Source organism: Coffea eugenioides, unplaced genomic scaffold (assembly GCF_003713205.1).
Source record: "Coffea eugenioides isolate CCC68of unplaced genomic scaffold, Ceug_1.0 ScVebR1_3525;HRSCAF=4751, whole genome shotgun sequence".
In the NCBI taxonomy this organism is placed as follows: domain Eukaryota; kingdom Viridiplantae; phylum Streptophyta; class Magnoliopsida; order Gentianales; family Rubiaceae; genus Coffea; species Coffea eugenioides.
The window spans coordinates 101,848-173,936 of record NW_020864110.1 but is presented as its reverse complement, the minus strand read 5'-3'; the positions used below and the strand labels follow the sequence as shown (position 1 = coordinate 173,936).

At 37.1% G+C, this 72,089-nt stretch overlaps 3 protein-coding genes across 3 annotated transcripts; all 3 read left to right on the top strand.

Annotated features, from left to right (window-relative positions):
* The first annotated feature begins 39,445 nt into the window (after positions 1–39,445).
* Positions 39,446–41,449, top strand: LOC113758039. The gene is made up of 5 exons (XM_027301069.1): positions 39,446–39,665; positions 39,852–40,281; positions 40,426–40,688; positions 40,779–40,882; positions 41,036–41,449. Exons 1-5 carry the CDS (start codon positions 39,446–39,448, stop codon positions 41,447–41,449), a joined length of 1,431 nt encoding a protein of 476 aa, XP_027156870.1.
* Positions 41,450–55,360: 13,911 nt separating this feature from the next.
* LOC113758038 lies at positions 55,361–56,431 on the top strand. The gene has a single exon (XM_027301068.1). The coding sequence runs from the start codon at positions 55,361–55,363 to the stop codon at positions 56,429–56,431; it is 1,071 nt and encodes a 356-aa protein (XP_027156869.1).
* An 8,054-nt stretch (positions 56,432–64,485) lies between these two features.
* LOC113758037 lies at positions 64,486–65,556 on the top strand. Its single transcript, XM_027301066.1, has one exon. The coding sequence runs from the start codon at positions 64,486–64,488 to the stop codon at positions 65,554–65,556; it is 1,071 nt and encodes a 356-aa protein (XP_027156867.1).
* Positions 65,557–72,089: the final 6,533 nt, after the last annotated feature.

Genomic DNA, 72,089 nt, shown 5'->3' with positions numbered 1-72,089 from the left:
AGTTTGAATGTTTAAACATCTGAAATGCTTGAGCTGGAAAATGGATTTCAGATTGCTGTCACTCTGCATGAATGTCTGTCCAGAATTTCTGTAATGCATTAGCCCCTTTATTGTTCTTGTTTTGTTTGGAGTTAAAGTTAAGTAGCTTGTTGATTAGTTAGAGTTATGATGTTGGTTTGAGAAATATCCAACCAAAGCCATGTAGTTGAATCAAAAATCTGGTTTGCATGATAAGCTGTGACTGGAAAAGAAAATTGCATCAAGCTTCATCCGCTGCTGCTAAGAGTCTTTTGTTGCTGGAATGATTTCCAATTTGTTGTACCAGATTTGCATACAAAACATCTTCATTTTGGCTCTTACATGTATGATGAATTTGGTAGGAACTTGAAGTTGGACTTTGTTTTGAGAGTTTTGTCTTGTTTCCTTAGAAAAGCTGGCATGCAAAGTGTAAAGGCTTCAAAGCCTAAGAAAATATTTGCAGAAGTCTTCTTCACGTGAGGTTGCATGGTTTTTGCATGGAAAATAACTTCCAAAAATGGCACTCCAACCCCTTGGCTTTCATCTAATGCTTCCATGGCCCAATTATTTGGAAAGCTTAATTAATTTTGTCCCCCTAACATGCCATTTCCTCTTTAATACATCTTGATTTGTTTTGGGTGGATACTTAAGGGGTTGTAGAATGAATTTGAAGGGTCTAATAATTTCTTTTTCCTAGATTTGTAGTTAATTTGATTTTTCTTGGATTCCTTGGCATTTTGTTGCTTAGATACTAGTGAATTGCTCCTCATTTACCTTTTTGTGAGTTTTCTCGTTTGATTTGGTATTGTCTCACCTTAGATTCTTAATTTTATTTTTATGTTTTTTTTAGCCCCTTAGTGTTTATAAAAATAAATTGGCCCTTTAAACCTCTTTAATTTTGTCAATTGGGTCTTTGTTTGTCTTAATTGGTTGAGTACGAGTAGTTTACTTTCCTTGGAATACCTCAAGTGATTCAATTTGGTGTTTATTTCCATTTTCTCTGATTTATTTGATAATTTAAGTGGTACCTTGACCTTTTTATTATTTTGGAGGGTAAATTAGTAACTTCACCTCATTAGGGCGTCAATTCAAGGGAGGTACACTCTATTCCTCATTTGCACTTCATTTGACCCTACGTGCTCCTATGTGTTATGTGAATATGCCTGTCTACTTCGCTTTCCTTACCTCTTTGCATGCATTTTTACTTTTATTTAAGTTTTATGGGGTATGTGTACACCTCTTGGCTTGTAATAGATAGGGCTTGGCGAGCAATTTGGTCCATTTACCCCTTCCCCTTTTGTTTTAGTTAGTGAATGTAATAGGTTCATTAGTTTGGTTGCATGCCTACGTGTTAAGTGTTACTCGCTTTATTAGGCTCTTGCATCTAGTCGAGCATGCTAATTGTTATGTGCTATGTGTCTATAGGTGTTTGGCATGTCTAATCGCTTTCCATAGCTATGAATGAATGGAATGGATGAATGTACGTTTCCGCTAGTCCAACGCTAGTCGGAATTCATAGAATGGGCTAGTCCAACGCTAGACCCTTAGGGATTTCCCCTCATTAGCATATCATTTGCTTGTTCACTACATATCATGCATTTTTCCTTAGTTTTATCATCTGGCATGCTCCTCGAGTCCCTTTTCCCCTCATTTTAGGATTTTTGCATCTCATACTAGTTATAGGATACATTTGCGTGAGAGTCCCCTTCCGATAAGGGAAACGAGCGAGTGTGGCTACTCGATAGCCTTAGCACGCTAGTTTTGCCTTCTAATCAAAGGGAAAATCAAGTCACGATTTAGGTCTCCCCGTACCCAATATGCATGAATTCCCTAGGCTCATGCACTCTCAATCCACTCTATCATTTCACTTTCACTTTTGTCTCATTTGCACACATGCACCTTTTTATCACCTTCACTTGCACACGAACACTTTTTATCTTCACTTGCACACGAACACTTTTTTATCTTCACTTGCACATGAACATTTTTATCTTCACTCGCACACGAGTACTTTCATCTACGTTTGCACACCTTCACTTATATCTTATTACTTTTTTCATTTTTCTCACTTCACACAAACTCACACTTTCACATGGCATGCATTCCACTCATTTTTCACGTCATTTAGGTTTAGGTGTGACCTCTCCAAAAGGATCATTGTTGGGCTTCGCAATTAATGTGATTGGCACCGCTCAACCTTTGAAGAGAAATTTCCCCCAATCCCCCTAGGTCTAGGTTTTTGCATTCATATAGACATATCCAATACGCGATACATACCTTGGGTAGAAAAATTAGGAAAAATTGGTTCAAGTCACGCAACTAGCCTTGGCTAGGTCGAAGGGGTGCCTTGGATTTTTATCCTTGCCTTCCCCTTCGTCAAATGTGACCCCCGATCCCTCTTTTGGTTACGTAGACCCAAAAGTTCTTAAAAAGGGTTTATTTACTTTTTTATTCAAAAACAAAAAATCATTTTTGGGTGACTTGGTACACCCTAACTCTATACCAAGTGGCGACTCCATTTTTGATACAAAAAACCCTTTTGAACTTCACTTGGCCAAATCGTCGCATTCTAAGTCCCATGGCCTTTTACTTTTCATTTTGCACACGTTCACACATTGCACACCACACACAACACACTCAGATCAAAAAGTGGGGCGCGACAGTTGGCGACTCCACTGGGGACTTCCTAAGTGGGTCCAAGCATTTGACTTAGCCATTCGTTTCCTTTTTCTACCCTTTTTATGCATTGCATTTTGGATATTAGGGTTGCATTTTCCATTTTTAGGGCCTTTTGCCTCGCGCGCGTATTCAAACTTTTCCCTCACTCACGTACGTGTGATTGGTTGATTGGATGTTGTTTACTTGATTATCTCGCGCTTGCATTGCATTTGGGGGGGGGGTGTGTGTCACCTTTAGAGCCTCGCGTGGTTCTCAACCCCTTCCCTCAAAATAGGGGAACACTTCATACGTGCATATTTACTTGCTTTTATCCCATTTTATTTTATTTTTCGTGGGCGTTTCCCACACCGCCTTGTAGGATTAGGATCGATTGCCTTGGGTAGGCGGCTGGTGTGCTCTGCGCCCATAGCGCTACCTAAGGGATCACTCGAGCCACCGATCAAAGGCCCTGGGAGTGATGACCCTTCGCCTTTAGGTCTGAAGGCTTGGGAGCCGAAGCTTTATCGAGTCTAGGCATTAGTGAACCAAACCTCATGCATCCATATTAGCATTTTCCTAGGCTAGAGTCAGCCTTACCCTATTTTAAGCACATTAGGCACGAGGGAAGGGGTTCCACCCCTTTTACTTGCTTTATTGTATTTCTTTTCTTAATTGCTCCCAATGTGTTATGTGTACTATCAATTGCACTAACCATTCTTTTGTTTTCTTGGCTTGCATTCATTTGCCTTAGCAATAAGAGGCCTTTTTGGCACTCTTTTAGTGACTCACCCACCAGATAGCTCACATGTTTAAATTTCAGTCATTACACTTAATTTTCAATAAGTGCATTTCATTTTAGACCTTTTCCCCCCGATGCATTATTTGTATCCTTTAGGCCATATTTGTCACATATTTACATCGCTTTAATAAACTGGCATCATGCATAAACCCTAGAAAAGGGAATGCCATTTAGGCGATCCCGTGCTAGAAATAAGCCACCTTGTGTCTCGGATACTTAATCCAGTGAGACTTGCACGTTTACATTTTTGTACCATCCAAAGGGGAAGTGCACAAGGTAAGGTAGGATCCGATCATTTTCATAGAGTGATCTTTGGAATATGAGCATCTAATAATCACTTTTTGGCCATTTTAGCAAAAATTGGTAAAAATCCCTTGCGTGAAGGACATTAATTTGAAGAAATTCACAAATGATTCCTCCTGTTGAGACGATAAATGAATTGAGGCCAAAATTTGATTTTTAGAAGGTCATAGACCAATGCACCTCAATAATTTTGGAATAACCAATGGCCGGACAATTCAACCAATCCATTTTGCCAATTCATTCAATAAATCATCAATTCGTTTGACCAGGTTACCCTAAAAAGGGTAACCTGGTCGATTTTCAATAAATTATCAATTCAATTGACCAAATTACCCTTTTTAGGGTCTTTTGACCAATTTACCCTTTTTAGGGTCATTCGGTCGCTTTTGAATAAATTAACAATTCAATTGACCAAATTACCCTTTTTAGGGTCTGTTGACCAATTTACCCTTTTTTAGGGTCATTCGGCCGATTTTTGAATAAATCCCTAATTCAATTTCATTCATTTGACCAATTTACCCATTTTTAGGGCAACCGAGCCGATTTTGAATAAATCAAGTTTCGTTCAATCTATTTGATCAATTTATCCTTTTTAGGGTGATCTGATTAATTTTGGATAAATTTCATTCAATTCATTTGACCTGTTTCCCTTTTAGGGTAATTCGGTCGATTTTAAATAAATTGTCAATTTCATTCAACCCACTTGCCCTATTAGGGTTTCATTGTCAAATTCCAAATTGGGAAATCTAGTCAATTTTGAAGAAAACCGTCCATTGCATCCAATCACTTGATCAATTAGGGTTTTGACCCGTAATTCACTGAGAAATTTTATCAACGAATTCCAATCTCTTTGATAGGAGTTCGTCAAGGTCAAACCCATGCGTTTGCAAGTCAAAGGTGATCAATCTATTCGGACGTTGTCCTCATTTTGACAAATCTCTCGTCACTCCAATGGCCAAATTTTTCAAATTATTTTTCACTCAATGAGTTGATCAGATCCGTCAGGTATAGTATAGTGCTTACCCTAGAGGATTGCATTTTCATGCTAGGCCTACCCTTGGCATAAAAGTGCTCCCCCATAGGACATGCATACCGATTTTGCAGTTTTGCCTATTAACTCGGGGTATTTTTCTTTTGTTTTCCCCTCCCCTGCATTCATAAAATGTTTCAATAAGGCGAAAACATTCTTCTATATCTGATGATAATTTTGGTCCAATAAAGTTTGAAGGTTACAACTATTATTTGATTCTTGGGTAGATCCAACAATGGAAACATGAAAGACCCATTTGAAAGCTCTAGGCTGAGAGCTTCTAAGAGATTTCATAATCGCTTTCAAGGAAAATTCTGTATATTTGACTTGTTAATATATTTTTGTGTCAAAAGAAATGAAGACAAAAAGGATATATATGTGGAGCTCTTTAGAAGTTTTCTATCCTCATTTGTATCGTAATTGAATGAGAAATTTTGTTTCAAACTTTTTCAGCAATAAAATTTTTGGACAATCATTGTTTTGTGTATATTTATGTACATTTCATTCTTTATTCTTATTCATTGGAGATTTCATGATGAATTTTAAGAAATAAGACTAAATTGGGATTTTTTCAACCTCCGGCCTGAAAATTCATAATAAGAGTGTTCAGAATTAAAAGAGGTCACTCAAAAGGCCCTATGAGATTCCTTTTCTCCTTCATTTGACCCCAAAATAAAATCAGTCACATTGATTGATAAATTGTAAATTGGGGCAACTTTTGCTTGAAAATGTCCGCGGTAACTAATCCGATTCAATCACATCTAAGTGAAAGCAAAAATGTGCATTATTCTTATTTGTTTGAAAATTTGGAATGATACTTCAAGCATTCGTTTCACTACCTATACAGATTTTTATCATTTGCTCTCCCATTTGAGCCTATAGAAGAATAATTTCCTTCCAAATAAACGCCTTAATGATCTCTACCCTACATTGGAAAACTTTCAAAAGGGAATGGATTGTCAATGAGCATTTCGTTACTCTGGTTGTCATGAAGTGTAAGAATGATACTTTGGCCATCATTTCTTCAATCTAAACACCATTTATCCCTTGCGTCCTCATTAGAGCTAAAATTGGTGGTTCTTTTCGAATGCACTTATGATCGTACCTCGCATTGGGGAAGGAGATTGGGAAATTTTAAAAAGGAAAAGAAAAGGGGAAAAGCAAAAATGCTCGAATAAGGAGGGAACCGCAAATTGGGGAAATTTGACTCCACTTGGGTTCCGAATTTTGGAAAAAAGAGAAAAGGAAGAGTTTTGTCCGCGTGGATCACCTATGTTTCACAAATATGGATGAACAAGGGTCTTCCCCAATCAGTTAATTCAGATACATGCCAAAAATTTCCCATTAATGAAAATTTCCTTTCAGAGTTATTGTAAGGAACGGAATACAAGTCAGGCCATCTTCTTTTCCAATCAAACATTCTATCCCTAGTTATCCCTTTTGAGCCTTCAGAATAAAATACTTCATTTGGCACCCCCTGAGAATCGCAAACCCCACACTGGGGCAAGTTGGGTTGAAAAAGAAAATTTCAAGAAGCGAAAAAGTGAAAACCCACAAAATCAAAAGGCAAAAGAAGAAAAGAGAACCTCAGTTCAAAAGTAAACTGGGGCAAATTTTGTGAAATTTCAAAGAATGGCAAAAAGGCCGAAAAGTCAAAAGGAAAAAGAAAAATGAAAGTGAAAAGCCTCAATTGAGCAAAAACTGAGGCAGATTTTGATTTAACCCTGAAATAGGGTTGGCGCAACAATGCGATCTCGGATTTTTCAAACCACTTTGAAATCCGTTTTCAAGCCTTAACTTTTCTAAGCACCCCACCTGACCCCATTACAAAAGCCGAAAGCCCTGACTTCTGTTCTTAGCAATGGCCCTGTTAAGAAAATTTCTGATGTCGAAAATTTTAGCTGTATTTCTGAATTGATTTGGCGTGAGGTTGACACTGCTCTTCATATGAAACCCCGAGAAGGTATTTCTGAAAAGAGGGAAAAAGAAAAGAAAAACGAGCGAAATGAATGCAAAAGAAAGATGCAAAAAGATTTGATGTTGAAAGACCCTGTTGGGTGATGATAAAAAGTCAAACAAAGTCCAAGAATCTGGAGTCCAGATGAAGGCAATGTTGAAAAATGCGATCTGTGGTGTAATGTCCTTGAAAGTTTTATTCTTTAACTATCGTTTTCAAGCTTCATTACAAGCTAACAAAGTCCATCGTTGACTTATTCCTTCATGACAACCCAAAGTGACGACTATGCTCGTAAGAAATCCATCAATCATTTGTGATCATAAGGGAACAACCAGTTTTTTCATGTTTTAGCTATCGTTTCCATCCGTGTTATTGCAAGCCTATAAAGCTCGTATGTGGACTACGTTTTCTTAAGAAATAAGGATGATAAACTCTTTGCTTTCACCAAGATGTGGTATAGAAGGGGTTACATACCATCTGAGCACATGAATAAGACAAATCTTGACCTCCCATTTCCAAATCAGAAATAACGCCATTACCCAAAGCTTCGATGCTAAGGTAAGGAAGAAATCCTTTGTAATTTGGCATTATTTTGAGAAATTCATCATGAAATTTTCTTTCTTATAGTGTTCGCATAAATGGAAAGTCATCCAAACCAATTGTTTGCAATCAAATGGGCCCATACTGGGGCAAAATTTTTATTCGCAAGATTTCACAAAATAAGCCCACACTGGGGCAAATTTTTTATAGTCCATTTGAGGATTTCGTCGAAGACTCAAGCAAGACTTTCAAATCAATCACGCTGCCTTTTTCTTGAAAATTTGAGTGCATGTAAGCCCCCTGTGCAGGTATTCACAGTTGAAGTCGACGAAAAGCATCTGGCGATGTGGAAGGCCGATGCCGAAGAAAGGAAAGAAAGAAGGGAAAAGGGCCCTACACTGGGGCAAATTATTTTTGAAAAAAATTCTCTCGAAAAATCAGAAAAATTCAAAAGTCAAAAATCGAAAATCAAGTTCAAATTTTTGTTTCTTGGAAAATCAAATTTTAATTTCTTATATCTTGACAGATCAAATCGAATTTCTTGACCAATTGGATGGCAGGATTGGGTCTTATCCTGCTGACCATTCACCAGATCACGTTGGGCCTGGATTTTGTGCCGCCAACTTCACAAAGATCACGTTGGGCCTGGATTTTGTGCCGCCAACTTCACAAAAGTCATGTTGGGATTGGTTTTAATTCAACCGCCGTTAGCATCGAGTCTATCTCACTAATGTGCGTGTTTTCATCCTACCGCCGTTAGCATCGAGTCTATCTCACTAACGTGCGTGTTTTCATTTCAACCGCCGTTAGCATCGAGTCTATCTCACTAATGTTTACTTCAACCGCGCATCGTTTACTTCAACCGCCGTTAGCATCGAGTCTATCTCACTAACGTGCGTGTTTTCATTCTACCGCCGTTAGCATCGAGTCTATCTCACTAATGTGCGTGTTTTACTTCAACCGCAGTTAGCATCGAGTTTATCTCACTAACGTGCGTGTTTTACTTCAACCGCCGTTAGCATCGAGTCTATCTCACTAATGTGCGTGTTTTCATCCTACTGCCGTTAGCATCGAGTCTATCTCACTAACGTGCGTGTTTTACTTCAACCGCCGTTAGCATCGAGTCTATCTCACTAATGTGCGTGTTTTCATCCTACCGCCGTTAGCATCGAGTCTATCTCACTAACGTGCGTGTTTTATTTCTACTGCCGTTAGCATCGAGTCTATCTCACTAACGTGCGTGTTTTATTTCTACTGCCGTTAGCATCGAGTCTATCTCACTAACGTGCGTGTTTTCATCCTACCGCCGTTAGCATCGAGCCTATCTCACTAATGTGCGTGTTTTCATCCCACCAACACTCCATCTCACTTCAATTCATCTAATTTAAATTTCTGTCCGGGTCTATCCCGTGGGTCTATCCCAAATTTAAATTTCTGTTCGGGTCTATCCCATTTTTACATTCATGTTCGGGTCAGTCCCGTTTTTAGAATTCTTGTTCGTTGGAATCATTTTGCAGCCGAATAATGCAGGTAAGTATTTGGTGTCTACTTCTTTGTCTCAAGTTTTTTTTAAAACTCAGACAAAGAGGGGCAAACTGTAGACACCAAATTTTTGGTGTAATTTCATTTACTGTTTATTTTTAGTTTTTTTATTTGTCGTGTTAGTTTTATTCGATTTTTAGTTTTTAGTTTATAGTTTTATTTTTATTTTTAAGTTTTTAGCATAGAATTTCTTGAAAAGAAAAAAAAGGAAAAAAAAGAAAAAGGAAAAATGAATGAAAAAGGGAAAAAGGAAAAAGGAAAAATAGCAATTTTGTTTTTGTTTATCTATTTTAGTCATTTCTACTTAATTTATCTTTTATTTTTGTTTGGTTTATTTAGGGAAAAGAAAAGAAAAAACAATGGAAAAGAAAAAAAGAAAAATGTGAAAAAAATTAAAAATGGCCATTTTTGTTTAGTTTTTTGTTTAAAATTATTTTTGTTTTGTTATTATTATTACCTGGTTTGTGTAACTTTGTTATTATTATTGTTTATATTTTATTTTATCATTTCTGTAATTATCAAGTTGTGTTAAAAAAAAAAAAAAAAATATTATCGCAGCATGCACGCTGCAACTTTTTGCAGCGTGCAAAGTACAATTTCAATAGCCATCGGATGGCTGGATGGAAAGGGAAGGACAAGCCTTCATCCTCACCATTGAGAGCAGGTTTAGGAGATTGGGAAGTGAATATAAAAGAGCAAAGAAAACCACAGCCGCAAGGGGAGTTTTTTCGGGTGAGCAGGGGGTTTTTTGGAGAGCATTAACGGACGAAGAGAGAGCATCGAGCAAAAGAAGAGCAAAAAAGGAAAAAACAAAGGAGGAGTTTTGGGGGGAGGTTTTGGTGACGGCAAAAACAAAAAGAGAAAGCAGGGATAGTTTAGGGGGATCTGGGAGAGAAGATACGAAGGATGGCGGCTGTAGACTAGAGGGGCTGACGGGGAGGAAAGGGAAAAAACAGCAAAAGAAAAAGCTGGGGAGTGACGGCTAGAAACCAGGGGGGGGAGAGAGTTTGAAACGGCAAGAGAAGAAAAAGGAGGCGCGGCTGAGAGAGTTCACGGGAGAAAAGGGAAAGAAACCAGGAAAAGGGGGGAAGAGTGACGAGAGAGTTTTGGGGAAGAAGAGAGCATCGACGGGCTGAAAGAAAAATTGAGCAAGGGTTTTGGGGATGAGAAGGGAGTTCACGGCTAAGAAAAACTGGAAAGGTCTGAGTGAGGGGCAGAGATAAACAGGAAGAAAGTTGAGATAGTGGAGCCGAGAGCAAGAGGAAAGAGTGAAGGGGCAGCGGCCAAAGCTGGAAGACAGCAAAAGAAAGAAACTAGAGGAGTAGTGGAACCAACGGTCACCACCATCCTTCATTGACGGTCCTCCGAAGACCGAGCAGAGTCATCCCAATCCTTTCACAGTCATTCTCCGGTTCATCTTGTAGTTAAAGGTAACACTTTTATCTTTTTATACTTAGAAGCTGTCTTCTTTAATTGTGGGTTGATACCTTTTTCTTGCAACATGACGGTCGGTGGTCCATCGCCGCCTTTCTTTTATTTCTATGGGTTGGTTTAAGTTTGGTTGTTGGGATTAGAATTCACAATGGAACTGATATGTTTGTTTGGCTTGTGTCATGTCGATTAAGGTTGAAACGTAGTAAAGTTTTGCAGTTCTCACCTCCTGTTTTGCCACTTGGGTTTGCTTAGTATGGAACCGACATTGCCAACCATTTGCTGTGGTCATTTTTTGTTTTCTTCGCCTGGGTCTTTCTGTGGAGTTTGCTGAAGTTTAGATAAATTTTGTTTGATTCATGCTAAGATTGATGATTGGTGATATCTGTGAGTTGAATCGCGAAAGAATCAGTTTTTGTGCATTTTGTCTATAAATTGGAGCTTCTAAAATGTTTGCAGCAGAAATGGAAAGGTTTTCACATGCTCCTTTGCTGTTTTTTCTTACCTACACTTGTTCACCAAAAGCTTCGGTCATCTAGTTTACTGGTTGACCATATGTTAGAAAGGAAAATTAGACAAGGGGCGTTGGTTTTGTATGTTTGAAGGCTGAAATGCTTAAGCTATGGCCGAATGCTTTACTGGAAAATGAATTTCAGATTACCAAATCATTTTGCATGAACATCCTGTCCAGATTTTGTCTTTGTTTTGCTGCATCAGTTCCTGTTATCTTTCTTGCTTGTTTGATCGTTGAAGTTATGGGCCTTGTGGTTTGGTTTCACACTATGATTTTGGCCAACATTTTCTGTTTTGAACAAAGCTGTCCTTGGGGTTCTGAAATCTGGAGTTTAAAAATGCAGCAAGGGAAAGCCGCTACATGTTCTTTTCTTTCTTTTCGCTGCTGCGTTTCCTTTCCTTTCGTTAGTGGTTAAGTTCTGCACTTCAGTCATGTTTTGATCTTGTGTTTGGGGAAGGAATGGAATGATTTGGTGTTGGGTATGCATGTTTGGGGACTGAAGTATCTGAATCATGTTCGAATGCTTTGCTGAAATTTGCAACCATTTGTGTCGAACCAGTTTTGTTTTTTTTTCTCCCTCAGAATTTTCGCATGATCTTTTCCCAAGTTTTCTGGTCATTGGGATTGTGATTACCAGGTAGTTTGTTACTTAGTTTAGAGTTGTGATGTTGGGCTAAAAAAATATTTAATCAAAGCTTTGTCTATGAACCAAAATCTGGTCCGCTCTATGAAAAGAAAATCTGGTTACCGAGACCATTTCTGCATTTATTTTTCAGAACTTTGGGACGATACATTTCTATGTTTTATGGTCATTTGGGTTGTGATCATTGTGTGGTCCATTACTTGGCTTGAAGTTGTGGCTTTGGGTTGAAAAATATCTATCCAAGGTTGTGTATTTGAATTGAAAAGTCTGTTTTGGTTTGAAGGCAAAGTGCAGCAGTTTTTCTTTGAAGTTTAATAAGCTTTTTGTCTACGTAGATTGCATGGAGATCGCATGAATTCATTTTCTAAAATTTCACTCTGGCCCCCAAGTCTCCCCTTGTCCTGCTATGGCCCAATCAATTAGAGAATTTCATCATTTTGGTCCTTGTTAATTTTAATTTGTGCAACTTCATTGCTTGTTTGCTTCAATTAACTACTATGCTTAGTTTAAATTGCACTTAAGTTATGACTTTAGGGACTTTATGGCTAAGTAAGCTTTGTTTTGCCCATTTCTTTTAATTTTTTTAAATAAAGTGGTGCCTTGACCTTTTTATTATTTTGGAGGGTAATTGAATAATTTCACTTCATTGGGGCGTCAATTCAAGGGAGGTACACTCTATCCCTCATTTGCACTTCAGTTGACCCTACGTGCTCCTATGTGTTATGTGGATATGCCTGTCTACTTCGCTTTCCTTACCTCCTTGCGTGCATTTACTTGCTTTCACTTTTATTTATGTTTTTATGGGGTATGTGTACACCTCTTGGCTTGTAATAGATAGGGCTCGTAGAGCATCTGGTCCACTTCCCCTTCCCCCTGGTTGCTTGTTTTTGTTGCTACATGTTTAATTGCTTTATTAGGTTCTTGCATCTAGTCAAGCATGCTAAATGCTATGTGTTATGTGTTTACAAGTGTTTGGCATGTCTACTCGCTTTCCATAGCCATGAATGAATGTGATGGATGAATGTACGTTTCTGCTAGTCCAACGCTAGTCGGAATTCATAGAAAGGGCTAGTCCAACGCTAGACCCAACAGGATTTTTCCTTTGTTTTTCATTAATGCATTATCTGCCTGTTCACTACATATCATGCATTTTTCCTTAGTTTTATCATCTGGCATGCTCCTCGAACCCTTTTCCCCTCATTTTAGGATTTTTACATCTCATGCTAGTTAGGGTACATTTGCCTGAGAGTCCCCTTCTGATAAGGGAAACGAGCGAGTGTGGCTATTCGATAGCCTTAGCACGCTAGTTTTGCCTTCTAATCAAAGGGAAAATCGAAGTCGAAAAGTTAGGAGTCATTCCCATACCCGACCTGATGCATTCCCTTAGGTTCATTCATTCTCATTTATCACTCACTCATTCTTTTCAATTCACATTTTCCTTTCCTTATTGTTCATTTTGATTTCTACTTCACAAAATTGCACCTAATTACACCTATATGCACTTATCACTATATTTCATACACTTGCACACAAACACTTGGAATTTTCGTACAATTGCACACGTGCACCTTTTCATACACTTGCACACAAACACTTGGATTTTTAATTTCTTTCATACACTTCCACACATCACACATTCACACGATCAAAAAATGGGGCGCGACACCTAGCTCGAATGCCCGAAATGAGAGCAGATGAGGCTAACCTACCCCTTATATCTAACCTTAAGGTTGCCTCGCCAGGAATGCGAAATTCAACTATTTTCGTTTTACAATCCAGTTGGGCGTTATATTTGGCTAACCAGTCCATACCCAAAATCACATCGTACCCCTTAATGGATAAGCTAATCAAGTCCCCTAAAAACCTCCTTTCACCTACCCATACGTCGCAATCCCTATAGACCATACTAGTCACCAAACGTTGATTCCCCGTAGGTGTACTAACCTCTAAGGAATATGGTAAGCTAGCAGGTTTTATATCGATGCCATACATGAAATCAGGGTTAACAAATGAATGAGTGGCACCGGGATCAATTAAAACTTTGGCAAAGCGGTGGAAAATATGGATCGTACCTTCCACCACTTCGGAAGAATCTGGGACCTGATGGGGCTCTAAGGAATAAACCCTAGCTGGCACCTTAGGTTTGGATCCGTCTCCCTTGGCTGGTCCAGTGTTAGTCCTCGGCGGTAGCTGACTCCCCTTTCCATCTTGTTTCAGGACCGGACATGTAGCCAGCTGATGGTCCGCACTTCCACACCGCAGACATTTCCCCAGTTTCCTCCAGCAATTGTCCTCGGTGTGGTTTGTCTTTCCACAGTGCCCACAGGGACCACGAGGTGCCGATGCCGAGCCACTCTGGGTGTTCCCCCTCTGTCCTCGCCCAACTTGGCCGCCCTTGAACGGAGTCCCTCTGCCTGTTCCAGATTGTCGTCCACCCCCAGTTCCTCGTCCAAACTTGGAGGGAGTGCTCTTCTCACCTTGCCCAGATGTACTCCCAGGAAAACCACGCTTCTTAGCCTGGAAGTTTCGGACCTGAAGCCGTGCACTCTCGACCCGTTGGGCTTTTTCCATTGCCTCGCTAAAAGTAGTGATTTGAGCCGCTGCGAGATCTTTCTGGATCTCCACGTTCAAACCCTGAATAAAGCGCCTCACGCGTCGTTGTTCGGTCATAATTAGTTCAGGCGCGAATTTGGACAGGCGGGTAAACTGGCTCTCGTACTCCGCCACAGTCTGAGCCCCTTGCCGGAGCCGGATAAACTCGTCCTCCTTCCTTTCCTGGACTGGAGGAGGGAAAAACTTAGCATTAAATTCTCGGATGAAGTTCACCCAAGTCCTCTGTGTCTGCTCCCGCTCCCATTTCTGCCTAATTACGTTCCACCAGGAACGGGCAGCCCCCTCGAGTTGGAACACGGCAAAAGTCACCTGCCGTTCGTCCGGATAGTGTAAGGCCGCGAATATGTCTACCATCTTCTCCAGCCATTTCTCAGCAACATCAGGGTCGGGTCCCCCAATAAACTTTGGCGGGGAAAACTTTTGGAAACGTTCTAGTGCTCTATCTTCGCTCTCAATATGATGGCCAGGGTTTCCGGGGTTTCCAGGGTTAGGGTTTGGGTTTTGGCCCTGTTGTTGCACTACTTGTGCGAGTAGGTTTGTCATTTGCTGCATAGCGGCAGCTATTTGAGCATTGGGGTCTATTTGGGGTTCAGGAATTGGGCCAGTAGAAGCTTCCCCAGTTTCCCTAACCGGTGTGGGTTGCCTACCACGCCCACGTCCCCGTCCTCTCCGTGTTCCTTCCATTAGGTATACTTGGTCTAGGCAAAAGTACTAAACCAAAGCAATAACAAAGCATATAAGTAACACTTAAGTTTTTCACAAAAACACATTTATACAGTCCAAGCATACATGCCAAACACATATATACATGCCAAACACATATATACAAGCAGTCAGTTAGGTACGGCCAAAGCACGCACGTACACAAAAGATCCACCTGAGGATAGGCCTATCAAAAGAGATTTACACGTAGCTAACTCTACATCCAAAACGGTTAGCTAAAGCTCTATCCCTATCCCTATGTACATTCAAAAACCACCACTATCCAAAAGTGCCCTAAGATCAAGGCCTAATCAGTCGCTGGGGTCTGGGACCCAGGCGACGGGGTAGGCTCCTCCCTAGCCACGGCCCCAGCGCACGAGGCCTCATCACTAGACTCCTCGAGTCCGTCGTCGCACAAGTTAAGGATCGCCTCCGCACGACCCCTGACCTTGCGAGCGCGCTTAACCTCACGCTCGCGACCATCCCTTAGTTGATCACATAGGTCATTAACTCGGTCCTCCGCCTCATTCACGTCGTACTCTAGCTCCATGATACGTGCGGCTTGCTTCTCATTGGTTGCCCTAGCCTGAGTCACCTCAGCTTCCAACGCAGCAACCACAGCTTCAAGCTTAGTATTATCCTTAGCAAACTCCTCACGTTCCTTTGCCACCGCCAACACTAGAGTGTTTGGATAGGCGTAGTTGCTACGACACTTGCACTGTCGAACACGGCTGGCCGGGCTCCAACGCACCACGGCCCCCTTCTGCCTAAGTTGATACTTAATTGGCGGCAGCGGACTACGAGGACGATCTCCTGCCGGACGGTCACTCGGATCACCACTCGCATCCATCCTATAGCAAAGGAAGAAATAACATGATTACACTTAATAGGCATAAACAATAAAATCCTCAAATCGAGCACTTCTATTACACCCAGGCTAATTCAAACCTAGGCTCTGATACCACCTGTGACAGCCCCACCTTCCCCTAAGGCGAACCAAAGGGGTTAGCGGACTGCCTGCCCAGCTCTCGCCAGGACTAACGGTACGGTTTACGTCAATCTAAAACGTTCCGGAACATAACATCGCGCGCAAACAAGTCAAAACACAAAATAAAATAAAATAAAATAAAACGAAAACCGAAGCCGAAATTTATCTAAACCATAGCCAAGCATATATGTACAACGGAAAATAACATTTACAACCATAATGGCATGCCAAAACTATCCATTAAGGAGTACACATTCGATTTGCCTATCAAAAGGAAATGAACCCGTTATACATTAGGGTTTCACTTCAAGAGCTATACAAAAGACATTTACAAGCTCAGTATGGCAATTGACTATCCAGTCCATTTTCAAAAGCAATTATATCCCTGTAAGGAAAACAAATAACATGGAATGAGCCAAAGCCCAGTGGTATACTACCCAATAAGCAATCAAAGTCATATAAGAATGAACCTTCATTTAAAGTGCACAAATAAGCAATGAAGCAAACCGGTAAAAGGATACGGTCGGCTCTCAAGAGCCGCTTTCCACGCTTGCAATCTTGAACCAACCTCATTGACTCTCCGTCAATGTTAAATACCAAACCGTAGACAACTCTTTACTTCCATTCCTTCCACCCAACATACCCCAACCGGGCCCGCACTCCATTTCAGTAGCTTTTGGTAATACTCGAGTTTACCGGAACCAAGGGTCTCATTACCACAAGGTTCCCCAATACAGTCCCCGTGGCAATTCAATGTTCACGACCAAGCCCTCGCCGGCTCGATCCAATTGACTACCAAACGGGGTTGAGCTCAGTAATGCAGTAAGGCCGTTGGACATCGTCCAAACGACATCAATTCAGTTTCCATGAAATGGAATTCACCAACCAATATATCAAGTTCAGTAATGCAATAAAACGGTAGCCAATCAATGACAATATCAAAAGAGGTGAGGGCGGTCAAGTACACCCTTACCTTAATCAATTCCAATATGCAAGTAAGCCATCAAGGCATCACATAACATTTAACAAAGCCACATAGTAACAATTTAGTGAGTGGTATACTCACCAAGCAAGTAAGTGGTTTTTCATGTACCACGATCACCAAGCCGTCGAGCACTACCTTCAAGCCCTAGAACATGTAACACATACAATGAGACTCGAGAACGAGTCACCAAACAATGCTAAACACAACCCCAATAGGGTTTCATATGCATAAATGAACACGATAGCAAACCAGAAATTAAAATTAGCAATAGTCTTGGCCCCGATTAGGAAAAACTGTTTTACACTTATTATGCGGTAATGACACAACTCTCACTACGAATATCGATTGGGGGTGTAAGACCCACCGTTTCGAAGCTATGGAACAGGGCTACAACAATGTAGAAGGTCACTCAATCCAGTTCCTAGCTTAACTAGGTCGAAAATACGAAATACTATACCAGAATTCCCAAAACAGGTTTGCAAAACGCAGAAAACTGTAATCGGTATATCTCAGTCCTTACAAGTCCAAATGCCGAAATTCCAAAGGCATACGTTAGCTAAGACATTCAGCTACATTTTATCAGAAGACATCAACTTCAAAATCCAAACCAAAACCAGTCAAAATGGCCAATCACTATCGCAGTTTTCGCATTCTGCCCAAAGCAGAACAGCTACAGTAATTTCGTCATAACTCACTCCACACTAATCCAAATGCCCTGAAATTTTACAGGCATCTCCATCACATCAATACCTACAACTTTCATGTTTTGAGCAAAGTCAAATTCGGCCTCTAACCCAGTGATCAAAAACCGGACAGAATTGGGGAATTAAGAACCCTAACTTTTCAATTTCACACCAAATCCAAAATTAGTTGCATTTTCCTATCCAATACACCTCATAGAGTCATTATCAACCATTACAATTCATCATACAAGCCCCCAACATCAAGATCATATTAAACCAGAAAAATTCTCAATAAAATAAAAACTTCACCATAACAAGCCAAATCAAGAAACAAATCACATATTACTCCTCTCATGCCTCCATTAAGCACAAAATAAGCATCATTAGAGATAGTAGGGTGTTTCAAGCTTCACTTACCAAGAACCAAGAGAGAGAGGGATGTGGAGCACCTTAGTCTTTCAAACAAAGTTCACCAAAGCTCTCACTATCACTAAAAGGTGAGATTTTATGGAGCAAAAACTAAGTTAATCACTTGAGTTGGTGGATTTGGTCTTGTTAGAAGCTTGAATGTTGAAGAGTTTTGTCTTCCTTGAAGCTTGAGAGGGCCGGCTATGGTGGAGAGAAAAATGAAGAAATTTTAATGAATTTTGAGATATTTAACCTTTGGGTCAAAAGGTCAAAAAAATGTCAAAAGGTGAATAGTGATTCATAAAAGGTATCCAATAAGAAAGTGACATGTGTCACCCTATTAAATGCAATCTTATCATTCTTTTCTCTCTCACATCAATCACTCCACACACTCCACTTATCTCTTAACACCCGATAATTATACACAGTATTCGAAACTTAACCTTATTGGCCGACTTTTTCCGAATTTTTCGCACTAGTGGGTCCCACGTCCACTATTTACTCTTAATTTTCTAAAAATTCTCCAATGCTAGAAAAATCCTCTTAAAACTATAACTGCGCATAAAATCCTCTCAGAAAATATTTCTAAGCCAGAAAATGCAAAATTATGCAATTAAAGGGGAAATAACCCTAGGAAAAATATTAGGGTTTTTACGGGCTCTCACACAATTAATATGTAAATGTATGTTTTGATCCTCAAAAACTAATCATATGGAGTCATTTAATATTTTTATGCATCCTAAAGCACCTTCATATATTCATCACGCAAGTTTATGCATAAATGAGAATGGAGGCGAAAAGGTGAAAATGCAAACTACCATGTAAAATTAAAGAAATTCATCTCAAAGTAGTTATATGAGTGAAATGACATGTAATTGAATCATTTTCACACTCAAATGAGTTTTAACATGAACTTTATGCAATTAAACTCAATAAGGACACATGAAAATTAAACTCACCAATGATGTGTTCAATGATGCATTTTATTGTTAAAACTACTCCAAATGATGTTAATGATGAATACAAGTGTTGTTTCATCAAGAAATTTGAGAAAATAAGTGAAGTGCATGTGTTTGGCCATAAAAAGAAGAAAAATGACACGTTAAGCAAAGATTCCTTTTTTGGGGAATTGAAATACACAGCCTAAATACGTAGGTTGAGGGTGCGTTTTCTTTAGAAATTATGAAGATACACTAAAATGTGGGTTCAAAACGCGAGCAAGGTCGCGGATTTAGTCCCCGTTTCAATTTCTGCAATTTAGCTACAACAACAATTTACTATTCCATTGGTTTCGCCTCTTACATCAAATCAAAACATACTGTTGTAAAGAATAATGCACCATATCAAACACATGTAATTTGATCAAATGTACTATTTTAACACTGGCATGAAATACGCATGAATCAAAATTTGAGGGTTATAGAAGTTGATCATTTGAGCTCATTTGACACCTCATTTTGCACATTTAACCGTAATTCTTGAACCCTAACATAAAAACATAACAAACACACCAAAACACACATGTTAAACATAAAATCAAACCGAATTAATATAAACAAACATTGGGTTGCCTCTCAACAAGCGCTTTTTTATAGTCATTAGCTTGACTATTTGACCTCATTTTTCAAGAAGATTTTGTTAATGAATAACCCAACATATTAACTCGTGGTGCATCAATAAAAGGTGGCTTGGTAGCAAAAGTCAAATAATCAAATGATATAAGTGGTGGAAGAAGCTAATCTATTTCAAGTGTTTCATAGATATTATCTTATAGTAATACCACTTGAGATTCTCCAAAGGAACATCTGCATATCCTTTTGGGTGATGATATTTTTAGAACGTACTTTTTCAAAATACTCCTTAAGAGGGGTTAAATGTGAATCATTCATGCTCATATCTTGAGGTACAACATTGGTCCCAAAGATACAATGATGTGAAATGAACACTTCCTCATTGAAATACAAATTAGGTTCATCATTGCGATAAAAAATCAATCCACTTTCACATACAACATTCCACCATTCACAATAGGGTTAACTTGCATATTATTAGAAGATATAACTTTACACAAAACTTGTAATTGGTCTTGAATTCTACAAAAATTAGAAGTTAATTCATCTAATCTATCTTCAATCTTATCAAAACGGTTGAAAGTCGGATTAGCTAGCCTTCCAATTGCTAATTCCCAAGACAAATGTGCATTAACTAACCTTTCAATGGCTAACTCCCAAGATGGTTTTGATTCAAGTTGGACAAATTCGGATTAGTAATCATAAAAATACAGAGAATCATTATATCAACATTGATTATTCCAACTATAAGTATAGGAATTACCTCAATTAGAACCATATTGATCAAAACAAAAATTAAAATACTCAAATCCACCATAAGAATTCATATTTTGTGCTTGCCTATATGTATGAGTAGCATGATAATTTTCACACAAGTCACAATTACATTATTAGAATTGAAAGTATTTACATTCCTTTTTAGTTCAAGCATATTTGTAATGGTGTCCATTGAACTTTTAACGTTATATAATCAAGTTTAGCCTTTATGTTTCTTATACTATTTTCAAAAGACATACCTTCGGATATCCTTCAATTACCTCCTTAGTTGTAGTTTTGAAAATTGTAGTCCATTGTTGAATTTCCTTCACTTAACTTTTTATCCACATTTGTTTACTATCCTCCTTATAACCTAAAAAATGTTTTCAAACATTTTCAAAAGTAAGATTAGTTAAGAAGAATACTTAAAGGACACAAAAAATAACACATTAAACGCAAAATAAAAAACTGAACAAGACACTAGATACAACAAAAATAAGAAAAGCAAAAAAAAATGTCTAAACTAATAAAATTGGTCTTATCACCGATATTGAATCAAATTTTTCTCGACAACGGCGCTAAAAACTTGACGAGATTCTACAACACACCAAATTTTAATAAAACCTAAATATCTCTTCTTATTTTTTTGCAAATATTCAGATCGTTTATTGAGTACAGGGATATTAGGTGTCGATCCCATAGAAAAGATTGTCAATTACAGATAGTTTTCGAATTCTTTTATTATTTAGACTATCATAAGTGCAAGAAATTAAATTTACACTATAAACATGAAATTAAAGTAATAAAATAAATAATAATAAGCTCTTAGGGGCTTTGCAAATCCTTACTACTCTTGCAAGTAAATTTATCAGTTAATTAAATGTTATTATCTTGGCTAATTATGGTGTAATTTCCTAATATATGTGAAATCTACTCTCGTAGTGAATCAACTATGCTTGTAACTAAGCCAAACCTACTCTCGTGGCTTTGAAATTAACTACAAGTTTATTTATTCTTTGAAATTACATGAAACAAGCTACTAATTCCACAAAGTGTGAGGACCCATAAATTTTCTTTATTTCATAATATTTTATTTTATTTTCTCGCATGCATTTTCTCTATTATACCCTACTATATTGATTTTTATTGATTTTCCAAAGATTTTTATAAGTGAGTATAGGTTTTAAATCATTTTCACAGTATAAGTTAGTTCATGATAAGTTTGAAGTGCGCTGAAGATATAGGATCCGCTAGTGCGCTAAGTATGATAAAATTTTTGTCAATTAATTGAAGTTTTGTATTAAGGGATATTATTTTGCAAGGTGTTAGAAAACAATTAGAGGTTAGCTAGATATCTTAACCATTGGAAGAAAGAAGATAAGTTTGAACCATTAAAAGTGCCATGTGTCGCGACCCGATTGGATGGTGGACTTGACCAACTTTTCTTCACCTTTACTAAATACAAAATTTGACCAAGATCATCTTCATTTTTGCTTGAGCTGGCCGAACCTCTTAGAGGAAGAAACAAGAGAAACTTTTCAACCTCAACTTCAATCCCTTGCTTCAATCTTGATTTCCAACCATTGAAATTGTAGATTACTCCATCAAAGTTGCTTACTAAGGAGGATTAAAGCTTCTAGTGGAGGGATTTGTGAAAGGAAAATCCTAAGTTATCATCTTTCTTGAGGTTTCAAGGTACTTGGCTTACAAACTTCCTCTTTGTTCATGCTAATGTCAAATTAGTGGTTTTTGGTGGCTAAATATGCTATATTATGGAAGATTTCATGGATTAAAGTGGAGTTAGCTAAATTTCTGATTTTTTTGGGATTTTTTTGTTTTCATATGATGGTTATGGTTGGCCTTGGATTGATAGCTCTAAAGTGTGTTAAATGGAGCTGTTGTGCGTTAATTGCGGTTGTTTGCGGAAAATTTCAGAAGTTGTGCGGAAATTTCAGTTTTAGGGTTCCAATCTGCCCTATTCTGACCGGCTTTATTTGTGCATGCTAGAGGCCGAATCAGGCTTAGGTTAAAACATGAAAGTTGTAGAAAATGGTGTTAAATAGCTGCCTGAAAAATTTCAGCTCGATCCGAGTACTGTATCATGTGAAATGACAGAAATACCCTTGCCTGCCCATGAGCCCTGTTTCGCGGACAGATTTCTATTTTCGTGGAGATTTCCATTTTTGACCATGAAAATGCATGATTTGGCTTTGGAGATCTTCATAAGAAATGTAGGTTTATGTCTTGGCTTCGAAACACCATAAAATTCGTTTCAATCCAATAAGTATAGCTTTAGTTGTGGTTATTGTGCCGAAAGCTGTATATTATAGTCTATGATTTGTATGTGGTTGATTTGAGATGAATTGGTGTTGATTATCGGATGGAAAAGTAAGGAAATGTAGGGGATATGCTGTCCAAATTTTGAGAGTATAGGATTTCTTCAAGTTTGGTTTGGTTTGGGATATATATAAGAAGGGCTTTTGGGGTGGTCGAGCCCTAGGTCTTCATGTTACCTTTTCGCCCTAAAATCATGTTTTGCGCCCTTGCATGAGTAATTATTTGGTGAGATCAACGACTTGTAGTCGAGCCTCATTTGTGCATTTTATTTACTGGATTTGTGGCTATGGGAACCATAATTGTTTATATTGGTTATTCTAGGGTTTCTTGGTGATTAGAGCCCTACTTTGGTTGAAACGTTTGAAGTGTCCTTGCTTTAACCGGTGAGTGTACCACTCCCCTGAACTATTGATAAAATGGTTATCTGTACTTGCAAATTGCTATTTGAATGTCTTTATCGACTGTTTATTTTGTATGAGACGAGTATGTACTTTATCACACTCGTTCTCTAGCCTGTGTGACTTGTTTCCTGTATATACTTGAATCTGTTACCTGCGCCTGTTATAATGTCTTTTGGAAGTGTATCCAATGACCTTCCTATTAAATCTGAGCTCAATCTCATAGGGAGTTAATTGAATCGAGCCAACAAGGGCTTGGTCGAGGAAATTGACAATCCATGGGTGCCTGTTCCTGGGGAATCTATGGGTATTGGAGATTCCAGATTTCTGGTATACTCGAGTATTACCATTCCTGTTCCTGTTTGGTGTTCGGGCCCGGTAAGAGATATGTTTGGTGAACGGGATTTTGGTGTAAGAGGGGTCGACGGATATGAGTGTTTCATTAAATATTGACGGAGGGTCAACGAGACTGGATCAAGTATTGCAACGGGGATTTGGCTCCTGAGAGCCACTTGTATCCTTTAAATTGTGGTGTTCGTTCATTTCTCTTACTTGATGTGTATATATGCCCTAAAAGTGTTTTCTCATGATTTCTACTGTTATACTTTTGGTACCTCATCGAGTTTCTAACTCACCCCGTTCCGTTATTCTTGTTTTCCTTACAGGGAACAATCTATTGGAACTTCGATGTTTTGAAAAATGAGTTGAGCTAGTTAGAAATTCTTTTGTTCTTTTGGTATAGCTCCTTGACAATTTGGAAACCCTAAATGTACCTTAATGCACTATGTCCTTTTGGGTTTATAAACTTACTATATTTTAAAGAGGTTCCTCATGTTTATGTAGCATATGTATTTGAGAATGTGCATTCTCTCATGTTAGACAAAGTTTACTTGTACTTGGTTGGATTGTGATGTGGCAGCGGCACTTCCATTTCGTTTTGATTTTCGTGGGAACGTTGTACCAAAGATTTATTGTATCTTTTAGTTTGGCTCATTTGGGTTATGAATGTTTATCTTCTCGAAGTTCTTGTGAGCGTTTGGTAGGGTTTACGTTTGTTCCGGATCCGTAGTCCCGGCGAGAGTTGGGCAGGCGGTCCGCCGAACCCTTTGGTTCGCCTTAGGGTGAGGTGGGGCTATCACACAAATGTGCACCTCTACTCTTGTGAAAATACTCCCTAGATTTAGCACTTCCCTAAACTAATGTCAAATTTCAATTTTCATTGCAAACTTAACACCTTAAAATTATCACAATTAATGGTCAGTTAATTATGATTAGTTAAGAAAATTGATAAATAACTTGTTCAAAATAATATTATCAAATAACCAATTAAATATCAACAACAAGATATAGAAAATTCATCCATAATTATGGGTATAAAATTTAGCAAAACATGAAGAGAATAGAAGAAAAAACCATATTTGTATTATAACTAAACATAAACTCAAATACAAAAGCGAAAGTGATAGGAGAGAAATTACCCTTGTCACATGAGTTCCAACTCTCCATCTTTCTCCTTAATTTTTCATCCAAATCTAATTACAAGTACAAGATGGATAATTCACACTAACTATATTATACTAATGAACTAAGAAAAACTCGTGAAGACTACATTTTGGTTATGTTTTTAGCCTATCAAAAGTTATCAAACAAGCTCAACAAAGGCCCTATTTATAGAGAATTAAAGTTCCAAGTAATCATGTTGCAAGTTTTGCAAATTGCTTCTTGAAATTCCCAAAAAGTTGTTTCTCCAAAATTTCAAAGATGCTTCTTGCACTTTTCAGTTGAATTCGTTTAGAAAACTGGTCCAAAAGTATTAGAAAAGAGTTGCAAGTTGAAGTACAACTGCTTCCAGCTGTAAAGCAGTCAAAATATGAATATGCACCCTCAAAACACGAGTTAAGGTCACGTATTGTCCTCTCCTATAGGTGTGCACTTTTCTGATAGTCTTCAACATTGCTCTATTTTTGCACCGATTTTAACTTATATTTTTTTTATAATGGAGGCTGAACTAACTCTAGTACAAAATATGAAAGTTATAGTCCTTTGAGTTATTTTTTTAATGCATCAAGAATCATCAAATTTGGACCTCTGTATATTGAGAAATGACCAAAATATCCTTGACTGGTCAATTCCCTGTTTTAGTTTTTGCCAGCAAAAATGGCCAACTGTATTTCAACTTTTTGACCGTGAAAATGCATGAACTGGATTTCGATGACTAGTAAGAAATGTAGAGCTATGTTTTAAATTCAAAATGGCTTAAAGAATCATTTCAATCCAATACTTTTAACTGAAGATATTGCCGAAATACCAAAAGGTGTCAAATCTACCCAAAATTTCTTCTTTTATACTTAATTGCATTTCATTTTTTGAACATTTTGACTTCATATTCTCTTTAAATCACTTCAAATCATGAACAATCATCCAAATATCTTCTCAATTTACTCTATTTGATGATTGAATCATTAAAACCTATAAAAACATGAAATTTTCACCATTTGAACACATAGAAATGCAATTGTTCACACTTTGAACCACATAATGCATAATTCACTAGAAACCTAGTTAATTAACTATAAAAGTGAATATTCTCGATCCCTCAAGGGTGCCCGTCTATTACACATTTGGGGTATGCTGATAATGTTCTAATATTCTCCAGTGCGACTGCCTCCTCCCTCCGGCTAGTAATGAGGGTATTAGAGGAGTATGAGGCATCGTCCGGACAGCTGATCAATAGAGCAAAGAGTTGTTTTTTGGTTCATGCCAAGTTAGGAAGGCCACGGAGGAAGTTGATCCAGCAGGTCATGGGCTTCAAGCCTATGTCATTTCCCATCAGGTATTTAGGGTATCCTCTCTATTATGGGTGGAAGAAAAAGGAGTATTTCGCTGGACTATGCCTCGCTGTGGTAAGTAAGGTTGACTCCTAGAAAACCCATTTACTCTCTGCAGGGGGAAGGATCGTGCTCTTGAAACATGTCCTCTCCGCGCTTCCGGTCCATCTTTTGATGGCTGCATCGCCTCCGAAATCGATTTTTAAAGAGATCGAAGGGAGGTTCTCTAACTTCTTCTGGGGTGAATCCGTGTGGGGGTAAAAGTTGCATTGGATCAGGTGGAAGGACCTATGTGTGCCGGGTGAAGAAGAGGGTGTGGGATTCCGCCGTCTAGAGGATATTTGTGATGCCTTTTCTGTCAAGCTATGGTGGAACTTTCGGTCCTTGTCATCTCTATGTACGACCTTCATGTAGGCTAAGTATTGCGTACAGGTGCATCCTAATCTGGTACACCATGGTGGGGGGTCGCAGGTATGGAGGAGGATGATAGAGGTCCGTCAACTGGCAGAGGGCCATATCGGGTGGATTGGCCGTTCTGGTAGTTCAAACTTCTGGTTTGACAATTGGCTTGGGACAGGCTCGCTGTCTTCACGGCTGGATAGTGTGTCGGATCACAGGGTTGCTGATTTTGTAACAAATGGTGCTTGGAACGTTCATCTCCTCCAACAGTGGGTGCCGCATGGTGTAGTAAAGGAGGTTGTAAGGGTTGCTCCCCCAGTAGGGCAGCTGCCTGATTTAATGGTCTGGAGACCGACTCAGTCGGGGCGGTTTACACTCCGTTCTGTGTTTCAGTTAGTGTGTCGGCATGCCAATAGCTCCTTCATGTATCGCAGATTGTGGCACCCGGTATTGCCGTTGAAAATCTCCTTCTTCTTATTACGACTATTGCGTGGGCGGTTACCTGTGGATTGCTGCCTGTGGAAGTTCGGGGTTCATGGGCCATCCAGGTGCGGGTGCTGTCCATCAACGGATATCGAGAACATCGAGCATGTGTTCGCTAAGGGCGATATGGCGTCGCGTGTCTGGCGTTTCTTTGGGGATCCAGTAGGCATATCTTGGTCTAGTTCATCGTTTCGTGTCCGTCTGACAGCTTGGTGGTATGGGAAGAGGGGTAATCGGCACCTGGCCTTTGTTCACCATATTCTGCCGCTTCTGATTTGCTGGAACCTTTGGAAATATAGGAACTCCATGAGGTATGAGGGGATTCAGGTTGGGTTCGACAAGTTGTGCAAGTTGGTCATGGCTGACCTTGTGGAGCTGTTTGCTCTATACTTCAAGCAGCACAGGTCCTTCCCGGCGGCTTGGGTGAACTTCTATGCGGTTATTTCCCGGTGGGTCCCTTGAATGTCATATTCAATAGTATAGTGGTTGCGGCCGCCACGTGGGGTTCTCAAACTCAATATCGATGGGTGTTCCAAAGGGAATCCAAGTGTTAGTGGGGGAGGAGGGGTTCTTCGCGACAGTGGGGGTAAATTAGTCTTAGCGTTTGCCTGCCATCTTGGTCAAGCTACGAGTGTTCAGGCTGAAGTTCGTGCTCTACTTTTTGGGGTGAAGGTGTGCATTCAACGGGGGTTCCAGAACTTAGAGGTCGAATTAGATTCACTTGTGTTGTTCCACATTCTGTTTGGTAAAGCTAGGTGTCCTTGGAGTGTTTTCCAGGAGGTGCAGCAGTTGTTTGGGTTTAAGGAGCATATCCCTAGAGTAGGGCACTGTTTTCAGCAGGCAAACCAAGTTGCTGATGTTTTATTGAATGTTGGGTGTGCTCTGGGGGGAGAGGTCATTTACACATCTGTGTCAGAGTTACCGCCGGCGGCTAGAGGTGCCTTGCGCCTAGATAGATTTGGGCTCCCTTCTATTAGATCGTTTGTTCAGGATCACGTAGGTGTATAGGGACCGTTATGTTTGATGTTCCTTACAGTTCATTAATAAATTAATAGGGGGTGGCGTCCCTCCCCGTGATTGGGGTTAGCCAAAAAAAAAACTATAAAAGTGAATAAAATATACCAAAAATCAAACCATAAAATACACTTAAAATACACAAAATACACAATTATCAAATTCTCCTACACTTGAATCATTGCTTGTATTCAAGCAATAAGAATTACAAACCAACAATGATCCAAAAATTTTGAAATAAAACATGTGCATGATTGAAATTCAATTTTTCAAAACAAGGCAAATTAGCATTATGCAATCATTCATTTAATCCTAGGTACTCATAATATCAAATAAAGGAGAGCCAATTATATCGTAATTTTAACTAATTCAATTCAATTTCTCATCCTCACTCAATTCCATAAGCAAGTGAGTCATATGGTCAAATAATAGTTTCCTAATTCCATGATCATCTTTTTCTCAAATTCAAAGAGGAATTTATTCATATAATATATCTAAATATTTACTGAAGTTATAAAGTGTCTTTTGACGCAAAGATCGACATTTTTAGATAAAGATCGAAGGTTACTCAATACTTCACATTCTTAAGTTGTCTTGCATATTCTTATTTCAAGTATTGTTTTTCACGAAAGTCGATATTTGTAGATAAAAACTCCCGATTACCAAATACAAGAACCATTAGAGTAGATCAACATTTACTGACCTTTTTTTCCATTTTTTCTTTTCTTTTATCTTTTATCTTTTTATTTTTTAAAGTAAAGATAATAATCATTTCCTCAAAAGAATAATCATAGGAAGAGTATTGTAATTATTGACCATATTTATCACTTAACTTTGTAAAATAAAGCAAAGAGAACAAACTTCATTAAACATGCAAATTTGAGGCACAATTCTTCCACTTTTCAAGATACATTTTTCTAAAAATGCAAAAGTTCTAATCACATAATAGCTGTTTTCAAAATAAATGAAAATGAAATTCTTAAGTTACATATATTTATCTCAAAAGGAAAATTTTAACTACTAATGGTTGTGGAACTTCTTTTGAAAATTGACAAAATGGTGAAATTTTGAACCATTTTTCTCAAATCACCACAATTAAAAAGGCAGCAATCCTTCCATTGACACTTAAAGTGTACATTGTTCTTAAGAAATACTTCTTCTACGGTGAATTGGCCTCTTGTTTGGGATTTTCGATGACCTCATCTTGCTTGAATTTCAACCATTACCAGCATAAATGAAAGTTAAAAATTGCAAAAGTTCCATATAATAAATATTAGTTTGCAACAAAAAAGCAACTAACTTTACTACTAAGATCCAAGAAGTGCATATGATACTTATATGGTCAAATAGTGAACTATATTTATCCTAATGATTCACCATGCAATTAATATGCAAATGTATGCTTTGATCCTCACAAATTGGAGTCATTTAATATGTTTATGTATCATGAAACACCTTCATATGTTCATCATGCAAGCTTATGCATGAATGAGAACGGAGACGAAAAGGCGAAAATGTAAACTACCATGCAAAATTAAAGAAATTTATCTCAAAGTAATTATATGAGTGAAATGAAATGTGATTGAACCATTTTCACACTCAAATGAGCCTTAACATAAACTTTATCCAATTAAACTCAATAAGAACTCATGAAGATTAAACGTATCAATGATCGGTTTAACGATACATTTGAATGTTAAAAACTATTTCACATGATGTTAATGATGAATACAAGTGTTGTTTGATCAAGAAATTTGAGGAAATAAGTGAAATGCATGTGTTTTGGCCGTAAAAAGAAGAAAAATGATATGTTAAACAAAGTTTCATTTTTTTGGGGAATATGCAGCCTAATTACGCAGGTTGAGGGTGCGTTTTCACCAAAAATTATGAAAATACACTAAAACACAAGCTCAAAATGTGGGCAAGGTTGCGCATTTAGTCTTTGTTTTCAAATTTCTACAATTTTCTGCAATTTTGCTACACCAAGTTACTATTCTATTAGTTTCGTCTCCTACCTCAAATCAAAATCTATTGTTATAAAGAACAATGCAGCATATCAAACACATATAACTTGATCAAATGCACTATTTTAGCACAAAATCTAGCATCAAAATTTGAGGGTCATAGAAGTTGATCGTTTGAACTCTCTTGACACCTCATTTTGTACATCTGACCGCAATTCCTGAACCCTAGCATAAAAACATAAGAAACATCCAAAACACACATGTTAAACATAAAATTACACCAAATTAATATAAATTTAAACAAATATTAGGTTGCCTCCTCACAAGCTCTTCTTTATAGTCATTAGTTTGACTATTTCATCTCATTTTTCAAGAAAGATTTGTTAATGAATAATCCACCATTTTAGGTCGTGGTGGATCAATAAAAGGTAGATTAATAGCAAAAGCCAAATAATCAAATGATACGATAGGTGGAAGAGGCCTACCTATTTTAAGTATTTCATAGATATTATTTTGTAGTAATACCACTTGAGAATTCTGCAAAGGAACATCCATATTCCCTCTTGGGCAATGATATCTTTCGAACTTACTTTTTCAAAACACTCCTCAAGAGGGGTTAAATGTAAATCATTCAAGCTTATCTCTTGAGGTTCAACATTAGTTCCAAAGATACAATTATGTGAAATGGACACTTCCTCATTGAAGCACAAATTATGTTCATCATTTTGATAAAAAATCAATCCATTTTCACATACAACATTCCTACCATTCACAACAGGGTCAACTTGCATATTATTAGAAGTTATAATTTCATACAAAACACGCAACTGATCTTGAATTCTACCAAAATGAGAGGTTAATTCATTTAATCTATACTCAACCCTATCAAAACAGTCGAAAGTCGCATTAGTTAGCTTTTCAATTGATAATTCCCAAGACAAAGATGCATTAGCCAACTTTTCAATGGCTGACTCCCAAGATGGATTTGATTCAAGTTGGATAAATTCGGATTGATAATCATAAAATATGAAAAATTATTATATCCACATTGATTATCCCAACTATAAGTATAAGAATTACCCCAATTAGGACCATATTGATCAAAACAAGGATTGAAATACTCAAATTCATCAGAAGAGTTCACATTTTGTGCTTGCCTACATGTACGAGTAGCATGATAACCTTCACACAAATCACAAATTACATGATTAGGATTGAAAGTATTACATTTCTTTTTTATTCAAGCATATTTTAAATGGTATCCAATTGAACTTTAAATGTTATATAATCAAATTTAGCTTTTAAGTTCCTTACTGTATTTTCAAAAGACATATTTCGGATATTCTTTGGTTACCTTCATAGTTGTAGTTTTGAAAATTATAGTCTATTGCCAAACTTTCTTCTCTCAACCTTTTATCCTCTTTTGTTTACTATCTTCTTTAGAACCTAAAAAATGCTTTCAAAGAATCTCAAAAGCAAGATTAGTCAAGAAGAATAATTTAAAAGACACAAACAAAAATAAGACATTAAACACAAAAATAAGACTCAACAAGACACTAAACATAACAAACAAGACACTTGACGCAACAAAAATAAGAAAAGTAAGTCAAAATGTCTAAATTAATAAAGTTGTTTTTAGCACTAATATTGAATTAAATCTTCCCCAACAACGGCGCAAAAAACTTGATGAGATTCTACCATACGCCAAATTTTAATAGAACCTAAATATCTTGTTTTCTGCAAGTATACAGATCATTTATCGAGTACATGGATATTAGATGTCGATCTCATAGGGAAGATTGTCAATTATTGATGGTTTTCAAACTCTTTTATTATTTAGATTATCATAAGTGCAAGAAATTAAATCTACACTACAAACATGAAATAAAAGTAAAAAAAATAATAATAAGAATCTCCTAGGGGCTATGGAATTTCTCGCTACTTTTGCAAGTGAAATTATCGATTAATTGAATGTTATTATCTTGGCTAGTTATGGCGTAATTTCCTAATGTATATAAAACCTATTCTCGTAGTGAATCAACTATACTTGTAACTAAATCATACCTAATTTCGTGGTTATAAAATTAACTATAAATTCATTTTTTCTATGAAATTATATAAAACAAGCCACTAAATCCACAAAGGTTCGTGAGTTATTCCCTAGTTTTGGAACTTCCTTGGACTAGTGTCAAATTTCAATTCTTATTGCAAATTTAACACCTTAAGATTATCACAATTAATGGCCAGTTAATCATGATTAGTTAAGCAAAAGTGATAAATAACTTGTTCAAAATAATATCATCAAATAACTAATTAAACATTGCTAATAAAATATAGAAAGTTCATCCATAACTCTAGGCATAAATTTTAGCAAAACATGAAGAGAATAAAGAAAAAATCATACTTGTATTATAACTAAACATGAACTCAAATATAAAAGAGAAAGTGATAGGAGAGAAATCACCCTTGTCACATGAGTTCCAACTCTCCATCTTTCTCCTTAATTCTTCAACCAAATCTAGTTACAAGTACAAGATGGATAAACTACATTAACTATACTATACTAATGAACTAAGAAAAGTTAGTGAAGAATACATTTTGGTAATGTTTCTAACTTTTCAAAAGTTATCAAATAAGCTCAGCCCTATTTATAGAGAATTAAAGTTCCAAACAATCATGTTTCAAGTTGTGCACATTGTATTTTGAGATTCCCAAAAGTTGTTTCTCCAAATTTCCAAGATGCTTCTTGCATTTTCTAACTGAAATCCATTTAGAAAATTGGTCCAAAAGTAGCAGGAAAGAGCTGCAAGTTGAAGTACAACTAGTTCCAGCTGTAAAGCAGCCAAAATATGAATACGACCCTCAAAACGTGGGTTAAGGTCATGTATTGTGTTGCATATTGTCCTCCTCTGCAAGTTTGCACTTTTTTTATCAGTTTTCAACATTGTTCTATTTTTGCACAAATTTTAACTGATATATTTTTAATAATGGAGGCTGAACTAACTCTTGTATAAAACATGAGAGTTGTAGTCCTTTGAGTTATCTTTTTAGTGCATCAAGAATCATCTAATTTGGAACTCTGTATACTGATAAATGACCAAAATACCCTTGACTGGTCAATCCCCTATTTCAACTTTTGACAGCAAAAATAGCTGACTGTATTTTGATTTTTTGACCAAGAAAATGCATGAACTAGATTTAGATGACTCATAAGAAATGTAGAGCCATGTCGTAACTTCAAAATGGCTCAAGAAGCATGTCAATCGGATACTTTTAATTCAAGATATAGCCGAAATATCAAAAGGTGTCAAAGCTATCCAATATTTCTTCTTTTATACTTGATTACATTTCATCTTTTTGAACATTTTGCACTTAATATTTTCTTTAAATCACTTCAAATCATGAAAATCATCCAAATATCTTCTCAATTTATTCCATTTGATGATTACATCATTGAAATCTTCGAAAATATGAAGTTTTCACCATTTAAACACATAGAAATGCAATTTTTCACATTTTGAACCATAAAATGCTTAATTCACTAGAAACATAGTTAATTAACTATAAAAATGAATAAAAACACACTAAAAACTAAACTATAAAACACACTTAAAATACACAAAATACATATTTATCACTCATTTATTATCTAGACTAATAATAACATGTGCGGATAAAATTACACTAAAAGACATTGAAAAAGAATAAAGTTACATTACAAAACATTGAACAAAGGTGGGACTGCTGTGGCTACTGCTGCAACTTCATCTTCTGCCTTCGTGAGTAAGGGGTTGGGAACAGAGCCGCATGCAGAACCAGCAATCACTACTGATACAGCCGTGGTTGATGCTGAACGGGTTGCGCGCTGGGAGGTACTGCTTCCTGTACCTGTAAGCTTGTGACGCCCCCACTTCTCCCAAGGGCGAACCCAAGGGTATCCGCGGAACGCCTGCCTAGCTCTCGCCAGGACTCGAGACAAATCAATTCAAACTTAACAATAAATAACAATTTATACCAGTCTAATAAGGAAAAATCACTTCCATAATCGAATATCCAAGTCTTGTACCACGTGTTCAAAATACATCCGTTATCCAATTCTTACGTCAGGATCCAAAAGATACATCAATTCCCAAATATATACAATAGCCAAAATGTCTAGTCAATTACAATTGAAACCCTAATACAAAAGTACATCCAAAGGGTTCCAACGAGTTTCACTCCATCCATTCCTGTTAAGGAAAACAAATCTACGGGGTGAGCGAAACGCTCGTGAGGCCAAGAAAACACACATGCAAGCACGTTGTCCAAATAACAATCCCAATATTCAAGTAATTTACAATTCGAGCGAGAAAAATAAACAGAAACAATTCAAGGATATAGGAGCTCTCAGGAGCTATTTTCCTCTTGCTTCGCCACGGCTCGATCCGATACCCCCTCGTGATGACACTCCGTTATCCGGGTGGGTATTTTATCCGTAGAAACTTCACTTATTACTTCCTCCGACCAACATTCCACCCTCTCGGATCCGAAACCAAACACGCACGAAAAAGGCGATACTCGTCGAGTATGCCACACGAGATCTCAAGAGATCAAGTTTTGATTTTTGAACACGCACGGAAAGGGCGATACTCTATGAGTATGCCGAACAAGATTTCAAAAGATCAAGTTGTGTTTTGTTACTCTCTTGGTTTATCAAACTTCTCAACCAAGCCCATGCCGGCTCGAGTTGCAAGATTGGTTAAGAGAATTGGGCGTCCCCATAAGTCGAGGAGGTTCACTCCACCCGACAACATGACACGCACGACATACACGACATGCATGGCAACACGACACGCGCACGAAAACGGGTATATTTTAGTCGACGAGATTCACTCAATCGACTTTGAAACCAAGTTAATACAAGTAAAGTTCAAGTAAAGGAGAGCGAGTGCGATAAAGTACACACTCGTCTCATCAAGTGATATTCACGTATATAAGCAGGTAAATCAAGTAAACACGATAAGTCATGCACTTGACACTCACCAATTCAAAAGTAATTGAGCGAGAAAATCTTTAGTTGTCCCCTCCGGGATTCTTTTCAAGACTCGCTTGAGCACCTGAAGCAATTAACAAGTATTTTTCACTCACAATCACGTATTAATCAAGAAAGGAGTTACGCTCATTTGGACTAGTCAATACCTCAAACCAAGAACCTTAGCCACTCAAAATAAAGGTTCAAAAGTGAGGTTTTATTAACACAAGAAAAACTGATTTCCTTCATGAAATCAAGTTTAAAGCGATCAATTATCATCAAGAAGGAGTAACAAGTTTTCAAATTTTCATTTTCTAAGAAATCAGCAAATTTCAGCTTTGCGCGTCAAATTTAGAAAAATCAGATCTTGCACTCAGTAGGTCCAAAATTATAAAAATTGCTACCGTTGGAAACCTCTTAGAAAGTACTAAAAGTTCTTAGAAGACACTTTTCCATGAATCTAAGTGGAAGGTATTCAAAAATGGGCATGAAGTTTCTGTTCCAGAACATTCAGAATTAAGCCGGGGTTGGTTTTTCGCTAATTTTGGAAATTCGGAAAAATTCACTCATTGCAAACTAGCCCTTGAAATTTATAACTCAATTATAGGTGTAAGTAAGGTTTAGGGTAGAACAAACGGATTGAAAATTGGAGTTTCGAGCACCGAGATACGGTAGCTCAAAGTTAGGAAAATTCAAGTCTGGTGAACAATTTCCAGATTTGAGTTTTCAAAATTGGAACCTTAGCTAAGAGTCAAAACGAACTTGGATTGGTATAAAATTTTGCAATATGTTACTCCTATATGAAAGGCATCTCTCTATCAAATTTAAGGGAAAAATACCTTCGGAAAGATAGTTAATTAATCATCCAATGTTCAGGAAAATTTCTAAAGCAACCTGTCTTTTGACTTCATTTCCCAATTCAAATCGTTTAATCAAGAAAGCTATCCAACCATGGTTCATTTGTGAAATAAAGGTCTAAGATACATCCATGATACCTTTGGTAAGTGTTTAGCATCAAGAACTTCAATTAATAAGATCACTCCCAGGTTTTGTCCCAAACCAGTCCAAGTATTACGATTTTTTTTCCAAAACAGGGCAGTCCTCTTGTTTTGGTCACAACTCAGTCAATTTAACTCAGAATGGTGCATGGTTTATGTCGTTGAAAAATAAATTCATAGGGTTATAATATCACAGAAGAAATCATTTCAAAATTTGGCACCCAACTAGTTCAAAATCGGGCATCAATTTGCTGCCTTATCACTTCATTCCAGTTGAACAGAGCAACAGGACAGCGATCTTAAAACGTTTGGTTCGGCTCACTCACAAAGAATCAGAATGTAAATTTTATCTCAAATTAAAGCCTGGAATGTCTAGTTTCCAACGCCACCAACGGAACGTGATTTCGACATCCGAGGACAGAGTTATAGTCAAAATGCTACCGCTGGACAGGGTTACCCGAAAATAACTTTCCAGCTTGCCTAGTCCACGAATAAATTCATTTGCCCATCCAAACGTTAATGTTTTCCAACGAAAATTTTTACACATATAATATAACATATAAACATCAGGTTAATGCCAATAAATCACCAAAAATTGGCCTTATCATGGCCGAACAAAACAGGGGCAGTTTCAGAAATTTCTTGTCATGTCCTCTACTTTGAGTTTCCAACAATAATACTCCATAAATCCATCATTATAACCATTAAACTACCATTAAATCCAACATTAATCCTCTAATCAGCAACAACAACCCAAGTGTGGGAATACAAAGAGCCCACTATCACCTTTTACAACCATATCAAGCCACCCATACACATGCAATAGCTTAAAGATGCATTTCTACCATCATAATCCAAGTTTAAGGTGTAGGATGAAGTTATACCTCCTTAGTGCCTTAACCCAGAAATTTTCGGCCCTCAAGAGCTCCAAGAAACCGTGAAAGGCAGCCCCTTTAGTTAGCTAAATCCAACCTCCAAGTAGTTTGCTAGATGATCTTCAAGTTTGGTGAAGATTGGTTGAGGTTTTGGGTTGATTTGATGAAGGATTTTGTGAAGCAAGAGAGTGAGAGAGAGAGAGAGGTTGGCTGGCTGCTTGGTGAGAGAAGATGGAGTGAAGTTTGATCAAAATTAGCTTCCAAGAGAAGATTAAATGAGTGGTGCACAATCACTCCAAAGTCAACTCTTATTAGGGCTCGTTTGGCACGTTTTAGGTTCGATTTTCTCGCGCGTTTGGTTCACTAGTGCACTGAACCTCCAATGCATTTATATTCATGTAAGTATTATTCACTCTTAATTGTCCCGAAATAAGGGTCTAAAGTCCCTCAAATAAAGTCACGCGTATGAAAACGCGTACCGTCAATTTTAACGCTATAACACGAAACTTCCAATAAATTCTTATAACGATTGCACTACTAACTATCACTTGAGTATTTATTCATAAGATTACCTATTTTAGGACCATAGTACAAGTCTCCAATATTCCAAGTTTATTGTGCTACTACGCGGATAAAATCTCCAAGTACTATTCACTATTTTTACTAAACGTACTCCAGGAAATTAATTTTTAGAACGAGTCACTATAAAAATATAACGAAGTTATATTACCTTGTATTTAAGTCTAATAAGACTAGAAAATATTCCTTGGGATAAAATCCAATTAAATAATTTATTAAGCCATGAATTAGGCATAAAATAATAGTTTTTACGAGTCCTCACAAAGCTTGCCTTCGTTGGTTGATGATGCTATTCAGGCTGCGGCTAGTGGTATCATTCACGACTTAGCTGGTCAGGTAGTCGAGGAAGAATCTCCATCAACAGACGCAGGGGATGACGAGTCAGAAGGCGAAGATCATGACATTGTGGCCGACTTGCCCAGTAGCGCGGGTTGTCTCTCTCCTCGATTCCCAGGGTCATAGGTGGGCATTCCTGATGGCTCCCAATCTTTGCTTGAGCCTATGAATCTTGATCAATTAGCAGTGCTTGAGCAAGAAATTCACCCAACTAGGCGTCGCGGTATACGGGCTAAGTTCCCTCCGAATAGGGAGCTCAGGTTGGTAAAACAAAAATCTCAAAATTCTTTCCAAGTTTTGTATAATGATTAATGCACTTTTCTGGAACATTCGTGGGATTTCTAAGTCCCCAAATTTTTGAAGATTGAGAAAATTAATTGTGATGCATAAGCTGTCGATGGTTGGAATCTGTGAGCCTAAACTTTCGACACATGACATTGAGTCAATTCGTGTATGTTTGAATTTTGATCATGTGGTGTCTAACCCGTCAGGGGATGTGTGGGTCTTCTTTAGCTTACCTTTCTCCTCTGTGGTTGTTGGGGATTCGGATCAACACATATCCATTTCGTTCGGTCATCCACAATGCTTGTGTCCTTTTATTGTCTCCTTCGTTCATGCTAAGTGTACTGCTGTGGAGAGAAGGCGGTTGTGGTATGCTTTGTTACGTGACAAGCTGTGCCAAGAACCGTGGTATATTGTGGGAGATTTCAATTTTATTTTGTCTGCGAATGAGAAGAGGGGTGGGCGGCCGTTCCAGCCATCTCAGGGATTGGAGCTATCCCATTTTGTGGGTGAGACTGGTGTGTTTGATGCAGGGTTTTCTAGGCCCAGTTTCACTTGGTGTAATAATAGATCTGGGCGAGCAAGAATCTAGAAGCGTTTAGATCGGGTTTTAATTAACATGGCCAACTTAAATGCTTCGGCCTCATTGTCTGTTTCCTACTTGGTCCGGGAGCCTTCCGATCATGCCCCGCTCCTCATCTCCTGTTCCACCCAGTTGGACAATAAACCTCGCACTTTTAGATTTCTCAATATGTGGACATCTAACGCTAGCCTATTGGATGTGGTTAAGGTGGCTTGGCAAGTCGAAGACAGTGGCTCGCCATTTTATCGGGTCTGGACCAAACTGCGAAGGGTTTCCCGAGCCATTCAACTTTGGAACAAGGAGACGTTTGGTGATATGTTTCTCGGCGTGAGGAGGACAGAGGCAGCGATGGCTCGTGCCGAGCTTTAGCTGCAATCAGATACCTCGGATGAGAACGTTGTTGAATTGCAACGGGTGCGGGCCGAGTTAAGGAGGGTATTAGCTCTTGAGGAGCAATTCTGGCAACAAAAAAGCCAGGGTTAAGTGGCTGCAGCAGGGGGATAAAAATTCTAAGTTCTTCCACTTGGTGGTGAAGCAGGGGAGGTATCATGCAGTAATTCACAGGATTCGAAATTTGCATGGCACTTGGCTTACAGATGATGGCTCCATCGGACTGGAAGCAGTGAGGTACTTTGAAGAGTTGTTCTCAGAGGATTCTAGTTCGGATTCCCGATTGCTCCATGTTATTCCTAACTTGAGCTCTGAAATTGATAATATTGGCTTGGAAGAGGCCCCGTCTCTTGACGAGGTTAAGAATGTGGTCTTCTCTATGGATCGGGATAGTACAGCAGGTCCGGATGGGTTCACAGGGAAATTCTTTACTTTTGCCTAGGAGGTGATAAGTTCTGATGTCTACCAAGCAATTCTAAGTTGACGAGGTTAAGAATGTGGTCTTCTCTATGGATCGGGATAGTACAGCAGGTCCGGATGGGTTCACAGGGAAATTCTTTACTTTTGCCTAGGAGGTGATAAGTTCTGATGTCTACCAAGCGATTCTAAGTTTCTTTTGTGGAGCAGAACTTCCTCGATTTGTTACGGCTACCTCAATTGTTCTTATTCCAAAGGTCCTGAATCCTCACTCTTTCTCTCAATATCGTTCTATTAGTGTGTGTAACTTCCTGAATAAATTTATTTCTCGAGTTTTTGTATCATGGTTAACTCGGATTCTACCACGTATTATCTCTCCTCAGTAGAGTGGATTTGTGCCGGGTCATAATATGTTGGATAATTATCTCCTAACTCAGGAGTTGATAGCAGATATCGGGAAGAAATGTAGGGGATGGAATGTGGTGCTTAAACTTGACATGGCGAAGGCATATGATAGGATGTCCTGGGTGTTTATTCTTAAGGTATTGCGTCAATTTGGATTTAGGGAAAGATTTATTGATATGGTGTGGCGATTGTTGTCAAATGTGTGGTTCTCGGTGATTGTTAATGGTGCTTCACATGGCTTTTTTAAGTCCTACCGGGGGCTTTGGCAGGGAGATCCTCTATCACCGACGCTTTTTATTATTGGAGCTGAGGTATTGTCTAGAGGGTTGAATTTGCTTTATTCATAATCAAATTTTGTGGGATATAAAGTATCGCGTTGCTGCCCTGCTGTCTCTCACTTGGCTTTTGCAGATGCCGTTATAGTGTTTGCCAATGGGTCGGCTTCTTCGCTAAGGAAAGTTATGCGGGTGCTAGAATTGTATCAAGGTGCATCTGGCCAATTGGTGAATACTAGTAAGAGTGGTTTTTTGATTCATCCCAGCGTGTCAGTGGCTCGTAAAAGTGTCATTGAACAGGTTACTAAGTTCTCTAAAAGAGAATTCCCGGTTCGTTATTTGGGTTCTCCGTTGTTTACTGATAGGTGCAAGGGAGCATATTTTGCGGATTTGTGCCAGCAGATTGTTGATAAGGTGCTCTCATGGAAGAACCACCTTTTATCCTCTGGTGGTAAGATCATTTTGATCAAGCACATGTTGTCGAACATTCCCCTTCATCTATTGGTGTCAGCGATACTTCCAAAAAGCTCCTTTCGCATGATTGAACAAGTCTGTGCTAATTTCTTGTGAGGAACAAATAAAGACTCAAACAAGTTTCATTGGATTAGATGGAGAGATTTATGTTTTCCGCCAGAGGAGGGTGGTGTTGAATTTTGGTCACTTTATGACACTTATCCGTCCTTCTCATGCAAATTGTGGTGGAACTTTAGGAATGGTATCTCGTCATGGGCTTTATTCTTGTGGGCCAAATACTGTCACAACTCTCATCCTTGTCAAGTGTCCATGATCTCTACTAGTTCTGCAACTTGGCATCGCATATTGGATATTAGGGGATTTGCGGAGCTATTCATAACGTGGAGACCTTATAGTGGCAATTGTCATTTTTGGTATGATAACTGGATGGGTTTAGGTGCTTTCTACCTCAGAGTGGAGGTGCAGGAACATTTGTCCTTTCAAAATTTTGTAACGGATGGTGCGTGGAATAGGCGGCTGGTGGCTCAAGTCTTACCATCTGATGTAGTCTAGGCTGTAATGAGTGTGCCAGTCCCTTGTACCTTGTCAGTGGATAGAATAGTTTGGACGGCTTCGTCATCTGGACGTTTCTCGGTATCCTCGGCCTTCCATGAGTTGAGGGAGGCCAAGCCATCCTCTTTCATGTTTAGGCAGGTTTGGCATCCATACCTCCCTCTAAAAATTTCCTTCTTTATGTTGCGGTTGTTGCGAGGGCGGCTACCGTTGAATGATATTTTAACTAGGCTTTTTGTTCACTTACCATCCAAATGTTTTTACTGTGTGGAGTCTAGTGTTGAAACCCTGCAGCATGTGTTCATGGAGAGTGAGGTAGCAAGGACGGTTTGGAAGGTTTTCGGATCCCTGTGCGGTCTTCCTTTTAGTCATGACCACTTCAGAGTGTATTTGGTGAATTGGTGGTGCAAACTTACTAAGTCTGCAAGGTTAAAGTTAGTCTTTTGCCTCTTGCACGCTTTTGTGTGTTGGAACTTGTGGAAGGCAAGGAATTCAGCAGTGCTTGAAGGGAGTACCACGGATGTCCGATCTATTTGTGGAGCAGTTTTTCAAAACTTGAAGGATGCCTACTGGTTGCAATTTGGTGAATTTCAGCAGGTCGCGACATGGCCTCAATTCTTGGGATTGGTGGAGCAGCGATTGGAAGTGTTTAGGATTCATCTGGTTCATTGGCACCCTCTAGTCTTGGGAAAGTTTAAGCTGAATTGAGATGGGTGCTCTAAAGGAAATCCGGGTCTGAGTGGTGGAGAGGGGATCCTTAGGGATGTCTCGAGGTCCTTTTATCTTTGCCTTCGCAGGATGCTTTGGCTATGGGACTAGTTTGCAAGCTGAAGCTAAAGCGTTATTGCTTGGGATGCAACTGTGTGTCCAAAGGAATATGGTATGGCAGCTGGTTGTTGAATCGGATTCAAGACTGTTAATACAGATTCTGAGGAATAATTCCCAATGCCTGAGGTCAATTAGTGGTGAGATCAAGCAGTGCTGGACACTTTCTAAGGGGAGTATACAATTCAAGCATTGTTACCGAGAAGCTAATAAGGCTGCGGATATTCTAGCCAATGTCGGGTGTACCCTGTCTGAGTCGGTCTGTACCTATGAACATCTAAGTAGCCTGCCAAGAATAGCTAGGGGCGAATATAGTTTGGATAAATTGGCTTACCCATCTCTTCGAAGACGTCGTGTTCAGTAAGCGTCTTGTATTGGGCTTGTATGGATGAGGTCAGGTTTATCCCCCCCCCCTCAGGATCTATTCTAAAGTAATAAAATTGGGGCTGGCATCCCAACCCCAGCTCTGGCGGTTGCCCAAAAAAAAAAGTTACATTGCAAAACATTCTCCAGCGATGAAAGAAAAGAAAAAGGAAAAAAATTGACATATGGAAACATGTAAACATATATGTACTCGGGAAGAAAAAGAACAAATTTCATTTTTAATAAAAAATAGAAAAAAATGCAGTAATACTTTATATAACATAGTTTTGGATCCTTTACTCAATTCATTAATTTCAAATTAGTAAAGCATCATTTATTTTTTATTCTTTTGACAGTAATAGATATATTAATCAAAGTTCTTACGCCATTATAAAACTTTCAACTATAAGAAACAAAGGACATGGAACATTTCTTAATATTACATACATAGAAAGATTTAAGCTTTCTACTCCCACATTGAGCCACGTGGCGGCCTTTGAGAAGGGAGAAATCTTTTTCCATTAATGCCCTGGGAATGTTCTCTACTTCTTCAAAATGTACATTACTGTTGAGGTCATTTGCGTCTTTTTGTATAAAATTACTATTTTATAGAGAAAAACAGAACTGGCCCCCAAAACAGTAACTAACTGTTGAGGGCTATTTTTGACTTTTCGCTAACAACCTTTTGCTTTCTCTCTTATTCTTTCTCGTCTCTTTCTCTCTTATCTCATACGAAAGAAAGCAGCAATTGGCCCCATCATTCTCTGTTTCTCCTTTCTCTTTCTTGCGAAACAGAAGAAATCATTGTATTTGCTTGAGGCTAGAGGCTTTAGAGAAAAGGACGCTTGAGGGAAATCATCTTAAAAACCAAAGGAATAGAAAAGGGCTTGAGGCTAGAGGCTTTATAGGATATACATCTTATTTCATTTTGTCAGATGTGAAAAGAAAAATAGATGTTTGTTGCCTTTTGGTGTATTCTTCTCTGTTAAAGAAAATTTTAAAACTTGTTTGTTTTTTTGGAATATTACCATTTTCGTCCCTAAACTTTAACACTAAAATCAATTCCGTCCTTTATGATTTTTTTAATCAATTTAGTTCTCCAATTGTTTAGAGTCTCTAATGTAGGACTTTTCCGACAGTGATATCACATTTTATATATTCTGCACAACCAGCAAGGGGTATATTTATCCTTTGGGTCATATTCTTCAATTTAGATGGACATTTCTTCTCCGATGAATTTCACCTTATCGAAAATTTCATCTGAATTTATCTGAAACTTGCACAAGCTCTCTCTCACACACTCAAATGATGAAAAAAAAATCCACAAGAAAAGAACAGAAAATCAAGAACCAGAAGGAAAAGTGAAGCAAAATTTGAAGGAAAAATCTCTCTCGTACACACTTTCGGGTCTACTTAATGGCAAGCTCATTTTGTTTGGGTCACATTCTTCAAGAACCGATTCTTCTTTTTTTTTGGGTAAGACAAGAACCGATTCTTCATTGACTAGCAAAGAAACACCAATTGTCACTATAAAATAACTAAAACTATAAACTATAAAAAAGGGTTTTTATCAGTTTACTCCCTTAAACTATACCCCAACTATCAGTTTAGTCCCTAACGTTAACTTTTAGTCACTTAACTCCTTGGACTAACGGTCAAACGAGACGGCATTTTATAATTCACGTGAAAATACATGTTTAGATCCAACTTAATTATAAATGGACAAATATGCCCATGAAACCCTAAAAATGAAATTTCATTCTCAAAAATGCCCTTTATGAAGTGGCAGGACAACAAAACAAAAAAATGGAAGCCACTTTTCTAATTTCTTCTTTGTCATTATCAACCCAAACTCTCTCCATTCTCCCTCATAGAAACCGTAGAAAGAAATGATGGATCAACTAACAAAATCAAAGAAATCAAGCTTGAATGGAGGCGAAAGACTTGAAGCGAAAATTTGAAAGTGAAGGATAAAATGAAAATGTCAGTTTTTAAACACCAAAGGGTTAATATTTTACGACAACTAATGAATATTAAATAAATCTGACAAATGATTTCTTACTAGACAATATTGTAGTTTGTGGTTGTTGTTAATGCATTGTGGCTCTGTATGTTTCAGTTCTGGTTATAGTACCATGTTCCTAACACCATTGACATCGGAATGCTTGTTGACTTGATTGGATTTAGTTGGGATTTGGTAAAAGTAGAATGTTGTTGAAATTGAAGACATATTTAGTTTAGATTATGTTTGAAAAAGAAATACTACTCCACTAATAGTATTAACTTCGGGGAAATATATAAAAGCAAACGAATTTGACATTGAAAAAAAAATAGTACTACAAGAGATGATTAATTTTTTTCCCTTTTTTGATCATTGAACCACAACTTTTGGCACTTACTATGTGATTGAACTTTCTCTAACTAATATCTTAATTTTCTATAAAAAAAAATGACGTTACCTGCTGAAGTTGTTTTTTTTAATTCCATATGTGATTTGAATTGTTAGTTAGGGGACTTCTTTTATTATTGTAATACTTCTCTTGTTGATTATATATGTGTATAATATAGTCTATTTGTTGCCTTTTCTAGCTATACAATCATGTGTACTTTGGAAAATGGTAACGGAGCTCGAAATACTAATCAAACTATTCAGCATGAGGATGATATTGTGAGGACCCAAATTTTTCTCACTTATAATTCCATTTTAATGGCTTAATTAATTATTTATTCATCCATTTTCTTCAAATAATTTATTTCAACCCTTTTTGAACCATTTATATGGAACTATGACTTGCATATATTCTTAAAATGTCCCGTTAATAAAGTTAATTTTCGGAAGCTCATTTAGTGAGATTTAGTGAATAAGCGTTTGGAGATAATATTCGATTTGAGAGTACAGTGACTTGGAGATTTGAAGACTTATACATTAGTCTTGAAATAGGTATTTTTATGTTTAAGTACTCAAGTGTTAGTTAGTTATACTATCGTTATAAGAATTTATTGGAAATTTCACGTTATCGCGCACAAATCGGAAATACGCGTTTTCACACGCGCAATATAATTGAGGAACTTAAGACCATTATTTTTAGACCATTAAGAGTGAATAATAATAGTATGAATACAAGTGCATTAGAGGTTTAGTGCACTAGTGAAACAAATTCGAGAGGAATCGAGCACAAAACGCGCGCGTGTACGCGCGAGGAGAGAGTTGACTTTTGCTTAATTTTGGGCCACACATTTTAGCTTCTCTTGGAAGCTTCATTTTTTATCAAACCTCTCTCTCTCATGCTCCATTCCAGTCGGCCACAAGGAGGAGAAAAACAAGTCCAAGCTCTTCCATTTTCTTCTTCATTTCTTCATCAATCTTCTACCAAATCACACCAAAATTTAACCACACTTAGCTAATCCCTTGGAGACCACATCAAGCTAGGAAAGAGGGCTGCTTTCACGGTTTTTCTTGGGCTAAGGAGGACCGAAATTTCTACTTGGTTCATCAACTAAAGTAAGTGATGATCAATCTTGAAAATCTTGATTTATGGAAGTAGTAGTGCACTTATGAGCTCATGCATGCATGTGGGTAGTTTTATTTATGTTGAAAGTTGATGTGTGGGCTCTATGAATTCCCACTATGGTTGGATGGACTGATTTGATGAACTATGGTGTTATTAATGTTGGTTTAGTGCTTGTTATACTAGAAATGAGTGAGATTAAAGATGAAAACCCAAAAGAGGTCAAAGGGAGAATTTTTCTGATTCTGCCCTTGTGAATTTCGTGCACTTTAGTGCAAATTTTTGAGGTTTTAATAACTTATTTCTAATTTATATGAGTAATATAAGTTGTGTACGAAGTTTCATAAAAAAAATTTCGTGATTTGGTTGGCCAAATGTTGTGATTTCGGAAATCAGCAAAACTGGAAATTTTCCCATAACTGCTCTGGCAGTGTTTTTGTTTTGGCTATAACTTTTTGGTCCGAAATCAAAGTCAAGTGCCGTTTATAGCAATGGAAACTAGACATTCCCAGCTTTCCAACGGTATAAAATGCACATCCTGGTTCCACCTGAGTAGTCCATACCAATCGTTTGAACATGACTGTCCTGTTTCGCGTCTATACTGGGAGCTCTGTTTTGAGTAGCGAATTGGTGCTCAAATATGAGCTAGCTGTGGACAGATTTTGAAAACAATTTCTTCTAAGAAATTGTAGCCTTATAAATTTAGTTTTCAACACTACCAACCATGCTCAATTCTGAGTTGAATTGAGAGAATTATGGCCAAATTACATACCTGCATCATTGCTTGAAAACCCTCATTTTGGACTGATCAATGGCCTATCTTGTTTGGAACTTGTTATTTTGAAACTTTTGGTGTCAATCACTTACCAAATGTATATTAGATGTTTCTCAGACTTTTGTTTCATAAATGGACCAGATTTGAATCGTTTTCATTGGGTAAAATGTTTGAAAAGGAAGAAGAAAGCAGAAAACAGATTGGTCTTGGGATTTTCTTAAACTTTGGTAGTTTAGTTCACTACCTTCCAGTGTGAATTTTCAAATGAAATTTGGTAGAGGAGTAGTTCTCATATGTAAGTTGAGTTGTACCAATTTTGGTATCAATCTAAGGCTATTTTGATATACAAATGATGTCCCAAAGTTGCTCTTCGAATCTCAAAAATTTTTCCTTTTCTCTTGGCCGAATGGTCAAATCTGATTTGGGAAGTTATATTTCGAAAACCTTAATGTCAATTACTTCTAAATTACTTATTGGATGTTTGTGGAACATTTGTTTCAATATTTGAATTAATTGAAATTGATTGTGTGGAACAAAGCTTTTAAAAAGGAAAATTGAAGTACAAGGCAGAATTGCCTTGGAAATTCTTGGAACTTTAGTGGCTTTGTTAACTGACTTTCCGAATGAATTTTTATATAAAATTTGACAGAGGAATAACCCTTATATGTTAGAGTAATACTACCAAATTTTGTGCCATTCTAAGTCTATTTCAATGTCCAACTGAAGTCCCAAAGTTCATGTCTCAAATCTGAAAATTCTTGATCAATGAGGAATTTTTAGCCAAATTTGAGCTGCTATATCTTGGCGCTCAAAACTTGGATTCTTGTTCCGTTTATTTTTTTTTAAACTTTGATTGCAACTCTAATTGAATTCCAAATTTCAGAGGCTAGTTCATATTGTGTGAATTTTTCCGAATTTCCAAAGTTTGCCAAAAACCAACCCGAATCTGTCTTGGGAGTTCAAGTCAGCCACTTTAAGCCAAAATTTGATGTCTTCCATTTTGAATCTTAGAAAAGTGTTTTCGAGGAACTTTTAGTACTTCAGAACTAGTTTCCAACAGTACCAAAGTTTCCAATTTTGGACTTACAGAGTGCAAGATATGATTTTTCTAAATTTGACACACAAAGCTGAAATTTGCCAATTTCTTAGAAAATGAAATTTTGGAAACTTGACTTCTTTTCTCGATATCGACTGAACGTTTTGAACTCGATTTCATGGAAATACTAGTCTCTATCTTCAGAATTTAAAACTTAGCTCTTGAACCTCAAGTTAAAGGAATTGAAACTCTCTTTTAGGACTTTGATTTAGTCTAGATGAGTGTACATCCCTTCTGGGTAAATGCATGATTGTGAGTGAAATTGATTATTATTTGCTCAGGCGCTCAAGGGGACCTTCAAGAGGAACTCGGAGCGGACGCCTAAACACTTGTTTGAGCACTTACTCACTTGTTTTGACTAGGTGAGTGTTCTATATAGGAGTACGTAATTTGAATAAGTCTATGACATGCTTATTCCATGATCATTAAGTGTTAAGAGCTACATGATAAGTATTTACCACACTCATGCATATTTAAGTAAGGTATACTTGAATTACTCGACATGAAATACTTGAATTGCATATTTACGTGAAGTGTTTGAATGATTAATTATGCTATGCCTGCATAAGTCGATTGGAGTGAACCTCATCAACTCTTAAGCGGTAAAAGTGGGAAATGGCCAATGGCGGCCTATTAAAATGGCAAATATCGGCCAATTAACCGTAATTACTTATCATTAACTGTTAACCGTTAACCATTAACCGTAATTACTTACCGTTTACCTGACTACTTGATTACTTGATTACCATAGATTACATGTTCATATGAAATTACCGCATATTGCTTACGTGTTTATGTGTTAAATGTTATTAATAATTGCTCACATGAAATTGTCCACCATGTTAAAGGGAGTGTGCACGTCATCTCACTCGATCTACTAAAATGATAAATCTTACCGTTAACCGAGATTATTTACCGTTTACCGTTTTACTTGATTACTTGTGCATGTTGTAAACTCTAAACTGAACTGGGCCCTACCCTCGGTTACTGACCTACTAGAGTCAGGACTGGGTTCGGTCGGGTAGGTTGGAACCCTGGGACACCGTTTCGGTATACTCGAGTACTACCACTGGAGGGATAAGGTGATGGCCAGACAAACCGAGGGGTTCTGAAGTTATAAGGTGCAGATGACCGAAATGGTTCCACTGGAATACCGTATCCTTCAATGTGTGTTTATTTTGCATAATGATAACTGTTTCATGATAATGTACCAACGTGCGACCCTGAGCCATACCTGTGATATGTTCCAATTACTCGTACACTGATAAATATCTCATGTTAATATGCCAATATGTAACCTTGAACCATACATGTGGTATGCTCAAATTACTTGATTTATTAGAACTGCTAGAGTGTTTTGGAACCTCACTGGGCTGTATAGCTCATTCCACGTTTTTGTTTTCCTTAACAGGGTTCGTGACCAAGGGTGCTCGTGAATAGTACTAGAATGTTTTCTTTTGAAGACCTTAACTTGTATTATAACGGATAGTTGTAGTACATATCCTTTTGGAGTGTATCAAGCTTGAAAGCTAACTAATTGTAAGCATGCAATACTTTGGAGTACTTTGAATATATATTGAAGTTATTCGCAGTATTTTCAAGTTTTTGAATTGTGGATTGTAGTGAGTCCTGGCGAGAGTTGGGCAAGCATCCCGCGGATACCCTTTGGTTGGCCTTAGAGAGAAGTGGGGGCGTCACAGATATAAGTGACACATCTGATGAAACATATCATGCTTCTCAAGTTGAATCAAGTGATGATTTTGACTTTGATTTTTTCCAAGATGGTGATAAGTTGAGTGACAACTGTGACCCAATAGATGAGGGAGATGAGGGAGAAAATTTAGAGGGCCTAAATCATCATCATGATTTTCCAGATTATAGAGAGTATGAGAAGTTAATTGAAGATGAGTATAAGGCTTATCTTGCATACAGAGAGAAAGGAAAAATGGTGGAAAGGGACAGTGTTAGTGATGATGAAATATTGTACGCTGCATTAAACTCATCTGATGATGAACAACCTGCTGAGTTTCCTGAGTTTAATATTGAGAAGGACTTGGAAAAGGCTGAACTTGAGGTTAGGCATATTTTCACTACTGTGCAAGACTTCGAGCTTGCATTAAGACAACACTCTATAGTGAATGGGTTTGAACTGAAGCCTATTAAGATGATAGTGATAGGGTAACAGCTAAATGTAGCAAGAACTGTGGATGGAGAATACATACTAGTATATAGTATATGTGAGGATACTAGTACATTCCAAATAAAAACATTAGAAGGGGTTCCTCATAAGTGTCCAAGGTCCTATAAGAACAAGAGTGCTAATGCAAAATGGTTAGCTCAAATGTTTGTTAGGGACATTGCTAATGATCCATCTTTGAAAATTGAGGTACTTAAGAAAGCAGTGAAGAAGAAATACAATGTTAATGGAGGTGACCAACAACTTTATAGGGCCAAGAGTAAAGCGAAAACAATGATTCAAGGTGAACATAAATAACAATAGTGGAGATTAAGGGACTACTGTGCTACTTTAATGCTAAAGCATCCGGGCTCAGTTGCTATTGTAGTGACTGAAAGATTTTCTATATATCAAAACCCCATTTTAAAAGGATGTTTATAATGTTTTCTGCACAAAAAGAGGGGTTTATTTCAGTATGTAGGCCTGTAATAGGATTGGATGCTTGTCATTTGAAATGCACACTAGGAGGGCAGTTGACGGCTGCAGTTGGTAGAGATGCCAACAACTAGATGTACCCATTGGCCATGGCACTGGTAGAGTCTGAATGCAAAGATAGTTGGGGCTGGTTTCTTGAAACACTTACGGAGCATATTGTGAAGTCGAATGAAAGGGGCTGGATTTTCATATCTGATAGACAGAAGGTTAGACTAATTTATTTTCTAATATATATGATTATGTATTTGTACAGAATCTAATATTTATTATTTGTTCACTTTTGTATAGGGTCTAATTGACACAATAGAAAGCAAATTTTCTGGAGTTGAGCACAGATACTGCGTTAGCCACATGTGTGCAAACTTTAAGCTAAAGTTCAAAGATAAGCAACTAAGAAACATCATGTGGGCTTCTGCTAGAGCATCTGTGCCTGATAGATTTGAAGCAGCCATGAGGGAAATGCAAGCAATTTCACCAGAAGCTCATGCATGGTTAAGAACTATTCCTACTAATCTTTGGGCAAGGCACACTTTCTCCTTTAGAATGAAGTGTGAGTTTCTAAGCAACAATATTTGTGAAAGTTTTAATCAGTATATCAAAGAAGCAAGGCAAGAGCCTATTTTGACAATGTTTGAGGATATCAAGAGATAGATCATGTGTAGATTTCATGAGAAAAGACAGTGGATTAAAAAAGTAATGTCTAGAATATATCCTAGAATCTAAAATATATAAAAGGGGGAAGGACCATTAGCTACAGTGCAACCATGGGCCAGTTTCGATGGTAATTCTGATGACTTCATGGGGTATTTTGGTCTTTCCACCATATATGGCCTGCAATAGGTTGTTGCTTGTTCCGTCCTCATATTGCTTCTATTATTAGAATCACAAATCAGGAATCAGAAATTATATTATATGGCCAACAAAGATATTGCGCTTTAATGGCCCTGCACCGTCCCTGCCTCAGTTGTCCTCGGTCTTCAGTCTTGAGTGTGTCCATGTTCCCATCGTTGTGCTCCATCCATGCAATCCAAATATATAACAATGGAATATATTTACCTTATTACCCTTATGTAACCTTATCTTTAGTATTCTTGTCCTTATAGTTTATCTTTATAATATAACTTTAATGTGCCTTTTTAAGTCTTTGCCCTTATGGTACATTTGTGCATGTGTGTATTCCATGTACTTTCCCCTTGACTGTCTATCTTTGTGGAACAATCTCAATTGGTGATTTCTTGCACACGATTTCACGTTGCTCATTAATTATTGATAGTGATTGTCTATCAAGTAGTCATTTTTGGTCACTTATATGTGTCCTTTTTCAACCCCCTATACATTTTTCTCCTTTGTTACCAATTATCGAGGTAATTTCTCTATCCCAGAGTTATCATCATACCCTTTGAATTTTTTTCCCTTTGAATTTTTTTCTCACATGCCTTTTCTCTCCCGTTTATACATGTTTACCTCTATCTGTTCTTCCCTATACCGCTCCTGTTTACGCTTCATTTCTTTTTCCTTCTGTGAAAGCCACCCAGTTAGTACCCGTTTCTGTGTTCCTTGCTCTTCATGTTCTTTTTGCTCCTTCGCCCGATGTGACTTCCATCCCGGTACTGTTCTTTTGCTCTTCGCTATATTGTTTTAGAGTTCCGCTACATCTCTATCTTGATCATGTTATCTATAGTTCCAGTAATGAATATTCTATCTATTGCTTTTTTGTCTATATACTAGCCATTTGTTTTTCGTTTCTGCGTATCATCTGCTTTTCTGCTCATGATTCTTTGTATTCTTTTTCTCAGCTCATCGAACATCCAGGTTTTGCTAATTGCTGAAAGTCACCAAGAGGAACCAGTTTCTTTCCACCACCTTTTGCTAATCACTGAAAGTTACGAAGACAAACTAGTTCTCTTTGACGCTAACTGGTATGCATATAACTCTTACCTATAACTCTTACATCATATGTTTACTTTTTTTGCCCAGTTCCATTGTTAAAAATCATGCCATCATCTTTTTCTTATTATTTCGTTGCTATGCATGTAATCCTTACATAATATATATAATTTTTCGCTAACTTACATGTCAAAATGATATGATCATCCTTTTGTTTCATATTTTTTATTACCCAACTATAACAACTATTGTTTTTATTCATTTTATCGCTTTCCATATTCATTTTCTGACCATGCTGCAAAAAAGAAAGTACGCTTCGTATGAAGAAATGTATCTACACAAGAATCATCATCGTAGGGAAGCTAGGGCATCTATGGTTGACCCAATGGTTCATGCTAAAAATCCACCTGAACCTCAAACTAAGAATATTCTATCCTCCATTGTAGTCTTGCTACTTTCTCAGAATCAGCTATCTGATGCTTCCCAAAACATAAGCCTATCGCTTCCTGTGGTATCCGAAAATGTCCCCAAAACATCTGAGTTAGCTTCAGCAAGTAAGGCACTCCGTTTAGTCGTTCATATATACTTTATCTAACAAACCATTCAATGCACATGTTTTCTTTAAAAAAAATATATCCACGTCTTGTCTGAGAATCTTTGTCTACCAATAATGCAATCTATTTATTTTCTAACAACCATGTTTGCTGTGATGTTTTAAATAGACCAAGTAGTGGGTTTATTTATCCCTTTGTCAGTACTATAATTTTTTCCACTATTCAATATCAGTTTCATGTATATTTGTGTAAATACCTTTGTCCATCTTTTACTCTTTATATCTAGTTCAACAACAAATAGTCTTTGCTAGCTCTCAAATGACCACCAACATGCGAAAACAAAATGCTGGTAAATATGAAAACTCTATCTATTGCCTAAGATAGCCAATAAATGTATCTATATCCAGGACATGTAATTCAAGAGTATCCCGTTCTTAGGTCATCAGCAAAAACTAAAAAAACTAGCGGATTGATAGGATTCCTACTCAACCCTCTATTTTACCTGTTGTCCAAGATTGTGTTTTCTATGGTGCTAAACGTTTCTATCTTGAGCCACTTGGTTTTTGCTGTGCTTCTGGTCAAATTCGATTAGTTGAGACAGAGATGCCTGCTTAGTTAGTGAAACTGTACACTGCTAATACTCCTGAAGCAATCGAATTTTGCCAATGTATCAGAAGCTATAATAACATATTCGCATTCACGTCTCTGGGAGTTCATTCCGATAAAGAGTTGAATAAGAGAGATAGAGGAATCTATGCATTCAGAGTACAGGGCCAAATGTATCACTTTCTCAATCCGCTGGTTCCCATGGATGGCTAGAAACCATCAAATGTGCAGTTATACTATTTCGATACTGAGCATGAAATTGCCAATCAGATGGCCATTTCTAATAAATTTCGAGAAACTATTCTCTAACAACTGCAGTAGATTCTCGACCACAATCCGTACGCTGCATTTTTTCGCAGTTTAAGAGACTTCGAAGACATTTATAACCATAGAGTTTTCTTAAACTCACACCCTTCTCTACACCAACGTGTCTATAACACTCCAACAGTCTCTCAAGTGGCTACCATATAGACAGAAAATGACCTTAATATAGGAGATTCTTCCCAGCATATACAAGTATATCCAAGGAGTGGTAAACCACAAATCATTAAACATTACTTTGGATGTTATGACACGTTACAATATCCGTTAACTTTTGCAAGAGGTTAGACTGGATGGCATGAAGGTATACAAAGAATTTTGAAAGATCAGCAATCTATGCCAGATTCCATGACATGTCGTGGCCATGATATGCATATAGGACACTGTTCTTCTGCAAAAGAAATAGTTTCAGCTGAGAATGCAGGTAATTTATAAAATATGATATATGTTATGTGTAGTCCTTGCTACTATCTTTTTTTTATTCATATAGTCTATCATACCTCTTAATAAGTTTATTGCCTTGCACCAGTTTTGCAGAAAAAAAAAAAGAAAAAAAGGACCACAGTCTCTTGTCGCGAATACTACTACTACAAATTTCAAATGCATGAAATTGACAAATCCTTATTATTACACTGTGGCAGATTGTTCCAACAATTCTGCATTTATGCATATGTAAAGATAAAATCAGCAAGGCTACGTTTTCATCAAAATAGACAGCGACGAATCAGAGCAGACGTTTACCAAGGAATTTTAGATAGTATTGCAAATGGAGAAACATCTGCATCAAACGTTAGTCGATGAATATATTTGCCTGCTTCTTTTATTGGAGGACCAAGAGATATGACACGAAGATACATGGACGCCATGATGCTGGTTCAATGGTATGGAAAACCTGACATATTCCTAACAATGACCTGTAATCCAGCTTGGCCTGAGATCAAGAAACATCTATCTGATCACGAAGAAGCACACAATAGACTTGATGTAACAGCAAGAGTATTTCGTGCAAAACTAGAGATGCTTAGAAATGATATTATCAAAAAAGGCCTTTTTGGCAAAGTTGCAGCATACACATACGTTATAGAATTCCAGAAAAGAGGTCTCCCGCATGCACATTTTTTGATAATCCTTGCAAACGGATGGAAATTGGACTCACCTGAAGCTTATGATAGAGTTGTATCTACAGAATTACCAGATCCACCTTCTTTTCCGTACCTCCATTCTGTTGTAGTTGCTCATATGTTGCATGGACCATGTGGAACAGCTAATAAAAATAGCCCATGTATGAAGCAAAATGGAAAATGCAGATTTGGCTATCCAAAGGAGTTTACTGAATTCACAAGACATAATAAGAATTCATATCCTCTTTACATACGCCGTCATGAGGGAAACACTGTCACAGCTCATCATTTCCAATTTGACAATCGTTGGGTTATTCCCTACAATCCATACTTACTTACCAAGTATGATTGCCACATCAATGTTGAAGTTTGCTCCACAATTGAAGCTGTTAAATATATTTACAAATATATCTACAAAGGACACTCAAAGATCCTGTATCAGCTTAATGCAGCAGAGAATGATGGAGCAATTGACGAAATTAAAAATTTTCAATCTGGACGTTAGATATGTGCACCAGAAGTAGCATGGCGAATATTTGCTTTCGATCTCAGTGACATGAATCCATTTGTCATGGCACTACAGGTACACCTAGAAGGAGAACAATCAATGGTTTTCAATGAGCATGATATTCTTGAAAGAGTTGCAGTGGATGAACGAACGTCGCAAACTATACTGACAAAATTTTTTCGAATGAACAATATAGATGGGCATGCAAAAGACCTCAAATGTCTTTATAAAGATTTTCCTCAACATTTTGTATGGAATGCAACTCACAGAATATGGGAACCGAGACAAAGAAGAAGCACAATTGGCAGACTAACTGCAGTGCATCCAACTCAAAGTGAAAAATACTACTTACGGATGCTACTAATGCATGTTAAAGGGCGCCTATGTCTTATGAAAGTCTAAAACACATCGGCTCGAGAACAGCTTCAACTTTTAGAGAAGTCGCAGAAATTCTAGGCTTATTAAAGACTGATGATAGTGCAGAACAATGTTTACTTGAAGTTGTATCATTCCAGATGCCTTATACTCTGCGTCACTTATTTGCTCTCATTCTGGTCCATGTAGTACCTCCCAATCCAATGTTGCTATGGCAGAAATTTGAACCATACTTGTCTGAAGATATTTCTAAAGAAAAGTCTTTATCACCTGAGCAGACAAGACTAAAAGTTCTCCAACTCATTGACTCTCATCAGCAATATATGGGCAAACATCTTGCTGATTTCAAGGTACCTGTCCCTAACACTGATGACTTTTCCACTCAAAGAGACACACAAGAAATAGAGGCTGAGTTGGACATCAAAGTTTCTACTGAGGACATAGCATCAGTTGCTCTTCTCAATGCTCATCAACGATCTGCTTATATTAAAATCATCAATAGCATTGACAATGACATACCAGGAGCTTTTTTTATAGATGGGTCAGGAGAAACAAGCAAAACATTCTTATATAAGGCTTTACTGGCAACTGTGAGGTCTAAAGGTGAAATTGCATTAGCCACAGCATCATGTGGTGTTGCTGCTTCTATTCTTCCGGGAGGACGTACAGCCCACTCGCAATTTAAGATTCCAATTGATGAGAATAATGACAGTGGCTGTAATGTTAACAAACAAAGTAACTGTGCAAGATTGGTCAAACAAGCCATACTAATCATCTGGGACGAAGCAACAATGGCCCAAAAATATGCTATTAAGTGCTTTGACAAGCTACTAAGGGATATAATGGACTCAGATACAGTATTTGGTGGCAAGGTTGTCGTATTTGGTGGCAACTTTTGTCAGACATCACCTGTTGTCGTCAAAGGATACAAAGAAGATTACATTTCTGCTAGCTTGGTAAAATCTTATGTTTGGAACCATCTTGAAAAACTCCACCTGGTTGAAAACATGCGTGCATATTTAGATAAACCATTCTCAGAATTTCTTTTACTTTACCTTGTTTTGATGACTCCAGAATAGTATTGCCACACCATCTCACAATGGCTTTTGTTGATGATCGATCCTCACTTTCTGCTCTGATCAACAGTGTCTTTCCTGACCTCACAGCATTTGGTCTGCACTCATTGCATACACTTAATAGAGCTATACTAACTACTAAAAATGATTTTGTGTATGAGATAAACAATCTCTTGATGACACAGTTTCCTGGCACAGAACACAGATATCTAAGTTATGATGAAACTATAGACCAATCAAAACAAGCAGAGCATGAAGACTTTTTGCATTCATTAGAATCTCGAAGCTTGCTAACGCATGAACTAATTCTAAAAGTCAATAGTCATATTATATTACTTAGAAACTTGAACCCAAGAGAAGGTTTATGTAACGAAACACGATTAATCTGTCTTGGTGTTGCTCCCAATGTTATCCATGCACTCATTGCTGTCGGAAATCATACTGGAAAACAAGTCTTTATCCCAAAAATTTCGTTACAGTGTTCTAATTCTAACATTTATATAGTACCCTTCAAGAGAACACAATTTCCAATTAGACTTTGTTTTGCGATGACTATTAATAAAACACAAGGGCAAACACTAGACTTCGTCGGCTTGTACTTAAAGGAACCAGCATTTGGTCATGGTCAGCTCTATGTTGCTTTATCTAGAGCTAAAACAACAAATGATGTTAGAGTTTTAGTTAAGCCCTCTCTAGATGAGTAGACTGACACAGTTTCTACAAGAAATATAGTATACGATGAAGTCCTATCAATTGCTGGTGTTATTTGAGTACTGTCTCTCTTTATCTTCTATCATTAACATTTGACTTCAGCTTTATTTAGTTGGTTGTTCTAATATACAAAAACGGCTCTCTTCTCTCAGATTATGCCTTTTATATCAATATTTTAGATCCTATTTCATTCACAATAGCATTTTCTTTTTTCAACAATATTGTTATTGCCATACTTTTTCTTGTAGTCATGGATAGCAGATGCATTTTAAAAAAAGACTTCCAGGAGAAACAGCGCCAATGGTTTGCCAAATTTTATGTAATAGAGTTGACAAGAATTTTTGACCTAACTCCAAGAACAAAGGCATATCGATGGCTCTTATTTGCAGATGATCAGGTACATACATAACTGCAACATATATAATAAACCAATACTTGATTTTTCTATAAATTATATAGCGGGACCATGTTCCATCATCTATTTATATTCCTCTAACGTACAATTTATATTTTACAGAATGACACAGTTCAAGGCATTATCTATCATGACGTGGTATGCTCAAATTACTCATGTTAATATGCCAATATGTAACCTTGAACCATACATGTGGTATGCTCAAATTACTTGATTTATTAGAACTGCTAGAGTGTTTTGGAACCTCACTGGGCTGTATAGCTCATTCCACGTTTTTGTTTTCCTTAACAGGGTTCGTGACCAAGGGTGCTCGTGAATAGTACTAGAATGTTTTCTTTTGAAGACCTTAACTTGTATTATAACGGATAGTTGTAGTACATATTCTTTTGGAGTGTATCAAGCTTGAAAGCTAACTAATTGTAAGCATGCAATACTTTGGAGTACTTTGAATATATATTGAAGTTATTCGCAGTATTTTCAAGTTTTTGAATTGTGGATTGTAGTGAGTCCTGGCGAGAGTTGGGCAAGCATCCCGCGGATACCCTTTGGTTGGCCTTAGAGAGAAGTGGGGGCGTCACAGATATAAGTGACACATCTGATGAAACATATCATGCTTCTCAAGTTGAATCAAGTGATGATTTTGACTTTGATTTTTTCCAAGATGGTGATAAGTTGAGTGACAACTGTGACCCAATAGATGAGGGAGATGAGGGAGAAAATTTAGAGGGCCTAAATCATCATCATGATTTTCCAGATTATAGAGAGTATGAGAAGTTAATTGAAGATGAGTATAAGGCTTATCTTGCATACAGAGAGAAAGGAAAAATGGTGGAAAGGGACAGTGTTAGTGATGATGAAATATTGTACGCTGCATTAAACTCATCTGATGATGAACAACCTGCTGAGTTTCCTGAGTTTAATATTGAGAAGGACTTGGAAAAGGCTGAACTTGAGGTTAGGCATATTTTCACTACTGTGCAAGACTTCGAGCTTGCATTAAGACAACACTCTATAGTGAATGGGTTTGAACTGAAGCCTATTAAGATGATAGTGATAGGGTAACAGCTAAATGTAGCAAGAACTGTGGATGGAGAATACATACTAGTATATAGTATATGTGAGGATACTAGTACATTCCAAATAAAAACATTAGAAGGGGTTCCTCATAAGTGTCCAAGGTCCTATAAGAACAAGAGTGCTAATGCAAAATGGTTAGCTCAAATGTTTGTTAGGGACATTGCTAATGATCCATCTTTGAAAATTGAGGTACTTAAGAAAGCAGTGAAGAAGAAATACAATGTTAATGGAGGTGACCAACAACTTTATAGGGCCAAGAGTAAAGCGAAAACAATGATTCAAGGTGAACATAAATAACAATAGTGGAGATTAAGGGACTACTGTGCTACTTTAATGCTAAAGCATCCGGGCTCAGTTGCTATTGTAGTGACTGAAAGATTTTCTATATATCAAAACCCCATTTTAAAAGGATGTTTATAATGTTTTCTGCACAAAAAGAGGGGTTTATTTCAGTATGTAGGCCTGTAATAGGATTGGATGCTTGTCATTTGAAATGCACACTAGGAGGGCAGTTGACGGCTGCAGTTGGTAGAGATGCCAACAACTAGATGTACCCATTGGCCATGGCACTGGTAGAGTCTGAATGCAAAGATAGTTGGGGCTGGTTTCTTGAAACACTTACGGAGCATATTGTGAAGTCGAATGAAAGGGGCTGGATTTTCATATCTGATAGACAGAAGGTTAGACTAATTTATTTTCTAATATATATGATTATGTATTTGTACAGAATCTAATATTTATTATTTGTTCACTTTTGTATAGGGTCTAATTGACACAATAGAAAGCAAATTTTCTGGAGTTGAGCACAGATACTGCGTTAGCCACATGTGTGCAAACTTTAAGCTAAAGTTCAAAGATAAGCAACTAAGAAACATCATGTGGGCTTCTGCTAGAGCATCTGTGCCTGATAGATTTGAAGCAGCCATGAGGGAAATGCAAGCAATTTCACCAGAAGCTCATGCATGGTTAAGAACTATTCCTACTAATCTTTGGGCAAGGCACACTTTCTCCTTTAGAATGAAGTGTGAGTTTCTAAGCAACAATATTTGTGAAAGTTTTAATCAGTATATCAAAGAAGCAAGGCAAGAGCCTATTTTGACAATGTTTGAGGATATCAAGAGATAGATCATGTGTAGATTTCATGAGAAAAGACAGTGGATTAAAAAAGTAATGTCTAGAATATATCCTAGAATCTAAAATATATAAAAGGGGGAAGGACCATTAGCTACAGTGCAACCATGGGCCAGTTTCGATGGTAATTCTGATGACTTCATGGGGTATTTTGGTCTTTCCACCATATATGGCCTGCAATAGGTTGTTGCTTGTTCCGTCCTCATATTGCTTCTATTATTAGAATCACAAATCAGGAATCAGAAATTATATTATATGGCCAACAAAGATATTGCGCTTTAATGGCCCTGCACCGTCCCTGCCTCAGTTGTCCTCGGTCTTCAGTCTTGAGTGTGTCCATGTTCCCATCGTTGTGCTCCATCCATGCAATCCAAATATATAACAATGGAATATATTTACCTTATTACCCTTATGTAACCTTATCTTTAGTATTCTTGTCCTTATAGTTTATCTTTATAATATAACTTTAATGTGCCTTTTTAAGTCTTTGCCCTTATGGTACATTTGTGCATGTGTGTATTCCATGTACTTTCCCCTTGACTGTCTATCTTTGTGGAACAATCTCAATTGGTGATTTCTTGCACACGATTTCACGTTGCTCATTAATTATTGATAGTGATTGTCTATCAAGTAGTCATTTTTGGTCACTTATATGTGTCCTTTTTCAACCCCCTATACATTTTTCTCCTTTGTTACCAATTATCGAGGTAATTTCTCTATCCCAGAGTTATCATCATACCCTTTGAATTTTTTTCCCTTTGAATTTTTTTCTCACATGCCTTTTCTCTCCCGTTTATACATGTTTACCTCTATCTGTTCTTCCCTATACCGCTCCTGTTTACGCTTCATTTCTTTTTCCTTCTGTGAAAGCCACCCAGTTAGTACCCGTTTCTGTGTTCCTTGCTCTTCATGTTCTTTTTGCTCCTTCGCCCGATGTGACTTCCATCCCGGTACTGTTCTTTTGCTCTTCGCTATATTGTTTTAGAGTTCCGCTACATCTCTATCTTGATCATGTTATCTATAGTTCCAGTAATGAATATTCTATCTATTGCTTTTTTGTCTATATACTAGCCATTTGTTTTTCGTTTCTGCGTATCATCTGCTTTTCTGCTCATGATTCTTTGTATTCTTTTTCTCAGCTCATCGAACATCCAGGTTTTGCTAATTGCTGAAAGTCACCAAGAGGAACCAGTTTCTTTCCACCACCTTTTGCTAATCACTGAAAGTTACGAAGACAAACTAGTTCTCTTTGACGCTAACTGGTATGCATATAACTCTTACCTATAACTCTTACATCATATGTTTACTTTTTTTGCCCAGTTCCATTGTTAAAAATCATGCCATCATCTTTTTCTTATTATTTCGTTGCTATGCATGTAATCCTTACATAATATATATAATTTTTCGCTAACTTACATGTCAAAATGATATGATCATCCTTTTGTTTCATATTTTTTATTACCCAACTATAACAACTATTGTTTTTATTCATTTTATCGCTTTCCATATTCATTTTCTGACCATGCTGCAAAAAAGAAAGTACGCTTCGTATGAAGAAATGTATCTACACAAGAATCATCATCGTAGGGAAGCTAGGGCATCTATGGTTGACCCAATGGTTCATGCTAAAAATCCACCTGAACCTCAAACTAAGAATATTCTATCCTCCATTGTAGTCTTGCTACTTTCTCAGAATCAGCTATCTGATGCTTCCCAAAACATAAGCCTATCGCTTCCTGTGGTATCCGAAAATGTCCCCAAAACATCTGAGTTAGCTTCAGCAAGTAAGGCACTCCGTTTAGTCGTTCATATATACTTTATCTAACAAACCATTCAATGCACATGTTTTCTTTAAAAAAAATATATCCACGTCTTGTCTGAGAATCTTTGTCTACCAATAATGCAATCTATTTATTTTCTAACAACCATGTTTGCTGTGATGTTTTAAATAGACCAAGTAGTGGGTTTATTTATCCCTTTGTCAGTACTATAATTTTTTCCACTATTCAATATCAGTTTCATGTATATTTGTGTAAATACCTTTGTCCATCTTTTACTCTTTATATCTAGTTCAACAACAAATAGTCTTTGCTAGCTCTCAAATGACCACCAACATGCGAAAACAAAATGCTGGTAAATATGAAAACTCTATCTATTGCCTAAGATAGCCAATAAATGTATCTATATCCAGGACATGTAATTCAAGAGTATCCCGTTCTTAGGTCATCAGCAAAAACTAAAAAAACTAGCGGATTGATAGGATTCCTACTCAACCCTCTATTTTACCTGTTGTCCAAGATTGTGTTTTCTATGGTGCTAAACGTTTCTATCTTGAGCCACTTGGTTTTTGCTGTGCTTCTGGTCAAATTCGATTAGTTGAGACAGAGATGCCTGCTTAGTTAGTGAAACTGTACACTGCTAATACTCCTGAAGCAATCGAATTTTGCCAATGTATCAGAAGCTATAATAACATATTCGCATTCACGTCTCTGGGAGTTCATTCCGATAAAGAGTTGAATAAGAGAGATAGAGGAATCTATGCATTCAGAGTACAGGGCCAAATGTATCACTTTCTCAATCCGCTGGTTCCCATGGATGGCTAGAAACCATCAAATGTGCAGTTATACTATTTCGATACTGAGCATGAAATTGCCAATCAGATGGCCATTTCTAATAAATTTCGAGAAACTATTCTCTAACAACTGCAGTAGATTCTCGACCACAATCCGTACGCTGCATTTTTTCGCAGTTTAAGAGACTTCGAAGACATTTATAACCATAGAGTTTTCTTAAACTCACACCCTTCTCTACACCAACGTGTCTATAACACTCCAACAGTCTCTCAAGTGGCTACCATATAGACAGAAAATGACCTTAATATAGGAGATTCTTCCCAGCATATACAAGTATATCCAAGGAGTGGTAAACCACAAATCATTAAACATTACTTTGGATGTTATGACACGTTACAATATCCGTTAACTTTTGCAAGAGGTTAGACTGGATGGCATGAAGGTATACAAAGAATTTTGAAAGATCAGCAATCTATGCCAGATTCCATGACATGTCGTGGCCATGATATGCATATAGGACACTGTTCTTCTGCAAAAGAAATAGTTTCAGCTGAGAATGCAGGTAATTTATAAAATATGATATATGTTATGTGTAGTCCTTGCTACTATCTTTTTTTTATTCATATAGTCTATCATACCTCTTAATAAGTTTATTGCCTTGCACCAGTTTTGCAGAAAAAAAAAAAGAAAAAAAGGACCACAGTCTCTTGTCGCGAATACTACTACTACAAATTTCAAATGCATGAAATTGACAAATCCTTATTATTACACTGTGGCAGATTGTTCCAACAATTCTGCATTTATGCATATGTAAAGATAAAATCAGCAAGGCTACGTTTTCATCAAAATAGACAGCGACGAATCAGAGCAGACGTTTACCAAGGAATTTTAGATAGTATTGCAAATGGAGAAACATCTGCATCAAACGTTAGTCGATGAATATATTTGCCTGCTTCTTTTATTGGAGGACCAAGAGATATGACACGAAGATACATGGACGCCATGATGCTGGTTCAATGGTATGGAAAACCTGACATATTCCTAACAATGACCTGTAATCCAGCTTGGCCTGAGATCAAGAAACATCTATCTGATCACGAAGAAGCACACAATAGACTTGATGTAACAGCAAGAGTATTTCGTGCAAAACTAGAGATGCTTAGAAATGATATTATCAAAAAAGGCCTTTTTGGCAAAGTTGCAGCATACACATACGTTATAGAATTCCAGAAAAGAGGTCTCCCGCATGCACATTTTTTGATAATCCTTGCAAACGGATGGAAATTGGACTCACCTGAAGCTTATGATAGAGTTGTATCTACAGAATTACCAGATCCACCTTCTTTTCCGTACCTCCATTCTGTTGTAGTTGCTCATATGTTGCATGGACCATGTGGAACAGCTAATAAAAATAGCCCATGTATGAAGCAAAATGGAAAATGCAGATTTGGCTATCCAAAGGAGTTTACTGAATTCACAAGACATAATAAGAATTCATATCCTCTTTACATACGCCGTCATGAGGGAAACACTGTCACAGCTCATCATTTCCAATTTGACAATCGTTGGGTTATTCCCTACAATCCATACTTACTTACCAAGTATGATTGCCACATCAATGTTGAAGTTTGCTCCACAATTGAAGCTGTTAAATATATTTACAAATATATCTACAAAGGACACTCAAAGATCCTGTATCAGCTTAATGCAGCAGAGAATGATGGAGCAATTGACGAAATTAAAAATTTTCAATCTGGACGTTAGATATGTGCACCAGAAGTAGCATGGCGAATATTTGCTTTCGATCTCAGTGACATGAATCCATTTGTCATGGCACTACAGGTACACCTAGAAGGAGAACAATCAATGGTTTTCAATGAGCATGATATTCTTGAAAGAGTTGCAGTGGATGAACGAACGTCGCAAACTATACTGACAAAATTTTTTCGAATGAACAATATAGATGGGCATGCAAAAGACCTCAAATGTCTTTATAAAGATTTTCCTCAACATTTTGTATGGAATGCAACTCACAGAATATGGGAACCGAGACAAAGAAGAAGCACAATTGGCAGACTAACTGCAGTGCATCCAACTCAAAGTGAAAAATACTACTTACGGATGCTACTAATGCATGTTAAAGGGCGCCTATGTCTTATGAAAGTCTAAAACACATCGGCTCGAGAACAGCTTCAACTTTTAGAGAAGTCGCAGAAATTCTAGGCTTATTAAAGACTGATGATAGTGCAGAACAATGTTTACTTGAAGTTGTATCATTCCAGATGCCTTATACTCTGCGTCACTTATTTGCTCTCATTCTGGTCCATGTAGTACCTCCCAATCCAATGTTGCTATGGCAGAAATTTGAACCATACTTGTCTGAAGATATTTCTAAAGAAAAGTCTTTATCACCTGAGCAGACAAGACTAAAAGTTCTCCAACTCATTGACTCTCATCAGCAATATATGGGCAAACATCTTGCTGATTTCAAGGTACCTGTCCCTAACACTGATGACTTTTCCACTCAAAGAGACACACAAGAAATAGAGGCTGAGTTGGACATCAAAGTTTCTACTGAGGACATAGCATCAGTTGCTCTTCTCAATGCTCATCAACGATCTGCTTATATTAAAATCATCAATAGCATTGACAATGACATACCAGGAGCTTTTTTTATAGATGGGTCAGGAGAAACAAGCAAAACATTCTTATATAAGGCTTTACTGGCAACTGTGAGGTCTAAAGGTGAAATTGCATTAGCCACAGCATCATGTGGTGTTGCTGCTTCTATTCTTCCGGGAGGACGTACAGCCCACTCGCAATTTAAGATTCCAATTGATGAGAATAATGACAGTGGCTGTAATGTTAACAAACAAAGTAACTGTGCAAGATTGGTCAAACAAGCCATACTAATCATCTGGGACGAAGCAACAATGGCCCAAAAATATGCTATTAAGTGCTTTGACAAGCTACTAAGGGATATAATGGACTCAGATACAGTATTTGGTGGCAAGGTTGTCGTATTTGGTGGCAACTTTTGTCAGACATCACCTGTTGTCGTCAAAGGATACAAAGAAGATTACATTTCTGCTAGCTTGGTAAAATCTTATGTTTGGAACCATCTTGAAAAACTCCACCTGGTTGAAAACATGCGTGCATATTTAGATAAACCATTCTCAGAATTTCTTTTACTTTACCTTGTTTTGATGACTCCAGAATAGTATTGCCACACCATCTCACAATGGCTTTTGTTGATGATCGATCCTCACTTTCTGCTCTGATCAACAGTGTCTTTCCTGACCTCACAGCATTTGGTCTGCACTCATTGCATACACTTAATAGAGCTATACTAACTACTAAAAATGATTTTGTGTATGAGATAAACAATCTCTTGATGACACAGTTTCCTGGCACAGAACACAGATATCTAAGTTATGATGAAACTATAGACCAATCAAAACAAGCAGAGCATGAAGACTTTTTGCATTCATTAGAATCTCGAAGCTTGCTAACGCATGAACTAATTCTAAAAGTCAATAGTCATATTATATTACTTAGAAACTTGAACCCAAGAGAAGGTTTATGTAACGAAACACGATTAATCTGTCTTGGTGTTGCTCCCAATGTTATCCATGCACTCATTGCTGTCGGAAATCATACTGGAAAACAAGTCTTTATCCCAAAAATTTCGTTACAGTGTTCTAATTCTAACATTTATATAGTACCCTTCAAGAGAACACAATTTCCAATTAGACTTTGTTTTGCGATGACTATTAATAAAACACAAGGGCAAACACTAGACTTCGTCGGCTTGTACTTAAAGGAACCAGCATTTGGTCATGGTCAGCTCTATGTTGCTTTATCTAGAGCTAAAACAACAAATGATGTTAGAGTTTTAGTTAAGCCCTCTCTAGATGAGTAGACTGACACAGTTTCTACAAGAAATATAGTATACGATGAAGTCCTATCAATTGCTGGTGTTATTTGAGTACTGTCTCTCTTTATCTTCTATCATTAACATTTGACTTCAGCTTTATTTAGTTGGTTGTTCTAATATACAAAAACGGCTCTCTTCTCTCAGATTATGCCTTTTATATCAATATTTTAGATCCTATTTCATTCACAATAGCATTTTCTTTTTTCAACAATATTGTTATTGCCATACTTTTTCTTGTAGTCATGGATAGCAGATGCATTTTAAAAAAAGACTTCCAGGAGAAACAGCGCCAATGGTTTGCCAAATTTTATGTAATAGAGTTGACAAGAATTTTTGACCTAACTCCAAGAACAAAGGCATATCGATGGCTCTTATTTGCAGATGATCAGGTACATACATAACTGCAACATATATAATAAACCAATACTTGATTTTTCTATAAATTATATAGCGGGACCATGTTCCATCATCTATTTATATTCCTCTAACGTACAATTTATATTTTACAGAATGACACAGTTCAAGGCATTATCTATCAACAAGACCTGCCTTATATTGGCAAAATTTTCAAGCTTTAGACATCATATTATGTTGGTGGTGCATACATTAGTAAAATTCAAGATTCCCGCCACCAAATGGGTACAACACCTCTTCAGCTAACGTTTGACAAAAGGTCTTTTATACAACAAGCTGGAACTCTCTTACCAATGTCATTAGCAATGTATTTTCCGCTTGTTTCGTTCTGGGACCTGGACCATTATCAAGGAAAAGATGATCAAAGACTCAGTACACAACTCACCTCTCATTAAATTTACTCTATATAAATCATTAGTTTATGTCCTGATTCCATTTTTATTAATACTAACCATTGAACAGACATCATGTGTGCTGTCATTCAAGCATTACCCCAAAAATGACTGGTGGAGCCAAACCATCTGTTATCCAAGAATTCATTGTTCTCAATGAAGAGTAAGCAAAAACACATTTTCATATGCTTTATCTTAGCTAATCATCAACATCCAATGATTTGAACTTCCATTGTATTTCTTTTAACTTTCTCAGACAGCGTCCAATTGTCCTCAAACTTTGGGAACCTTTTGTGGATAATGAAGGAGCTCAACTTCTTCAAATTGCACATACCTACCCAATTGTTGTCATTTTCAGGCCTATAGTAACTACCTTTTATGGTATATTTTCCAGAATACAAACATTTGTATCTATAGTACAAAGCCTACAAATCAAATACTCTAACACAGCTTTCATATCATTACAGGTATCTCTCTAAGGACTAAAGGAAGTACGAATATACTTCTTGATCCTCCATTCCCACAAATTAGCACATTGGCAGGATGGTATGCACTCTTCCACACTCAAACTTCCTTCTCCATTACTTACATTTCTATATAAGTATCACTCATATAATACAAATTAATAAATATACCACTATTAATACCGTTGCTCAGTACAGGATTGAAGAAAACAAGAACTACATTGACAAGATAAAAGCACAAAGACTATACCAAAAGCAAACCAAAAGATCAGCCCCCACTCGAAAAAGATATTCGACAGATCTCACAAATTCTTGGTGCATACATTTTGGTAAGCTAATAGACTAACTTAATTGCAGACATCAAGCTTACTTTATATTCAAATGCTGTCATTATAAAATCTATCAAACTCATTTTAAATTATATATGACCAGCCAAAAGATTTCTGGATAAAAGGAACAATCCAGATTACAAATTCTCGCCAACACTTCTATACTGCTAGCTGTGCCGATTGTGGTTGTACCACCAATGCACCTATGGACTTTTAATTCTCATGCCACAATTGTAACAAGAGTCAAACAAAACCCATCCCTAAGTAAGTCATTATCCCATTCACCGCAAAAACAACTCTTATTCATCATACTTACATATATATTATATATATATATATATCTGTATATACACGTATATCTATTTATCCATCTAAAAATGCCTCTCTAGACACATAAATGTACAATTATCCATTTTCATATATTAACATATCATTTTACTATTACACATCTTTGTCTGCATTAATATATTATTTCCCATCTCTAACACACTTCAAAAACCTCTAACACAGGGCCAGACTATTTGTCCAAATATCTGATGATTCAGCTCATTTAGATGCATTTGTCCAAGACAATTATGCAAAAAACATAATTGGGCTCACAGCAGCACAAATCTATCAACAAATATCATCTGTGAGAATCACTAAATTACCCAATCCAATTTTTACAGTATTTCATAAATTTATACAATAACCCAAAAAGTTCTCTTCTCTCATTCTCTTCGACAGGGACAAACAATTCCAATTCAAACGATTGATGATAGATTGTTTTCAGAGCCTGTCTTTTGTCAGATAAGAATCAGCTCCAACCATTCCACTCCACAAGGATTACCAAGCTTATTTCTCTCCTCCTATGTCACTGTTTTCCAACAACCTCTCCCTGCAATTGAAGCCAACCCACATGAAGAATCATCCATCACCATTGTCATAGGTCCATCCACCATATTTTTGATATATGAAAAATAATCTGCTGAAGCTCCAAGTAACCAAACAGAACCAACACCAACTTCAAAGCTAAGAGATTCTGAAATCACTACCACAAATACCACATCCTCAGCAAGAATGAATATTGAAGCATAAAGTTAGAGCTTGCAATAAACATAAACTATGAGGACTTACAATGAAAATTTGAGAGTTGCAATAAGTTCTACGGAAGCTTGCACAATTTCTTGAATCCTTGACTTTTATTAAGACTTTTGGAACAAGAGTGATTGAGATATGTTGAAAAGGGGTTTGAAACGGAGGATGGTGTTTGAGAGTGTTTACAAAGCTTTCTAATTTCTGAATTGCTAATTCACCGATGCCTATCTTCTAAAATCTAGTTCTATTTATAGAGGCTCGGGTCTTCACTTGAATCTTCATTTCATCTTCATTTGAATTTCATTTGCTTTTGAAGAGTGGCCGACAGCTTTGAACGATTACTTTTCTTTTGAATTTTGTCAGCATTGTTGAGTGACTTAAAAGTCATTTGGGTCTTGTCCGCATGGTCCCCCAAACGGATCAAAAGTTGATTCTGATGAGCCTGCTGACTCCTCTATTTTGTCGCTTTTGTCATCCTTATCTTGCTTTTGTAGATAGTCCAGATATTCTTTAAGCATCTCGAGATTCTGCATCATCTTTTTCATCAAAAAGTCGCTTGAAAATGCCTCGGATGCCACACTGGTCACTTTTTCTTTATCTTTTTTCTTTGGAGTGGTTGGATTAGGTAGAATAATTGTTGGAGTAGGTGGCATTGCCGTTGGAGTGGGCGACAAAGTTGTTGATGTAGTGGTTGAATCTTTTGTCCATTTGAGCTTTTCTCCAGTTGTCAGGAATCTTATCACATTTGCTTGATCTCCAAATTCTTGATTGAATCCTGTCCACCATTTAATTTTGAATTCTTGGACTAGAGACATTGGAAGTGGTTTTTCTAGTTCTTGATGGATTTTGAAACTCCAGCAGAATATCCATGGAACTTTGAACTCCATATGGAATAAAATTGGTCTTGTGTACTCTTCCCCCTTTGCTCTTTTTAGATATTTTTGAAATCCTATGAGCACATTTGGAGGTAAGATTTCGGTTTGTGGTCCAAACCATTTCCACCAATGATTGAACCAAATTGGGAATTCTCTACTGCAACATTCTTTGAATGTAAAGAACCAGGAATGATTGAATGGTCTAAAAAGGAAAGCACGATACCATGCCATTTTGTAATCTTGATATGTAAATCCATCTGGAATGAAATTAACTGAAAAAGGTTTTTTGGAATAAAGAGAAGTCCATTCATTAGGTGAACAAACTTTCTTTATGATGCATTTTGAATGACTAATAATATTTGGATTTTTCTTGTCTGGAATAGGGTAAATTTCTACAGATTGAGTATCTGTGAGGATTAATTCATAATAATCCAAATTCTTTGAAGGATCATCTGGTTGCCAATAACATTTTGGAGGGAAAATTCTTTGAACAGTTTGATTAAGTGTAGAATATAATGGTGTTTCTTGAAATCTGGTCAAAGTGATATGTTGAGTGATTGGTTTAATGAAGTAAGTATTTTCTTTGGATTTTTCAATAGGGCTTGGAATCGATTGAAGAGATCTTATGGGAGGAAAAGTTGGAGTACGAGCAGCTTGACTATAAGTCAAAGCTGGGAAGTCTTGTAAAATTTGAAATCTATTTTGAGAAACAGGAGTAAGACTCATCTCATAATCTTGAGGAGTCTTTGGTCTGGAATTGCCTGCTTTTGAATCCATTTTCCTGCAACATTAACAAATAATTCTGTTAAGTTGTTCTTTAAGCTGTTGAATTTGAATTTCAACTGACTGAATGTCTCCGGGAGGATGATTAGCTTTTTCTAAAACATTCTTGAATATGATATTCGAATTGATCTGCCTTTTTAGAAGAAAGGCTTGTTCTTTTGGTGTGGTTGCAGCCCAAAAGCTGTGTCTGATATGAACTGTATCATGGTTTCGAATTTGAGAATAAGGAATAGGTTGAATAGTTTTGTCGTGATTTTTGACAAAATAGGTAAAGGGTCTATGAGAGATGTTTATAGCTCTTTTTTGAAGAATAGGGTTATCTCGTTCATTTCGAAGTCTTCGAATGTATTCTTTGTGAGTTTCATGTTCCATTTCCCTGTAAGAATTCTCTTGTCAAGAAGTCAGGAAGAGAGTTATTCTCTCCTTTAATGAATTCGATATCAAAATCAAATACTGAAAGTATTGCTTGCCATCTAGCAAATATTTGTTTTGAAACTATATTTTGTACATCTTTTTCTAAAATCTCTTTTGCAGATTTGCAGTCTATTCTGATTAAAAAAATTTTATTATATAAATCATCTTGGAATTTTGATATGCATAAAACTATAGATAAAATTTCTTTTTTAATAGTTGAATAATTCTTTTGAGGATCAGACCATGTTCCTGAATGAAATCGGTTTTATTGTTCCTTGATATATATTATGTCCTAAAAATCTTACTTTAGTTTGAAATAATTTCATTTTTGGAGCAGAAACAACTAGTCCATTTTTCTTAACTATTTTTAAAAATATACTTGAAAGTTTAAAATGTTGTTCTATTGATTCTGAAAATATTAATACATCATCTATATAGACTATACTGAATGAACTATAAGGATTGAAAATATCGTTCATTATATTTTGAAATTCTGATGGTGCATTTTTTAATCCAAATGGCATAACTTTCCATTCATAATGTCCAAAAGGTGTTGTAAATGCTGTTTTGTATCTATCTTTTGGGTCTATTATTATTTGCCAATATCCTGATTTCAATTAGCTATTGGATCATCAATTTTTTCTATTATATCTAATAAAAATTCTTTGTCTTCTTTTTTAGTTATTACATTTAAATATTTTGGAGTACAATTACAATTTTCTTCACTATCTGAACTAGAAATATCATTGTAATAATCATCTTCTGTACTTTGTTCTTTTTCATTTATTAATAAGTTTATTAATTTATTTTTAATTTCTTTCTCGTTAGAACAAATTTCTGTAATTTTTTCTTTTAATCTACATTTGTTTGCTTTATGTCCTATTTTTCCACATTTATAACAAACAATTTTCTTTTTAATAAATCTTTTCTTTTTAGTTGGTTCATTTTCCTTAGGCTTTATATATCTTGGTTTCTTAGAATATTTTTTAACTTTCTTTTTGTATGCTGATGGTGATTTTATTCTTTTAATTCCAAATGCATCACAGAATGATCCTACTTCTTTTGTTTT

Excerpts from the sequence above, each read along its gene's own strand:
- LOC113758037 (XM_027301066.1), top strand. The coding sequence starts at position 64,486 with ATGTCTTATGAAAGTCTAAAACACATCGGCTCGAGAACAGCTTCAACT.
- LOC113758038 (XM_027301068.1), top strand. The coding sequence starts at position 55,361 with ATGTCTTATGAAAGTCTAAAACACATCGGCTCGAGAACAGCTTCAACT.
- LOC113758039 (XM_027301069.1), top strand. The coding sequence starts at position 39,446 with ATGTTGGATAATTATCTCCTAACTCAGGAGTTGATAGCAGATATCGGG. Across the intron at positions 40,282-40,425 it reads CAAGTCTGTGCTAATTTCTT|GAATGGTATCTCGTCATGGG; the intron begins GTGAGGAACAAA and ends GTGGAACTTTAG. Across the intron at positions 40,689-40,778 it reads TCAAAATTTTGTAACGGATG|TGGATAGAATAGTTTGGACG; the intron begins GTGCGTGGAATA and ends GTACCTTGTCAG.